At 44.4% G+C, this 71082-nt stretch overlaps 3 protein-coding genes and 1 non-coding gene across 8 annotated transcripts; 1 reads left to right on the plus strand and 3 right to left on the minus strand.

The window, feature by feature from the left end:
• Positions 1-10: 10 nt before the first annotated feature.
• On the minus strand, positions 11-3539 carry LOC136318566 (serum amyloid A-2 protein-like). Its single transcript, XM_066251076.1, has 4 exons — positions 3439-3539; positions 3010-3104; positions 762-900; positions 11-315 (listed from the first exon to the last, which is right to left on the minus strand). The coding sequence occupies exons 2-4, from the start codon at positions 3098-3100 to the stop codon at positions 150-152; spliced, it is 396 nt and encodes a 131-aa protein (XP_066107173.1). The 5' UTR covers positions 3101-3104; positions 3439-3539; the 3' UTR covers positions 11-149.
• Positions 3540-25028: 21489 nt separating this feature from the next.
• On the minus strand, positions 25029-54780 carry LOC136318564 (serum amyloid A-2 protein-like). Of its 4 annotated transcripts, none has more exons than XM_066251072.1 (4): positions 54756-54780; positions 26688-26782; positions 25771-25909; positions 25029-25327 (listed from the first exon to the last, which is right to left on the minus strand). In XM_066251072.1, exons 2-4 carry the CDS (start codon positions 26776-26778, stop codon positions 25162-25164), a joined length of 396 nt encoding a protein of 131 aa, XP_066107169.1. In that variant the 5' UTR covers positions 26779-26782; positions 54756-54780; the 3' UTR covers positions 25029-25161. The 4 variants fall into 4 exon arrangements, with proteins under 4 accessions (XP_066107169.1, XP_066107170.1, XP_066107167.1 ...); XM_066251073.1 differs by lacking the exon at positions 54756-54780 and adding an exon at positions 54678-54753; XM_066251070.1 differs by lacking the exon at positions 54756-54780 and adding an exon at positions 27160-27267.
• LOC136318570 (serum amyloid A protein-like) lies at positions 51563-54774 on the minus strand. 2 transcript variants are annotated; one of them, XM_066251080.1, is made up of 3 exons: positions 54756-54774; positions 52310-52448; positions 51563-51866 (listed from the first exon to the last, which is right to left on the minus strand). In XM_066251080.1, the coding sequence occupies exons 2-3, from the start codon at positions 52435-52437 to the stop codon at positions 51701-51703; spliced, it is 294 nt and encodes a 97-aa protein (XP_066107177.1). In that variant the 5' UTR covers positions 52438-52448; positions 54756-54774; the 3' UTR covers positions 51563-51700. The 2 variants fall into 2 exon arrangements, with proteins under 2 accessions (XP_066107177.1, XP_066107176.1); XM_066251079.1 differs by lacking the exon at positions 54756-54774 and adding an exon at positions 54678-54743.
• Positions 53823-53898, plus strand: TRNAS-GCU (transfer RNA serine (anticodon GCU)). Its single transcript has one exon. It is a non-coding gene; the product is annotated as a tRNA-Ser (tRNA).
• Positions 54781-71082: the final 16302 nt, after the last annotated feature.

Here is a 71082-nt window from a genome sequence, read left to right on the forward strand (position 1 = left end):
TATGACACAGTTTTCAACATTCAAGCTCTAGAGCATTTATTAGCTGTTATGTGCTCTGTATCAGTGTCTGGGGTTGCAGAACTCAATGGCTGGGAGTCGCTGCCCTCAGGGGCTCACAGCCCCGAATCCTGAGAGCAGAGTGAAGGAGCTCAGTACTTGCTGGGCAGGCCAGGAGGTCGGTAGCGATTGGGGTTCCCACCCATCCGGCCCCATCTGTTGGCTTCCTGGTCAGCCATTGAGTCCTCCACTCCGTGACCACTGTCTCCATGTTTTAAAAGGTCTAAGGCTCGCCCATAAACATCCTCTCTGAAATCGCTGGAATGGAGAAGGGCAGGTAGGAGGTGAATCAGGGGCTGATGAGAAACTGCCCACCCTCCTAACCCTCTCTTTTCCAGGGATTAATGACTCTGAGAGGAGCCAGGAAAGAGAGGCTAAACACTCACCCAGCCTGGACACACCCACCCAGTTCCGAGGTGACCACCCACACACTGGGTGGACAGCACCCATAGGGCGAGGGTGGGAATCAGTCCTTGTCCCTCATTTCTCTTTTTGGGGACAGAACCAAACATCTTTACCAGCCTTACTCTGGCTCTGTAGGCAGCCCAAGCCCCACGCTGGTGTGGAAGGATGGAGAAGGTGGGCATAGAACATGAGCAGGAGCCCACAGCCCCTGTAGGTCCTTCTCTAGGGTTTATGCCCTCCTGATGCCCAAAGTCAGCCAAGCTCTGCACAACGCCCTGCATCCCCAGGAGCCCTGTTACCTGATCACTTCCGCAGCCCAGACGCCCCCGGGTCCCCTCTGTGCAGCTTCAAAATTCCCCCGAGCGTGGAAGTATTTGTCTGAGTTTTTGAAATTGGCCTCTCTCATGTCAGAGTAGGCTCTCCACATGTCTTTAGTCCCTGGGAAGCAAAGAACATGGCAAGGAGATATCAGGTGAAACACCAGAAAACTGTGACACCCTTAGAGAGGCATCAAGAATGAAAAATCTACCACTGACTCAATTTCAGCCTGTAGTCACAGCACCTGGATACCAGAGGTTGAGAAGAACTCAACTCTAGTCTGCACCGAGTCATTTAGGTGGGGACACAGCTGTGCTGTACCCAGTTGTCTGACTCCTGTGACACTATCTATGGGTTCCACCTCACTTAGGCCTCTGTGACATATATTTACAGAAGAGAAGGGAGGTGTCAATTCACAATACGATTTGTCAACATCAACACTCTTGAAATTTGGGGCCAGGTGATTCTCTGTTGTTCTGGGCCTTCCTGAATACTGCAGGACGTTCCCCAGAATGCCCGCATCTCTGCCCACAAGGTGTGAGCAGCATATTCCTCCAGCGCAGGGGTCCCCAAACTTTTTACTTTTGCCTCACACATTGCCACATGTCCATGAGGCACAAAACTGCCCATTTCACTGTCCCTCAGACCATTGGAGGGCCGGAGTATAAAAAAAACAATGAAAAAATCCCTATGCACACTGCACATATCTTATTTTAAAGTAAAAAAACAAAAGAGGAACAAATACAATATTTAAAATAAAGAACAAGTAAATTTAAATCAATAAACTGACCAGTATTTCAATGGGAACTATGCTCCTCTCACTGACCACCAATGAAAGAGGTGCCCTTTCCGGAAGTGCAGTGGGGGCCGGATAAATGGCCTCAGGGGGCTGCATGCGGCCCACGGGCCGTAGTTTGAGGACCCCTGCTCCAGCGTGACAACCAAAATTGCCTCACACATTGCCACATGTCCATGAGGCACAAAACTGCCCATAAATAAGAACCTCTGTTATAGGATGAAGGTACACATGTTAATGTCGGGGAACTTGGTGAGCAAGGTGGTGAGAGGGAGCAGATTCAGAGAAAGGTGCTGACACACAGCACTTCTGCCTGACGCCTAAGAAATGTGGTCCTGCAGACAGAACGCACCTGGTTCTCACTTGAGACCCTCTGAGTGTTAGTGTCATAAATGGCATCCTGGTAACTTTCTAACTAGCCTGACTGATGAGGTAAGCAAACCTTAGAAAAGTGTTATTCTTTCTCAGCTTTGACGCCACTTTCTAATCACCTGGGGATATTTTGCAAGTCCGATGCCATACCCCTTGTCAGTCCAATTACCTCAGCCTCTCTGGGGAGGGCCTCGGGCCTCAATAGGTTTTAATTCTCTCCAGGTGATACCAGTGTGCACATGGGACTGAGGACCACCGAGTTTTAGGAAGAGGGACCCGGGCACGTCTATGTGGCAAGACTGTGGCCTCAGCGGGTCAGACTCTACTCTGTGATGTGATGACTGGCAGCTAGTCCGTACTCAACATACTCACATGCTCTAAGCTTCAAAGCTGGGGAAGATGTCTGCCTCACCAAGTTCTTCTGCACTTAAAATGGGTGACCAGAACTGTCCCTGGTTCCCTAGTAGTGTCTCATTAGCACTGAAAGAGTCATGGAACACTCCTCACACCTTAGCCCATCAGAAGACTTGGTCCCTAAATTGCATTCAAGGGCTGAGTTCCCTCAGGAGACTCAATAGATGCTACTGGTTCTCTTCCGTCAGTTAAAAGGCTAGAAAAGGAGTAGCCAACAGACTGAAGCAGGGACAGTGTCCCAGACTGTAGGAAGCCCCAGCAAGAGCTAAGCTGCAGTCCCTCTGAACTGTCCAATTAGGAAATAGGAGGAAGGGACGGAGAAGGAAAAAGAGGGCAAGAGAGAGGGAGTGAGGAGAAGATGGATAGTTTAACCATCCTTTGTGCAGTTTGTTCTGAGGACAATTTTATGCAATTTTAAGGCTTATTATATGTCTTCTAGTCAAACTTACCTTTCAGCTGGTAATGCTGACAGTTCTTTCTCTGGGAGCTGTGGTTTCAGTCTGTTTGATGAAAAGCTCCCCAAACCCCTGTACATCTCCTACATCAGGCCACATACCTGACCCAGTAGCTCAGCCCCGAAGGAGCTCAGGGTGAACCCTAGTGTCCGTGAATGCCAACCCCCATCCCACTCCCGCCAGTGACTCTACCGAGATAAGCCTGTCCCAGGAATGTAAGCCAGTCCTGGCTGCTGACTCCCAGGACCAAGGAGCAGAACACGAGGCCTGTGAAGAGCTTCATGGCACTGGAATGAAAGAGGAGAGTCAGGGAGACACGGGAAAGAACCCTTTGAGGATTCGTGTGTCAGAGAGAGCCTGGTTGTGCATCTGCACTCGTTCTCAAGAGATGCTGGTTGTGCACCTGGTAAACCTCACTCAGAACCACGGCCCTCAATTCTGAACCCATCGGCCCTGAGCCCAAGACTGTCTATGATGTCACCAAGGTGGCATTGGTGGAGGAAGAGTGCCGTCAAGACCAAACGGGTCCTAAAGCAGCCTGTAATTAATCATAAAGCACTAACTGTACTCCGCCAGCCCTGACCTCGTACAGGGCAAATTCAACACAGAATGATACTTTACCATGAATTCACAGGCTTGCTGGAAAAGACAAAACAGAGTAAGCTTTGGAAAACAATCACTCTTGAAGTAGTTCCTCACCTGAATTCCAGTGGAGGAGAGCTACCGTCCCTGCCTGCTGGGGACCGGTGACTGCTATTTATGTATACTGAGCCCTCCCTGCCGGGGACATGGGGAGGAGGAAAATGCTGACATGGCACCTGGGCAAAGTCCCTGCAGGTCATTTCTCCTAAAAGAGTAGAAAGTAAAACTTACTGAACACCAGTGGCTATCTTCATCCACAGGTTATTTCCCCGTGGGCAACCCTGAGGAAACAACAGGGATTTTTTTTTGTTGGCAGCCACGGGACAGGATTACGGCCCTGCTGTCTGAGTGAAGGGGACGAGGCAGGGCCATCTGGGCTGTGGACGGAAAGGGTGTGGGCCCTTGACGGGACACCTAGACTGCTGGAAGGTGTGCAGTGAGAGGACTCTCCTCCATCCAGGACCTTGCTTTACTGGTCATCTCCTCAGGATGGTCCCTGCTGGGCCAGATGGCAGATGGTCAGATGAAACCCCTTTGAGTTCATGGCTAAAGCCCTTGAGCTCCTAAACTGACCCACCCAATCTCATGGGTGCCCTGCAAGGCTGCTTCCCCTCTCTGTCTGCGTATGCTTGGCTCTCAGCTCCAAGGCACAGACTACAAGGCACAGACAGGCCTGCTCCGCTGTCAGCCCTGAAGCAGTGTCTTATGTAAGCCAGCTCCTTTATTTCTTCCTGGAACTCTGCATAATTATAGATGGTTACTAGACTTCTTGTGGTGATAATGTTATAAGGTATATATACATAAAATCATTATGTTGTACATCTGAAACAAATATGATATTGTATGCTGACTATAATTAAAATAATTTTAAATTAAAAATAAAAATATCCCGGCCTCTTCGTTGGACGTGGGCATCAAGTGGAGGGGACTCTGCTTCCCAATCCTGGACACACCTCCGAATGGGAGTAGGTTTTTAGGTGCCAGGAACTGTGGGACCCAGGGCAGGCTGCACCTTAATAGCCCACAATGGGGTATTGAGTCCTTTCAGTCAAAGTTACTTGACAAGCAGCCAATGGAAGAAGAGCACATCGACCCTCGCTTGTCCCACACAACTAAGGAAAGAATTCTCCCCTGTGTATATGCCTTTCGTGCTCCAGGGCTGAGACAGACTCCCTTAAACCAGAGTTCAAGAAAGTCTGTATATGCAAACTTCTTTACTTCTTTACCAGATGCTAGCCAAGCTCACATTTTGCCTAGATTCCTTATTAATGAGGACCAAGACCCCCAAATATAAATTTCTTTGACCTGTTAGAGCTTCACGAATATATTGTTTCTTTTTCCAAAAATGTAATAAAAGATAATACTTACCCAGCCATCACTGTGGCATGGGTTTTCTCTCCCCCAACACAAATGCTTCCTTCTCCTCCAGCACTCTGATGTCTGCAGATCCCCACAGCCGAGCCCCTTGACCTTTCCACCTGAAGATGAACTTAGCTCATGACTTAGTATAGAACATGCTAAAAGATCCTCAATCTCCAATCTCTAGGCAACTTTTTTACTATACCCTGAGTACAGAGGAAAGTGACATGTACCCACTGACCCAAAAGTGAGAGACCCAAAGGACCTGGGACATCAAGGGGTTAACACACTTAATCATCCACGCAACCTGAATCTCAAAGAGTGTCCTGCAACTGACACTACCTACTGTTTTGAGCCTTCTTAAGACCATAAACTTAAGGAAAGAAAGAAATAAGTGTCCTATTTGTATAGTGAGGTGAATATAAAAGAAAATTGACACCAGCTTCTATCCTCGCTTTCCCCTGTCCTGGCTCTGTCTTGTCCAGGCATTTTCCTCTCAGGATGGTGTATCACGCTCTTCCTGGATCCACCTTGGCTGTGATGGGCTCCCTGGCATGTCTGAAAGGCCAGACTGGGTAGGGTGGGACTCAGGGTACCGTCTGAATGAGGTTCTCCATTCCTGACGCTCGCACCTCAAGTCTGTGCATATGTAGCCAGAAGCACATACCGTCTGTCTAAGCTTGTCTCATCTTCCCTCTCTCTGCCTAAATGTCACTTCTTCAGAGCCCTTCTCAGATCCTCTCAAAAAACTTGCCATTCTCTCTAATATTTCCTAGATCTTTTTCTTTATAGCACTTAGCGCAATTTATAAGTATAGCTTTATGTGTTTTTCTAGGATCTATCTCCTTTACTGTAAACTCCACAAGACTTCCTTGTTGAATACCCAGTGCCCAGCGTAGAATGAGTACATCCTGGGTATTTACTGAGGGTGCCAAAAAAAGAAAATTGAAGCTAATTCTGTGACTTCTTCAATAGATGTTCAGAAAATAACTTTGTGTTAGAGTAATGAGATTATGTTCTCTAATATTTGTACGTTTTGCTATTATATTTTCAGAAATGGTTCTGTCTCCTGTATGCAGGCAGAGTGCCAAGAGCAGTCCGAGCCAGCACTTCTATGTTCTGTGTGTTTGTGTAGGTTGGATCTCTGAGACTACAGAGGAGTGGAAGCTTCTCCTACATCTGGTACAGAACAAGAGCGCAAAGCCAGCATCCCAGAAGTCACCAAATGGGAACTTCAGTGACAGGCCTTCACCGGTCAATGTGGAGAATGTGGCACTGCTATTAGCTAAGGCCATGGGTCCAGATCGGGCCTGGTCGCTGCTACAGGAATGGGGTTTGACCCTTGAGCTGTCAGAGAGGTTTGCCAGAACCTGCGACATCCTGAGGATCGCTGAGAAAAGGCAGAGGTAATACCTGTCTGTCATGCCCTCTCCAGGGGGAACTGGGGAATGTGGAACCCCAAGATTTACAGAGGTGGATAAGACTAGAGAGATCATCTATCCCCAGCCCCTCACAACAGATGAGGGGACATAGGATCATTGTTGATGAAGGTGATTAAGGGAAGAGGCTAAGGTAATATTTATTTCACAATTTTGACCAAGACACTATTCGGATTAATTTGAATAAATACCCAAATCTGAGGTGTACTCAGTTTTTTAGGAATGATACTGGCACCAGATACCTAATTGTCTCAATCAGGAACTTTTGTTTTTAATTATGGTAAAATACAAATAACATAAAATTAACCATCTTAACTGTATTTAAGTGTTTGGTTTAGTAGTGTGAAGCCAATTACCAGAACTTTCTCTTCTTGTGAAACTGAAACTCTGTATTCATTAAATAACTCCTCATTTCTCCCCTCCACCCAGTCATCATTCTACTTTCTGTGTCTATGATTTCACTCCTTTAAATACCTCAAATTCAAGGAATCACACAGTATTTGCCTTTTTCTGACTGGTTTATTTCACTTAGCGTGATGTCCGCAAGTGTCATCCATATTGTAGCATGTGTCAGAATTCCCTTCCTTTTTTAAGGCTGAGTAACATTCTCTAATATGTGTACACCACATTTTGTTTATCCATTCATTTGTCAGTGGACACTTGGGTTGCTTCCACCTCTTGTCGGTTGTGAGTATTGTTGCTATGAACATGGTTGTACATATACCTCTTTGAGATCCTGCTTTCCATTCTTTTGGGTATAAACCCAGAAGTACAATTTCTACATCATTTGGTAATTCTATTTATAATTTTTTAGTACTTCCATAATGTTTTCCATAGAGACTATACCATGTTATATTCCCACCAACAGTGCATAAGTGTTCCAATTTCTCAACATCCTTACTAATAACAGTTATTTTCTGGTTTTTTTATTGTAGCCATCCTAGTGTGCATGAGGTAATGTCGTTTTGCAGTTCTTATTTGCAGGTTCCTAATGATTAGTGATGTTGAGCAGCTTTTCATATTCTTATTTGCAATTTGAATATCATATTCGGCAAAATACCATAATGAGAGGTAGGGCTTGAGAGCTCCCCTTAGAAGCCCTCCCAAATCCAATTTAAAGGGATTTCTATTTATTAATCTTTACACTCTCACATGTTATTGATATGATGTAACCAGATTGGATGAGGAGACTGAACAAAAAAGGAGTCTTCACAGGTTTCTTAAAACTTTGGGGAGTGTGGAAAACCTAAAGATTCTGGTCATCAATGTGTGGCGTATGTGTGTGTGTGTGTGTGTGTGTGTGTGTGTGTGTAATGTTTCACCATGCCAACCAATAGTTAATACCAACTAGGTATCTGACAATTCAACTCAATTCTGAGACTACCAGGAGAGAGCATCAGCTTCCACAGAATAAAGGTTCAGTGCTGCAAGGCTGATCTTTACGTTAGATGCCAATCACTAGTCTATGTTGTTAACTGTGCTTCTGACTAACTGGCTTTAAATCATCTGTTCCCATGACCTATTCCTTGGTCTTGACTAATTTCCTGGAGCAGCTCATACAACTGAGAAAAACATTTTATTTACCAGATTATCAATTTATTATAAAAGGGTATTAAAAAGAAACAACAGGCCCAAAATGGAGTCACTGTTCCTAAGCTCCACCAAGACTTAATACCTTACCTAAGCAGAGGTGGATTTAATGGCAGGTGCACTGGACACATTCCCTGGGCCCCGACTTCTGAAGGGCCCCGCAAAACCTCAACTTTACACTCTTTTCTAATGACACCAAGTTCTGTTTCATATGTGTAATTTTAACATTAATAGTACATAATATTTTTTATTTACTTAAAAATATGGTTAACATGTATTTTTATTTTCCCTGTCTCTCTCTTTTTTTAAGGGGCCCAATATCTTCTTCTGTGCCTGGGGCTTCAACCGACCTTAATCTGCCTCTGTACCTAACTACAGTTTCAGCCTCTACCAGGAGTGTAATTTTAAAACAATCAATCTGGAATCTCCTGGCCAACATTGGTGAGATAATATGTCTAAAGAAGCCCTTGCTGCTCTTACTCTCAAAGAAAAGTGCCCTTGCCTGAAACATTCCTTTCTTTTCTTTTCCTAATAACTTTCTTTTCCTTCCCAGTTTCTGCCTATAAAACCTTCTATTTTGTAAAACTTTTTGAAGCATCTTTCATGAATTACTCAAAATAAAGCCAATGAGATCTTCAAATTTATTCAATATAATTTTTAAAAATATTTTTTATTTATCAAGTTTTAGAGAAAGGGGGTGAAAGGAGCAGGAAGCATCAACTCATAGTTGCTTCTCCTTTACACCTTGACTGGGCATAAAGCCTGAGGTTTCTAACCAGTGACCTCAGCATTCCAGGTCGTTGTTCTATTTACTGCACCCCTACAGGTCAGGCCAATATACAGTGGTACCTTGATACACGAGCACTTTAAATCACGAACATTTTGACAGGTGAGCAGTTACTCGCAGGATTTTTTTGTTTTAATTCATGAGCAGATATTTGAATCACAAACTTCTACCACCCTCCACTAGATGGCATGCCAAACGTTCTGAAAGGGAGGAAGAAACAAACTTCCATGTAAGGTTTTTGTTGAAATGGCCTCTAAGTGAAAGTGAGGAAAGTGTGGCGGAAAAGCCAAAAGTCATTGAAGAAAATGATGATTGTTGGGCAAATGAGTTTGTAAAATTTATATTTTCTGAGTTCACTTTTATTGTTAAAAATGGTGCTGGAAGCTGTCTGTGAAATGGCTAATTACTTTCTTGCTTGGGAAGGGCCATTGTTAAGCTAATGTTGCTGGAGGAGGGGTTGTTGGGCCAAAATGTTTTGAAAAGAGCAGAGAAGGAGAAGGGGAAGGAGAAGGAAGCCATACAAAGATGATTAAGCAAAGGGAAAAAATAGCAATTAAGTTTAGTGATAAAGTTACATATTATATGTAGTGTGTTAGTTAAATTTTGCAATTAAATGTAGCATTGTTTGTAGAGAGTAAGTTATGTTAAGTAATAGGGCATGAAATGAAAATCGCCTCCGGCCTGACCAGGCGGTGGCGCAGTGGATAGAGCGTCGGACTGGGATGCCGAGGACCCAGGTTTGAGACCCCAAGTTCGCCAGTTTGATCATAGGCTCATTTGGTTTGAGCAAAGTTCACCAGCTTGGACCCAAGGTCGCTGGCTCGAGCAAGGGGTTACTCGGTCTGCTGAAGGCCTGCGGTCAAGGCACATATGAGAAAGCAATCAATGAACAACTAAGGTGTCGCAATGAAAAACTGATGATTGATGCTTTTCATCTCTCTCCGTTCCTGTCTGTCTGTTCCTATCTATCCCTCTCTCTGACTCTCTCTCTGTCCCTGAAAAAAAATAAAAAAAAGAAAGGAAACCTCCTCCACCAGCCTTCTCCCCCTATGACAGCATCATCGCCTGACCTTGAAGGTCAATATATCAGGTCTACCGGAAAGTTCTGTTTCTAATCAACAAGTTTCAACACGTAAGCACATGTTTATTTGGTGCATGTGTGCCTCTCTATTTTTATCACTTAATGTATACATACTGACGTAGCAAATTAACTAAAACAAAGTTGATTCACGTTAGTCTTATGTGTGAAGCCATAGTGTACCCATGGCTACTGATAAAGTTCATTTACGCCACTGTATTTGATACGAATATCAACAAGGAAGAAATGCTACAGAAGCATGTAGAAATTTATTGAAAGTGTTTGGTGAAGGTACAGTTTCTTATAGGACATGCAGAAGATGGTTCAAAATATTCAAAACAGGTGATTTTGACCTTTCTGATAAGCCACGTTCTGGGCAACCATCTTTGATCGATGACGATGTTGTTAAGACCATGTTGGAGCAAGATCCTTTTCTGACAACATCGGAAATCGCAGAAAGGCTTAATTCAGCTCAGCAAACCATTTCGGACCATATTCGGAAGATAGGATTGGTGTGGAAATATTCAAGATGGGTGCCACATGAATTAAGTCAGAAGAATTTGGATGATCGAGTCGTCATATGCACATCTCTGCTTGCTCGGAACAAAATCGAGCCCTTCTTGAACCGGATGATAACTGGGGATGAAAAGTGGATTACCGGCCCTGGCTGGTTGGCTCAGCAGTAGAACGTCGGCCTGGGGTGCGGGGGACCCGGATTTGATTCCCGGCCGGGGTACATAGGAGAAGCGCCCATTTGCTTCTCCACCCCCCCCCCTCCTTCCTCTCTGTCTCTTTCTTCCCCTCCCACAGCCAAGGCTCCATTGGAGGAAAGATGGCCCGGGCGCTGGGGATGGCTCCTTGGCCTCTGCCCCAGGCGCTAGAGTGGCTCTGGTTGTGGCAGAGCGACGCCCTGGAGGGGCAGAGCGTCGCCCCCTGGTGGGCAGAGTGTCGCCCCCTGGTGGGCAGAGCGTCGCCCGCCCCTGGTGGGCGTGCCGGGTGGATCCCAGTCGGGCGCATGCGGGAGTCTGTCTGACTGTCTCTCCCCGTTTCTAGCTTCAGAAAAGTACAAAAAAAAAAAAAAAAAAAAAAAAAGAAAAAAAGAAAAGAAAAGTGGATTACCTACGAAAACATCGTAAAGAAAAGAGCATATTGTGACCCTGGAAAACCTAGCCCTTCCACCTCTAAACCAAATTTGACTCTGAATTAGAGAATGTTGTGTATATGGTGGGACATTCGAGGACCAATACATTATGAGCTTTTAAAAACGAACGAAAAGCTCAATTCAGGGAAGTATTGTCAGCAACTGGATAATTTTTTTTTCATTTATTCATTTTAGAGAAGAGAGGGAGAGACAGAGAGAGAGAGAGAGAGAGAGAGAGGAGAGACAGAGAAAGAGAAGGTGGGAGGAGCTGGAAGCATCCACTCCCATATGTGCCTTGACCAGGCAAGCACATTTTCGAACCGGCGACCTCAGCATTTCCAGGTCGACGCTTTATCCACTGTGCCACCACAGGTCAGGCAGCAACTAGATGATTTAAAGACAGCAGTCCAAGAAAAGAGGCCGGCGATGTTCAATAGGAAGAACATCATACTGCATCATGATAATGCTAGGCCACACGCTGCTTTGGGGACTCATCAAAAAACTGCAGAACTAGGCTGGGAAATTTTGTCACATTCACCATATTCCCCGGACTATCACTTGTTTTTGTCCTTACAAAATTTTTTGAAGGGCAAAAACTTCAAAAATGAAGAAGATATCAAACAAGCACTCGTTCAATTTTTCACATCAAAAGATAAAACATTTTTTAAAATGGGATATACAAATTGCCCTCACGCTGGCAAGAAATCATTAATTACAATGGCAATTATATTATTTAATTTATTGACGGTAAGAAAAATTTGTATTTTGTTTTATTCCAAAAACGGACAAAACTTTCTGGTAGACCATATACTTTCTTTACATTCTCTCTTATTATATATATATATATGTATGTATGTATTTGTTATTTATAAAGTACATTTTTTAATATAAAAGCATACGAAACAGAAAATTTGTGTGGTTTTTGGCAGCATAATAAAACAAAAAAAATTTGTGTGGTTTTTGGCAGCCAGAACGGATTAATTGCATTCCCATTAATTTAAATGGGGAAATTCAATTTGACACACGAGCAAATTGAATCACGAGCTCGGCCATGAAACAAATTAAACTCGTGTGTCAAGGCACCACTGCAATGTGTTTTACACAGGTTGTGACTCGGGAACAGCCAGGTGCAGGTACAGGAAAAGACCCGGAAGCTTCCATGTCCTCTGTACTCCTCTCAGGGAACCTCCATATGCTCACCAACCCGGAAGTTTTCTGATCCCAGTCCTATTACATTTTAATGAAGACCTCATCACACAGGCATGATGGATTAAATCATTAGTCATTAGTGACTGAAAGTTCCAACCTTCAAATCACAGAGTTGGTTCCCCTGGCAACCAGCTCCTATCCACAGGTCTTCCAAAGCTTACCTCACTGACACGGCACCTTTATCTCTCTCACTAGTTTGAACATTCCAAGGGCTTTAGCAGCTCTGGCAGAAACCTGACAAAGACCGAATATATGTGGTTTTTTTTTTACATTTAAAATCACCTTTATTGACAAATTTAGGATAAAAATGGACTTTGCAGAAAAACAGTTTCAAGTTCCAAGAGAATAGAATATAATATTAAAACAGGTTATCAAATATATATGTTTTTAAAATCACAATATCACACCTTCCCATGAGCTGGAATTGGGTCATATAGATTATGCAGAATGAGAGTAATTTTTTTGTCATCACACAATGACAGTCCAAAACACTGCCCAGTAGAAATCTAGGAAGGAGGAAAAAGCCTGACTGGGCACAGTTGCACAATCATTTCCCAACAGATGTTTCTAGGCCATGTTACCGTAATCCTCACTTACCAGAAGGGTACAGAGAGAAATTTCTAGCATTAAAAAAATATATCACAACGTCTGAATTTATTTCCCAAAGCAAAAAAAAAAAAAGTCTTTCAGTTAAACATTTAAATTTCAACAGTCTACTTGGATATTAGGCAGTGTTCTCAAATACAACTTATATCTCTAACCTCCTTTAAAATGTGAGACAGACTGTGATTCACGGTCGCCTTACTTACACTTTTTTTCCAGACTTTTCTGCTGTTTTAACTGAGCTGCAGGCTAGCATAGTGGTGTAGAGCTTGAGTTCTGAGGCTGATTGTCAGGCTTTATTATCTGCTCTTTTTTTATATGACCTTGAGAAAGTTACTTTCTTTCTCTAAATTTTAGTTTCCTCATTGAGGAAATGGGTATAACAGTGTCATTCACTCGGGGTAGTTTGAAGATCACATATGATAATAAATGTGAAACATGCAGCACATAGAGAGATATAAGAGCTACCTAATAGTGACAATTAAATGAGACCCAACAGTAGTGCATAGTGCCTGTGACAAGCTATATGGCTGATAAATGTTAGCTGTTCTTTGGAAAGTTTAGAATATCATCATTTCACTCAGGAGTGATCAGACCCATGTAAATTGTTTTATGTGATTTGGAGAAAGTAGGAAGCCCACAATTGAAGTGAATAATTACTCGCTTGTATTACATCTGTCAGTGCCATGGTCAAGGCTCAAAACCTTGTAGTCATCCTTGCCTCTTCCTCTTCTCAACCCTCACTGCTGTTAAAGACAAATCCACAAGCCACGTCACAGCATTAAGTAAAACATCATGCCAACCAAGGATCACAGGAGCTGTAGAGTGGTAGCTGACAGTGACAAAAGTGCCTTAATTTTTTATACTATATCTCTTAATTAAGCTGAGAGTCTGATCAAAAAAAGGTAATTGCTAAAGAGAAAATAGCAGACTCAAAATGGCATCACCATGTTAAAAGCACATGGTGCCAAACCTAGATTTCATATCTGATCAAATTCCACTTTCAGCCTCCACCAGAAACAACTAGTCTGGAATTTTCTGCCATCACTAAGGAGATAACCTGTCATTATGGTCCCTCTCCATCCACTTTACAAAGAAGAGGCAGTCTGCATGATAAAAATACTTCCTGAACCTAGCCAGTTGTCTCAGTGCTAGAGTATCAGCCTGGTGTGTGGATGTTCTGGGTTCGATTCCCAGTCAGGGCACATAGGAGAAGAGCCCATCTGCTTCTCCACTCCTCCAGTCTCCTCCTCCCTTCCGACAGCCAGGGCTCGATTAAATTGAGTTGGCCCCAAGCACTGAAGATAGCTCCATGGCCTCCGACTCAGGCGCTAACAAAATGGCTCCCATTGCCACAGAGCAAGGACCCAAGATGGGCAGAGAATCGCCCCTAGTGGGCTTCCCGGGTGGATCCTGGTGGGGCACATACAGGAGTTTGTTTCTGCCTATTGTCCTCTCACTAAAATAAATAAATGAATAAATAAATAAACCTAAAAAAATTCTTCCTGATCTATTCCCATAAAAAGGATGTCCTTGTCCACTTGCTCTGTTGAATGTTGTTTTTTAATACTGCCATTTACTAAGTAGATTCTCTGAATTCAATGTGGTGTTTTACAGTCATCATTTTTTTCCATTCTCTATTTCCACTGCCTGTATTCCCATTACTTCTTGCCTAAACAGCCAAAGCAGTCTTAAGACCTTTCTTCTCTTCTAAACTCTGCCTTCCCACTACCACCTCCCAGTCTCAGCACATGAAACTGTAAGCACCCTTAGGTACCACCCAGTCAGCTGGTTCACAAACCTACACATCAGAATTTCCAGGAGCTTCTTGAAAATACACAGGCCAGGAATATACCCAGACCTGCTACTTGTAGGACTAGGAACTAATTTATTCTCCCTCAACTGTCCTCCCACCCCCACATTGTTCCTAGATGTAGACATAAAGCTCTCCTAATTTACAGGTAAACCACGGCCCCTGAGGAAGACTCCCTGTCTTGGTCTCTGGGAAGTCAACTGGAGATCCCTCAGAACACCTGTCCTCTTGAGGCACAGCCTTGATCAGGCCTCCTCCCAAGCAGAAGCTTTGGTAGCTCCTCCCGCCTGTTTCAGAATAAAGCTCAGATCCTTGAGCTTGGTTTCTAAGGCCCTCTGTGACCTGTCTCCAAATTCACTTTCTCAGTCTCAGAGCTCATATTAGCCTCTCATCTTGAGTTCTCTGTTTCTCCGGTCCTGCCTGACCTGTGTTGGCGCAGTGGATAAAGCATCTACCTGGAATGCTGAGGTCGCTGGTTCGAAAACCCCGGCTTACATGCAAAAGAATGAAACTGGACTACAGTCTCTCCCCCTGTACAAAAATTAACTCAAAATAGATCAAAGATCTAAACATAAGACCTGAAACAATTAAGTACATAGAAGAAGACATAGGTACTCAACTCATGGACCTGGGTTTTAAAGAGCATTTTATGAATTTGACTCCAATGGCAAGAGAAGTGAAGGCAAAAATTAATGAATGGGACTACATCAGACTAAGAAGTTTTTGCTCAGCAAGAGAAACTGATAACAAAATAAACAGAAAGCCAACTAAATGGGAAATGATATTTTCAAACAACAGCTCAGATAAGGGCCTAATATCCAAAATATACAAAGAACTCATAAAACTCAACAACAAACAAACAAACAATCCCATAAAAAAATGGGAAGAGGATATGAACAGACACTTCTCCCAGGAAGAAATACAAATGGCCAACAGATATATGAAAAGATGCTCATCTTCTTTAGCTATTAGAGAAATGCAAATCAAAACGGCAATGAGATACCACCTCACATCTGTTCGATTAGCTATTATTAGCAAGACAGGTAATAGCAAATGTTGGAGAGGCTGTGGAGAAAAAGGAACCCTCATCCACTGTTGGTGGGAATGTAAAGTAGTACAACCATTATGGAAGAAAGTATGGTGGTTCCTCAAAAAACTGAAAATAGAACTGCCTTATGACCCAGCAATCCCTCTACTGGGTATATACCCCAAAAACTCAGAAACATTGATACGTAAAGACACATGCAGCCCCATGTTCATTGCAGCATTGTTCACAGTGGCCAGGACATGGAAACAACCAAAAAGCCCGTCAATAGATGACTGGATAAAGAAGATGTGGCACATATACACTATGGAATACTACTCAGCCATAAGAAATGATGACATCGGAACATTTACAGCAAAATGGTGGGATCTTGATAACATGATACGAAGCGAAATAAGTAAATCAGAAAAAACCAGGAACTGCATTATTCCATACGTAGGTGGGACATAAAAGTGAAACTAAGAGACACTGATAAGAGTGTGGTGGTTATGGGGGGGAGGGGGGAATGGGAGAGGGAAAGGGGGAGGGGGAGGGGCACAAAGAAAACAAGATAGAAGGTGACAGAGGACAATCTGACTTTGGGTGATGGGTATGCAACATAATTGAACGACAAGATACCCTGGACTTGTTATCTTTGAATATATGTATCCTGATTTATTGATGTCACCCCATTAAAAAAATAAAATTATTTAAAAAAAAAAGAAAAAAGAAAACCCCGGCTTGCCCGATCAAGGCACATATGAGAAGCAACTACTAAAAGTTGATGCTTCCTGTATCTTCGGTCCACTCCACAGGAGGCTCTCCGGTTGTGTCCCGCTCAACCCTGACATGCCCTTTGCCCCAGTGCCCACCTGCAGAAATTCAACCAGTGTCTGTGTCTTCAGGTTCAGCACATTAAGGTTTTTTTTTTTTTAATCGTAAAATACTGATAACAAAAAAAGTACCATCTTAACCATTCTGTGGCAGAACAAGGGGCTGAAATCTCTCAGTGAGGTCTCAGCCACAAAGGGTTCTTCTCCTCCACCTACATTTAGGAGAATCTGGATTCAGTAAACTTCCTGGATAACAACACGGACCCACAGAAAGGAGCTGCTGTGCTGAGATGATGAACCTGGAGTTTCCAGGCGCCCTGGTCTGAAGATCCAATACAGAACCCAGGGGAGGCCCGGAAAATTCCCACTCGGCAGTTCTTCCAGAGGGCAAGGGCAAACACCCACTGGCACAGCTCTGCCCTAAACACAGGGAGCTTTTCCCAGATTGTGGTTTCCGTTTGGCCAGGTGATCCCTCATTCCAGATGGACGGCTCTGGTTAATCTGAATATTCAGTTATGTATTCATTTCACTAGGGACTGAGGCGTATTTCTATCTGATACTAGTAGGAGACCCTGGCTTTGGTGACATCGTCTCAGTGCTCTTAAGCCCCTGGCTGTGCAGCTCACGCAGTGCCCTGAGCTTCTCTGAGCCCTGTGCTTGAATTAGTGCTCTGCTTTCACCTTTGGGAATTTTTAATAATTTCTGAGCAAAGGAACCGTGTTTTACTTTGCACTGGTGCCCACACGTGCTGGAGCTGTCCTGACATCCACAGTCCTGAGGTGGAGGCTGAGCTGTCGCACTTTGACAGGACCCAGGGGGCAGAAGCTTCCCGTCCCTGGACCACCTGTGAACAGCAAGGTTCAGTCTGAAGTCTGACAAGCAGAAACTTGGAAGGAGTCTGTAAGTCAGTGAGGAGCCCAGGCCCCTGGCTGGGGGACTACTTGCTCAAAACCATTAGGTGAAACGTTCATTTCTGTATTTCTTAAGCTTCTGAAATTTTTACAGTAATTTATCTTTAATTAACAAAAGCAATGACATAAAGCAGTTACACATCTGTTCTGGTCTCAGTTTATTTAGACTTTAATAACTTTGGAGAAATGGCCCCGGCCGTGTGGCTCAGTGGACAGAACGTTGTCCTGGTGCACCAAGGTCATGAGCCCAGTCACTGCTCAGGCTCGTAGGAGAAGCAACGTATGAATGGGACCAACAACTAAAGGGACCACCTAAGTGGAACAAGTTCTGGTTTCTCTTTCTTGTTTCCTCTCCTTCTCTCTCTCTGAAATCAATGGGGAAAAACAATTATTAAGGAGAAAAGTCTCTATGTGAGTTGTGCTTGGGCAATGGGCTCCGCTGGGTCAAGCACCAGTTCTGGCTCTCTGCTGCCCTTCTCCCGTGCTAGTGGGTGCTGCCTGCAATGGCCTTTACGGTCTGGGCACTGGTGATTGAGTTTGGAATTAGAGGAGAAGACACTCAGCCTTCCAGCCCCTACCAGGCGGGGCAGCCCGGGCTACAAGAGCTCAGCTGTGAGGTTTGGGGCCAAACCTGAGTTAACAGAAAGCTGCTGGTCAATGTTATCAGGACTTGATCTCATAGGCCACCTTGCGGCTCCTATGGTCCTTGGATTCCCTGACCATAATGGCCATTATGGTACCTTAATTTTACTCCAGCTTCCAACAAACTTTTTCTTTTTTGATAATAAAACTAAGTTATTTTCAGAAAAATTTTATGTGGTGAATAGCAAGATAAAATCTTGCTGTTAGGAATGCCACCATGTACCTAGTTCTTTGACAGCCCCATTGCATTTCCAGGGCCTTAGAGAACACTGCTCCAGGTCACGTGCCTCTGGGTGCCTCTATCTGTGTGGGATCCCAACGTTCCTGGCTGGTTGCCTTCACAAATCCATGGCATTTGCATTTCTCTGTCCTTCCCTATTGCATCCACCTCTCTCCTCTCCTGGCTAACCAGTGTAATTTCCTCTTCTTTCTTTTCTTTTTCTTTTTCTTTTTGTATTTTTCTGAAGCTGGAAACGGGGAGAGACAGTCAGACAGACTCCCGCATGCGTCCGACCAGGATCCACCCGGCACGCCCACCAGGGGTGACGCTCTGCCCACCAGGGAGTGATGCTCTGCCCCTCCGGGGCGTTGCTCTGTTGTGACCAGAGCCACTCTAGCGCCTCGTTCAGAGGCCAAGGAGTCATCCCCAGCGCCCAGGCCATCTTTGCTCCAATGGAGCCTCGGCTGCAGGAGGGGAAGAGAGAGACAGAGAGGAAGGAGGGGGAGGGGTGGAGAAGCAGATGGGCGCTTCTCCTGTGTGCGCTGGCCGGGAATCGAACCCGGGACCTCTGCACACCAGGCCGACGCTCCACCACTGAGCCAGCTGGCCAGGGACTCCTCTTCTTTCTTTTATCCTCAAGCCTCAGATTCCATTGGTTCCTTCATTTCTGAGTGAATTGACTGTGTCCACACCTTGGGGAGGTTTGTGTTTTCCACATGCTTTAGAAAAGCACAGGCTGTGGTGTATTGGACAAAGTTTAAGCATCCTTCAGACTCTACAGGCCCTCATCTTTCTCCAGCCACAGCTACAGTGGTGAGTACCACGTGGGCTTTGGAGTTTTCATGCAGGTGGAGCCTGGAAGCACCTTGTTATGAGTCCACTCTATGACCTTGTACATCATGCCCCAGGGCAACTCACTGGGCACTCACATGTGCACAGACACAAAATGCAAGAAAGTGAACATTCGAGGGCTCACCCACGACCATGCAGAGGGAGCCGGTTGGTAGGTGCTTCTATCTGCCTCCTGGGCAGTGCGGAGACACTTTGTACTCGGTTCCTCAGCAGGTCCCAGGGGGATGAGCTCCAGCTCTGTCACTCACAGCCAGCTCTATAAGCCGTCCTCACCTTGGACTTGCTCTTGCCCTGTGTTACCTCCAGTCTCTCACTCCTGCTCCCTGGGACTGTTTCCAAATAAAATATTTGAGCACCCGGACTGAGAACCACTGGGTGGGAGGGCGTAGTGAAATGGGAAGATTCTTACATTTTTTGGAGGCTTCATACCTAGACTTACCTGTTATCCAGGATCAAGGGTCCATAAAGTAAGAAACAGTACTTACCCAGCCATCACTGTGGCATGGGTTTTCTCTCCCCCAACATAAATGCTTCCTTCTGCTCCAGCACTCTGATGTCTGCAGATCCCCACAGCTGAGCACCCTGACCTTCCCCATAATGATGAACTTAGCTAATGAGTTCATGTAGAACACACTGATAGATCCTCAATCTCCAATCTCTAGGCAACCCTCCAACTATACCCTGAGTACAGAGGAAAGTGACATGTACCCACTGACCTGATAGTGAGAGACCCAAAGGGCCTGGGACATGAAGGGGTTAACACACTTAATCATCCACGCAACCTGAAGCTCAAAGAGTGTCCAGCAACTGACACTACCTACTGTTTGAGCCTTCTTAAGACCATAAACTGAAGGAAAGAGAGAAATAAGTGTCCTATTTGTATAGTGAGGTGAATATAAAAGAAAATTGACACCAGCTTCTGTCCTCGCTTTCCCCTGTCCTGGCTCTGTCCTGTCCAGGCATTTTCCTCTCAGGATGGTGTATCAAGCTCTTCCTGGATCTACCTTGGCTGTGATGGGCTCCCTGGCATGTCTGAAAGGCCAGACTGGGTAGGGTGGGACTCAGGGTACCGTCTGAATGAGGTGGATAACATGACAAGGAGCTGTGACTAGGCTCTGACCAGGCTGGGGCCTTCTATGTGTCCACACGAATAAACTACTCTCCTCAGAACAGCGCTGTGTCTTGTGGTCCATCAAGTTGTTTAAAAAAGATAAATACCACAATGCATTCTTAAAATAAAATTATATCTTTCTTAAATAGTGATGGAATATTGTATCTGAAAAATAAAGTGATTATTTAAATCTCAAAAAAACATGGGTTGTATCTCATACTAAACATAGTAGAGTTTTAATTTTTTCATAGGAAGTTAATGAGAATATTTCTTAGAAAATTTTCTACATACAGTATAAGATAAACAATAGACTCTTTTATTGCCTTGTCGCTATATTACTAAACAGAATTTTAAAATGCCATTCTACATAATATGACTATTAGCTAAACGCCTGCATAGTATTCCATCTTATGTCAATGGCACACAGTATTTAATGAATATCTTCTCCCTTTACCCCTGGACTTTATTATTTCCAAAAAAAATTTGCTCATTGAATTTTGAAATTGAGATACAGTCACATACGAAAAACTTCATCCTCGACAAGTATACAATTTAGTGTTGCTTATTATAGTCATGACGTGGTGCAGCCATGACTTCTATGTCATTCTCATCATCATCTTCCCTAAAGGAAACCCATGCTCTTTAGCAGTCACTAATCCACGTCTCCTCCTTTCGGCCCCTAGGCAACCACTAATTACTTTTATTTTTCTTTTCTCTTTCTTTCCTTCTCTCTTTATTTCTTTTTTTGAAAGAGAGAGAAAAAGAGAGAGGAAGCGAGAGAGATGAAAAGCGTGAACTTGTTGCATCACTTTACTTGTTCATTGACTGACTCTCATAAGTGCCCTACTGGAAAGCTCCAGAGAAGCCAGTGATCCCTTGCAAGTCAGGGACATTTGGGCTTAAGTCAGTGGCTTTGGGCTTCAAGCCAGCAACCTTTGGGCTCAAGCCAGGACCAATGAGCCATGTCTATGATCCAACACTCATCGGTGACCTTCCACGCTCAAGCAGGTGAGTCTGCCCTCAATTCAGATGAGCCTGTGCTCAAGACTGTGACCTTGAGGTTTCACGCCTGTGACCTCATTGTCCCAGGTTGATGCTCTATCCACTGCACCACCATTGGTCAGGTAATTTAGCATGATGTTTTTAAGATTCCTCCATGTTATAGCACATATCAGTACTTCATTTCTCTTATGGCTGAATAATAAATAGTCTACTGTATGAATATACCACTTTTGTTTAAACACCCACAAATTAAAAATATTTGAGCTGCTTCCACTATTTGGTTATTTTGAATAATGCTGTTATAAATATTGCTGTACATATTTTTATGTGAATATGGTAGCATCTCTTTTGGGTACATGCAGAAGGGCAGAACAGCTGGCTCATGGTAACTTCATGAATAAGTTTTGGGAAACTGCCACTATTTCCCAAAGAGGCTGCACCATTTTACATTCCCACCCACAATGGATAAGCTTTCCAATTTCTGCACATTCTCGCCAACACTTGTCATTGTCTCTTTTATCATCCTCATTCTAAAGGGTGTGAGGTAGTATTCGTTGTGGTTTTGGTTTGCATTTTCTTAATGAATGATGATGATGTAATTTTTATGTGCTTATTGAGGATTTCTGTCTTTGAAGACATACTTGTCTAAATCTTTTGCTCAGATTCTTTCCCAGTCACTCAACTCCTTGCCCAATGGGCTTATGAACAAAATGGCTATAGTAGCAAGGCTGAGGTTGGTTATATATCAGTTCAGCTACATGGACTTCCACTTGCCGAGGCCAAGGTGGCCATAGTCACCACTAAGTGCCCAATCTACCAGCATCAGAGACCAACACTGAGTCCCTGATATGGCACCGTTCCCTGGGGTGATCACTAAGCAACCTAGTGATAGGCTTGGGTAACTTCCATCATGGAAGAGACAAGACTTTTTCTTATATGAATAGACACTGACTGGAATACAGATTTGCCTTCTCTGCATGTGATGCTTCTACCAGTCTATGGATATACAAAATACCTTACTGACAATCACAGAATTCCACAGAATATTACTTCTGGTAAAGAATATCACTGTAGCCTGACCAGGTATTGGTAAAGTGGATAGATTGTCAATCTGGGATTCTGAGGGCCCAGGTTCAAAATCTGAGGTTGCTGACTTGAGCACGGGTTTATATGGCTTGAGTATGTCTTCATAGACACGACCTCATGGACACTGGCTTGAGCTTAAAGGTCACTGAATTGAAAACCAAGGTAGATTGCATGAGATCAAGGTTTCTGGCTTAAACAAAGGGTCACTGGCTTGGATGAAGCCGCCCTGGTCAAGGCACATATGAGAAAGCAATCATTAAAGAACTAAAGTGAAGAAACAAGTTGATGCTTCACATCTCTCTCCCTTCCTGTCAGTTCCTCCCTCTCTCTCTCTCTCTCTCTCTCTCTCTCTCTCTCACACAAACACACACACACATATTTAAAAAATATTATCATACAGCAAATGAAGTATGGCAATGGGCCTTGCTCATGGAATTCTTGGGTTTAATCATGTTCCCTATTAACCTGAAGTAGCTTGCTGGGTAGAATGGTAGGATAATCTTTTGAAGACTCAGCTACAATGCTAGCTTGATGGCAACAACTTTTAGGGAGAGAGCATGCACCCCAGAATGCGTTATTTATATTCTAAATTAGCATCATGTCCAATATATGGTACTGTTGCTCCTATAACCAAAATTGACAGGTTCGAACAGGTTTGAGATTCAAGACAAGGGAGTGGCAGTGACTTCTCTCACTGTTACCTCTCCTGATCAACTGGCAAAATTTGTTTTCCATTCCTGTGAATTGTGGTTCTGCTAGTCTAGAAGACTTATGTCCAAAGGGAGGAATCACCCAAAGGAGAGGAGTTTCCACCTGTGGACAACAGGTTCAGCCCATGCCTGTGGAGTTCCAGCCTGCCTGTGACCTTCCCAGATCGACTGCATGAAGCAGGCCTTCCCTGCCGACTTTGGACCTAGCCAGTCCCACCATGGCAGAAACCAATTTCTTGTAAGAAACTTCAATAGAAATCTATATCACCTATCTCTATCTCTATCTCTATCTCTATCTATATTATCTATATTATGTTTAAGATTCTCTTTCCCTAGAACAACTTCTACTACCAAATTCTGTACCAGTCAAAGATCAACTAGAGAAAGGGAAACAAGAGAACATGTATGTCTATGTTAGGGGATTTATTGTGGGAATTGGCTTATTCAGGTATGGGGGCTGGCTGAGCAAGTGTGAAGGCCATAACATGGGCAGCCAGGAATGGGAGGATGTGAACACACTGAAAATTCACGGCCAGGCCTGACGCTTCTTGTCCCGGAACAGCGAGATCCAAAGAAATGGGAGCGGGATGGCAGATTCAATGACTATTTGGATTCAGCAAAAGGAAGAATTAAGCTTTCTTCTAAAGGCCTTCCAATTAAGTCAGTCCCACCTGAAACAGTCATCCATTTGATTAACTTAAAGACAGTTTATAGGGACTGTAATCATACCTACTGAATCCCATCCTAGCAACATCCGGATTAGGGTTTGAATTACTGCAGGAAGATGTTTGTATACAACAAAAGGTCTCTTTCTCTCCTCATCCTGCAGTTCTGCAGAGAGAACACATGTTTTGGTCCCCTCTCACATGACTCAGTAGGAGGAAACCATGTGCACTGTAGTTCAGCCTCTACAAGCTGACACATCTGAAAGGCATTGCTGAGGTTCATAATATTTATTCCTATGATAAAGCTTGCAAAGAAAGCATTGCTAGACAAAGTAATTATTCTACGATATAGTGAATTTCTGTCAGTGTAGATGGTATTTTAGTATAGATTTTGGTATTGATATATATATTCATCTTCAAGCCACAAAAATAACATTCTCTAAAACAAAACCTACAGCAAATATCCCCACTCTCCACAATCCCAAGCACTTCTTTCAGGTCTGACATCCTCTGAAGAATGCTTCTCTTCCTATTGTACTGATTCATTCAACAAGTGTTTGCTGAGCATCTATAATATGGCAGGTGACTTGGCAGGTACTCGGGATATAAGAATGACATAAACAAGACAGACATGCTTCATCCCTTTGTGAGGAGACCTGAGGACAGCAATGTACAACAATCCAAGCAACAAAAACAAAGCAAATAACAGAAAAAGTAAACGAAGAAGTGAACAAAGTCATTCCAACCTTGATAGTTTTCAGAAGGAAAGAACAGCCATGTTACCACGACAGTGGTCAGAGAGGCCTCTCAGAAGAGGGAGCTCAGGTGAGGGGTTAGGAAAGGAAGTGAGCAGCCAGTGAGGAGCAGGTGGGAAGAGTGTTCTGGGTGGAGGGAACATCCTGTTCAAATGCACTATGGAAGTTAGTTGAACTACTTAATCTCGATGTTGTCACTGTGACTACATACCATGACATGTCCTGTACCTGGATCTTTGCATGAGACAAAGAGCTAATGCAATGGATACTGCCTGGAGGCATTCCTTAGATGGCACAGAAAATTACTGGTTAATAATTGGATTAGTATGTGCTGCTGAGAAAAGAACTGAAGAAAAGGCAGCAGTTGCTAGAGCAGGATCCTCCAGGCAAGCCTTCCCGTGGCTGTGTGCCCTTCCCCCAGACAGTGACCACTGAGGAAAAACACTAACAGAACAAGGTCCTGGGGCCTAGAAGGTGGCAGTACACAAGAAACTGGGTGAGGGAGTCTGGACACAGGAGGTCATGGAGCACAGGTATAACCCGAGGCACCAGAAGAGGAGCAGGTCTGATTAGGGGGAAAGTTGTTGCACTGTGACTGTCTTGTATGTCCCTGAGAATGTGTCCCCCACACCAAACACACGGGCACAGTCTCAGACGTCACGTGGATATTAATCCATCACCCTGTGGAATCAAACAGGCAGTCTTCACACCAAGGAAATACAAACAATATTCAACCAATTCAATCTCTTAATCATTTATTAGATATCTATTAGATGCCATCCATCAGCATCAGGGAGGTAGAACTCAATGGCTGGGTGTCGCTGCCCTCAGGGGCTCACAGACCCGAATCCTGAGAGCAGAGTGAAGGAGCTCAGTACTTGCTGGGCAGGCCAGGAGGTCGGTAGCGATTGGGGTCCCCGCCACTCCGGCCCCATCTGTTGGCTTCCTGGTCAGCCATTGAGTCAGCCACTCCGTGACCACTGTCTCCATGTCTAAAAAGGTCTGCGGCTCGCCCATAAATATTCTCTCTGATATTGCTAGAATGAAGAAGGACAGGTAGGAGATGAATGAGGGGCTGATGAAGAACTGTCCCCCCCTCCCAACCCTCCCCTTTCCAGGAATTAATGACTCTAAGAGGAGCCAGGAAAAAGGGGCTAAACACTCACCCAGCTGGGCACACCCACCCAGCTCTGGGGTCTCCACCCACACACTGGGTGGACAGCACCCATAGGCGAAAGTGGGAATCAGTCCTTGTCCCTCATTTCTCTTTTTGGGGACAGAACCAAACATCTTTTAGCCTTACTCTGGCTCTGTAGGCAGCCCAGGCCCCACGCTGGTGTGGAAGGATGGAGAAGGTGGGCATAGAACATGAGCAGGAGCCCACAGCCCCTATAGGTCCTTCTCTAGGGTTTATGCCCTCCTGATGCCCAAAGTCAGCCAGGCTCTGCACAACGCCCTGCATCCCCAGGAGCCCTGTTACCTGATCACTTCCGCAGCCCAGACGCCCCCGGGTCCCCTCTGTGCAGCATCATAGTTCCCCCGGGCGTGGAAGTATTTGTCTGAATTTTTGTAATTGGCTTCTCTCATGTCAGAGAAGGCTCTCCACATGTCTTTAGCCCCTGGTAAGCAAAGGACATGGCAAGGAGATATCAGGTGAAATACCAGAAAACTGTGAAACCTTAGAGAGGAAACAAGAATGAAAAATCTACCACTGACTCAATTTCAGCCTGTGGTCGCAACACCCTGGATACCAGAAATTGAGAAGAACATTCCTCAACTCTAGTCCTCACCGAGTCATTTAGGTGGGGACACAGCTGTGCTGTACCAGGTTGTCTGACTCCTGAGACACTGTCTATGGGTTCCACCTCACTTAGGCCTTTGTGACATACATTTACAGAAGAGAAGTTAGTTGTCAGTACACAATAGGAGTTGTCAACATGAGCAATCTTGAAAATTTGGGCCAGTGATTCTTTGTTGTTCTGGGTCTTCCTGAGTACTCAGGATGTTCACCAGAATGCTCGCGTCTCTGCCCACTAGGTGTGAGCAGCATATTCCTCCAGCGTGACAACCAAAAATGCCTCACACATTGCCACATGTTCATGAGGCACAAAACTGCCCATTAATAAGAACCTGTTTTAGGATGAAGCTACACCTCGTAGTATCTGAAAACTTCGTGAGCAAGGTGGTGAGAGGGAGAGCAGATTCAGAGAAAGATGCTGACACACAGCACTTCTGCCTGACGCCTAAGAAATGTGGTCCTGCAGACGGAACGCACCTGCACATTCTCCTACATCAAGCGACATACCTGACCCAGTAGCTCAGCCCCAAAGGAGCTCAGGGTGAACCCTAGTGTCCATGAATGCCACCCCCCCATTCTCCGTCTGCCAGTGACTTTACCTTCATAAACCTGTCCCGGGAATGAAAACCAGCCCTGGCTGCTGACTCCCAGGACCAAGGAGCAGAACACGAGGCCTGTGAAGAACTTCATGGTGCTGGAATGAAAGGGGAGAGTCATGGAGACACGGAAAGAATCCTTTGGGGATTCATATGTCAAAGAGAACCTGGTTGTGCATCTAGGAAACCTCACTCAGAACCACGGCCCTCAATTCTGAACCCATCGTCTCTGAGCCCAAGACTGTCTATGATGTTACCAAGGTGGCATTGGTGGAGGAAGAGTGCCGTCAAGACCAAATGGGTCCTAAAGCAGCCTGTAATTAATCATAAAGCATTAACTGTACTCCGCCAGTCCTGACCTCGTACAGGGCAAATTCAACACAGAATGATACTTTACCATGAATTCACAGGCTTGCTGGGAAAGACAGAACAGAGTAAGCTTTGGAAAACAATCACTCTTGGAGTAGTTCCTCACCTGAATTTCAGTGGAGGAGAGCTACCGTCCCTGCCTGCTGGGGACCGGTGACTGCTATTTATGTATACTGAGCCCTCCCTGCCGGGGACATGGGGGAGGGGGAGAAAAGCAGACTTGGACCTGGGCAAAGTCCCTGCAGGTCATTTCTCCTAGAAGTGTAGAAAGGAACACTTACTGGACACCAGTGTCTGTTTTTGTCTACAGGTCATTTTCCCGTTGTGCAACTCTGAGGAAACAAGGCAGACTTGCTCTGCCTTGGCAGCCACGGGGCAGGAGGCTGGCCCTGCTATCTGAGTGAAGGGGACGAGGCAGGGCCACCTGGGCTGTGGACGGAAAGGGTGTGGGCCCATGATGGGACACCTAGGCTGCTGGAAGGTGTGCAGTGAGAGGACTCTCCTCCAGCCAGCACCTTGCTTTACTGGTCATCTCCTCAGGATGGTCCCTGCTGGGCCAGATGGCAGATGGTCAGAAATGAAACCCCTTTGAGTTCATGGCTAAAGCCCTTGAGCTCCTAAACTGACCCACCCAATCTCATGGGTGCCCTGCAAGGCTGCTTCCCCTCTCTGTCTGCATATGCTTGGCTCTCAGCTCCAAGGCACAGACTACAAGGCACAGACAGGCCTGCTCCGCTGTCAGCCCTGAAGCAGTGTCTTATGTAAGCCAGCTCCTTTATTTCTTCCCAGAACTCTGCATGGTGACAGATGGTTACTAGACTTATCGTGGTTATTATGTTATAAGGTATATATACATAAAATCATTATGTTTTACACCTGAAACTGATATGATATTGTATGCCAACTATAATTAAAATAATTTTAAATTTAAAATAAAAATAATAACCTGGCGTCTTTGGTGGGCGTGGGCATCAAGTGGAGGGGACTCTGCTTCCCAATCCTGGACACACCTCCGAATGGGAGTAGGTGTTTAGGTGCCAGGAACTGTGGGACCCAGGGCAGGCTGCTACTTAATAGCCCACAATGGGGTATTGAGTCCTTTCAGTCAAAGTTACTTGACAAGCACCCAATGCAAGAAAAGCACATCTACCCTCTCTTGTCCCCCACCACGTAGGAAGGAATTCTCTCCTGTGTAGATGCCTTCCCCGCTCCAGAGGGGAAGAGTCAGACTCCCTTAAGCCAGAGTTCAAGAAAGTCTGTATATGCAAACCTCGTTACTTATTTACCAAACACTACCCAAGCTCACACTTTGCTTAGATTCCTCATTAATGGGGACCAAAATCTATCCTACTGTGACCTGTCAGAGCTTCACAAATGTATTGTTTTTTGGTCAACCAAGTATTAAAAGCTGGCTGGTTTGATCTTTTGTCTCAACCTCATTTATGATCTCCCATGTCCGCACGTGAAATTAGTTTTTCTCCTCTTAATCTGGTCTCATGCCAATTTTACTATGAGTTTGGCCATAAGGCAGTGGTCCCCAACCTTTTTTGGGCCACGGACTGGTTTAATGTCAGAAAATGTTTTCACGGACCGGCCTTTAGGGTGGGACGAATAAATGTATCACATGACTGAGACAAGAGTCAAGAGTGAGTCTTAGACGGATGTAACAGAGGGAATCTGGTCATTTTTAAAAAATAAAACATCTTTCAGACTTAAATATAAATAAAATGGAAATAATGTAAGTTATTTATTCTTTCTCTGAGGACCGATACCAAATGGCTAATGGACCGGTACTGGTCCGCGGCCCGCAGGTTGGGGACCACTGCCATAAGGATCAAGAGGGGAAGGGGGGAATTTTCCACTCCCCAATAGAAATAAAGAATAAATTTTAAGAACCGTATAAAAGCACAGAGGACTGGAATATCTGTTATGGGAAAATGGCACCCCAACTGGAAAAGTGAACGGATCCTAATCAGGGGTATAACGGGGCAAAGCCTTTTGTCTCCTGTGTCTTCCTGGGGGTGGGGACACAGGATGTCACTGTCTGTCCTTTGTCACTGTGTGTTGAAAATATCAGCAGTTTTCTGCTCAGGGAGATGAAATCTATATGTATATAACCCACACATATATATAAATAGCGCCTCTAACTATCAAAAAAATATATACTGTGTGCCTCATCCTAACTGAAAACATTCCAGAAACAGAATTCTGGAGATTGTAGTTCATCCTAAACAAACTGACTTTGTTCTATTTGTCTAAAGACAGATGGAAGAGAAAGACCGAATGCCTGAAACCCAATGAAGTTCATATCTTACTTATTTCCTTTGCTTGATTTTTTTGAACTATCAGCATGTAAACTCTTTTTGACTCTCAGCTCCCTGGTTGTTTACTCAATTGTTACCTTAATACTTGACATTTTTTGAGGTACAGGGTCTCAAACTCTCAAACTCTTGATTTGAATAAGAAATCTAGAGTATGAGAGAAGAGAGATATACCAAGATTTCCTTGTGACTTTACAAAAATTTTTTATACTGTGTTGTTTATTTCATTGGGGAATAGAAGATGTTAATTACATCCATTATAACATTATTACCTGGGCAACAAATCAGTTAAGACAAACAGGCTGCATTCTTTTTTGAGATTACAAGTACAGAAAATTCAAACAATTTCTGAAGTCCATTTGCCTTATAAGACTATTAAAAACAACAACAATAAGTTCTTCCAAGAACCAATTTTCATTTAAATGAATTAAACTTAACAACAGAAACCATGTTTCTGCACTATTGTGCATAGTGGGCGCTCGTTCGGGACTTTATTCGTTCCATAAGTACTTGCTGAGCTCTCCTATGTACTAGAATGTCTCCAGCCTCATGATGTTGATGTTGTAGTGATCAATCAATAAGTATGTAACACAAAAATAGTGATATCCATCATTATCTAAATCAAATCCATTCCTGACAATGATTTTGGTAGCAATTGTTTTTAGGGAGTAAGGGTAGCAAATTTATGATAATCAATTATTTTCATAAATATTCTCAGAACCACTGAAACACCTATTTAACAATATATTAAGGATATCTCTACAGTATAAAACAATTAAAACGCCAATTAGGCCCTGGCTGGTTGGCTCAGTGGTAGAGCGTCGTCCTGGCGTGCAGAAGTCCCGGGTTCGATTTCCGGCCAGGGCACACAGGAGAAGTGCCCATCTGCTTCTCCACCCCTCCCCCTCTCCTTCCTCTCTGTCTCTCTCTCTTCCCCTCCCGCAGTGAGGCTCCATTGGAGCAAAGATGGCCCGGGCGCTGGGGATGGCTCCTTGGCCTCTGCCCCAGGTGCTAGAGTGGCTCTGGTCGCAAAAGAGGGACGCCCCAGAGGGGCAGAGTATCACCCCCTGGTGGGCAGAGCATCGCCCCCCTGGTGGGCGTGCCGGGTGGATCCCAGTCGGGCACATGCGGGAGTCTGTCTGACTGTTTCTCCCCGTTTCCAGCTTCGGAAAAATGCAGAAAAAAAAACACGAAAAAAAAAAACAACACGCCAATTACTAGGAGTTCATTTAATCATTAATGAGCCCATAGGTCTGTGTTTTGTTTGTAATCCACAATAATACTCGGGAGATTTAACAAGAATTCTATGTTCTTTTTACTCTGCAACAAATATATATATTTTTAATTTAGTGACAGGTGGGGAGGCAGAGACAGACTTCCTCATGCCCCCCAACTAGGATCCACCCAGCAAGCCCATAATGGGGCATACTCTGCCCATCTGGGGCCCTTGCTCCATTGCAACAGAAACCATCTTTCTAGCACCTGAGGCAGAGGCCATGGAGCCATCTTTAGCACCCAGGGCCAACTCACTCTAATAGAGACATGGTTGCTGGAGATGTGGAGAAGAAAGAGAGAGAGAGAGAAAGAGGCAAACGAGAGGATGAGAGGTGAAGAAGCAGATGGGCGTTTCTCCTGTGTGCCTTGACCAGGAATCAAACCCAGGACATCTACACACCAGGCCATGCTCTACCACTGAGCCAACAAATATGTAGTATAATATTTAAAAATTAAAAAAATTATTGAAATAATGAATACAACTAATCTTTCCATGATAAAATATATAGATGGTGACAGGATAAGTGAAAAAGTACATATCTAAGATTTATCTGTGTCCAAATTCAAGGAACTGGGTGACAGTTTTTTCTACTTGGCACTGGAAACTCTATATACAGATGGCTGTAAACACTGGTCTGAACTATAGATGATACAATATTTATTTATATTTTAGTGAGTGAGAGTGAGACAGGAACATACAGGAAGTGAGAGGGATGAGAAGCATCAACTCACAGTTGTGGCACCTTAGTTGTTTATTGATTGCTTTCTCATATGTGCCTTGACTGGGGGTGCAGAGACTCTAGCTAAGCCAATGACTCCTTGTTCAAGGTAGCAACCTCGCTCAAGCCAGTGACCTTTGCGCTCAAGCCAGCAAACATGAGGTCATTTCTACGATCCCATGCTCAATCGAGAGACCATGGTCCTCAGTGTTCCAGGTTCACGCTCTATCCACTGTACCTCCATCTGGTCAGCCTAATTGATACAATTATTGAAACACACATGTAAAATAGATATAGTGTGTTGTTTTTACTTTCTATAACCCAAGTCCGGGTAATGTGAGACTATGTCTGAATTAACTTTTTTTTAGTTCAAGTCAGAAACTCAGGGTAGAGGTTTCCAAAGCCCTATTATTAGTGGACGACCCCTTTATAAAACAAGGCTTCACCTGTGTTTCAGTCAATCAAATCAGTTCCTAACATTAAGAAAAAAAGGGGGAATAAAAGAAGATATACATCTTATCTATATGTTAAGCATAAATTAAAAGAATTTATAAAATGGGCACCTTTCTTAAAGAATAAATGCAGAGTGTGAGTTAACTTTTTAAATGCCTATTAATATTTTATATATATATAATATTAATATCCTAATCACTCATTAGCAACAGGCATCACTGTTTTCTGCAGAGTCTAAACCTAAGGATGGCCTTAGGTGCTGATTGGACAGGTTGCCCCCAGTAACAGGAGAGATGGCAGAGTACATGGGAGTAAATGCATGTAAATCAGCGGATTCAGTGGTGGGAGCCCATGGAAGTTTATTTCTGATTGCTTCCATTTTTCCACGAAGTTGGAAGTAAAGTCCTCAACTGAGAGAAGGATGAAAGAGAAAGAGGGTAGAAATTCCAGGAGAGGAGTGGATAATGGGCATCTAGGAGAATGGCAAAATAAATTAACTTGGGAAGTGTTAACAGGATTGTAAGGCAGCTTAAAGGTCATGAATTTACAGTGAGACTAGTCACTGTGGTTGTGTAGTTTTATCTGACCACATTCAGCTGCCAAAGGGCAGCCCTGAAATAAGTGGGAAATGGGATATCACCACTCAGTAAATACTTGTTGAAGTATCACGTCAATGAATACACGCGCAGATCTATGGGGAACTCATCTAAAGATGCGGGAGAGTCATAGGGTATAAGCAGAGAGTTAACAAAAGTAGTGGCAGATAAGCGCGAGCATAACACACTCCAAGGTCCAAGGGCCCACAGGACCTCTGGGGACAGAGCTGCCCAGAGTGTAGTAGGATCAGGTATTTCTCTCATAAAAGAAGGGGAGAGAATGAAGAAGGTATATTTTAAGATGGACGATAGACAACAGAGGGAAACCAGGAACACCAGTCCTTTACCTGTCAGGATGCATCCTAATCTGCCTGTCTGCATTTCTGAGTTTGGCCCTATGGTGCGCAGACCCAGGGGTAGGAAGGAACCTTGTGTGGCATATTGACAGACAATCTGCTGTGTCTCTAAGCACAGCATCTCACAAATAACAGGCTCTCATAATTTTTATTGATCAAATGAATCAATGAGTGAATAAAGGAGGTGAAGTAATCTGCATAGATTGAAAGAAGTAGTGTGAAGGTGGTGTTTGGAAGTTAAGAAAATGAAAAAGCGCCCTGGCCGGTTGGCTCAGCGGTATAGCGTCGGCCTAGCGTGCGGAGGACCCGGGTTCGATTCCCGGCCAGGGCACACAGGAGAAGCGCTATTTGCTTCTCCACCCCTCCGCCGCGCTTTCCTCTCTGTCTCTCTCTTCCCCTCCCGCAGCTGAGGCTCCATTGGAGCAAAGATGGCCCGGGCGCTGGGGATGGCTCTGTGGCCTCTGCCTCAGGTGCTAGAGTGGCTCTGGTCGCAACATGGCGACGCCCAGGGTGGGCAGAGCATCGCCCCCTGGTGGGCAGAGTGTCGCCCCTGGTGGGCGTGCCGGGTGGATCCCGGTCGGGCGAATGCGGGAGTCTGTCTGACTGTCTCTCCCTGTTTCCAGCTTCAGAAAAATGAAAAAAAAAAAAAAGAAAATGAAAAAGCTTTGAAACATGATGCGTGCTGTGTAATATTCATCATTTAGAGATGAACAGATAAACATGGACATTGTTTATATGCAGTAAAATCCCAGCTGACTTGGAATGGTTGAACTTACTGTAAAAAAATATGTATCCAGAAAGCAAGCATCCTCGCATCTACCATTATCATACTGTTATTATGCATCATCATCTGGATTATTGTGATGAATCCTTGGTGGCTTCCCTGTGTCCCTCCGTGTCCCCAATTAGTCTCTTCTCCATATATCAACCAGATGTGAAAACACAAGACAGACCATGTCACTCTCTGCTCAAAACCCTCTCAGTTTTACCCATTGCAGAAGTGAAGGCCCTAACAATGGCTTACAAGACAACTCTTTCTCACTCACTCCTCATAGCCTACTCTCTCCCCTCGCTCCTTTTCCTCCAGTCACACTGCTCTGCTCCCTGTTCTTCAAACCCCTACCACATCTCACCCAGGGGCTTGGATTAGCTATTCCTTTCATCTGGAACATTCTTTCCCCAGGTATTGGCATATTGGAACTTTAAGGGGAGCAAGATGTTACGTATTAGGATGCTGGGAGGTTTCAATGATATAATTACTGTATTATTCGCTCCATAAGACGCACCTGGTCATAAGACGCACCTAGGGTTTTAAGGAGGAAAATAAGAAAAAAAATAATTCAAACCAAATGATGTTAAAATATTTAATAAAATATACCACAATAATATTTCAACAATGTAAACTCAGCAGCAATATTAACAACCATTAGCACTGTTATTAACAAATGAGAAGAGACTTTAATGTTCTAATACTCTTCTAGTTGTCCGGGAACCCCAGGAACTCATCGTCGCTTGTGTCAGAATTTAAGAAGCTCAGTTGCTCACAATCACTGGTATCACTTTGTTCACTATTTTCATAAATGGTACTATCTTCAGTGCCATCTTAAAGCATTGCTAATGTCACATTTTTTGAATGACCGTAACACGATTGCATTCTTCACTGACTGCCTTGATGTTTTAACCCATTCACAAACTTGAATGGTAGTGCGTCTTTTCATTCATCCAGTTGGTGTCAGATCATGATTACCAGCAGCCATCTATTTGTTCCACTCTTCTCACATAAAGACCTTAAACGGTTTGTTGATGGAAACGTTGAGAGGTTGCAACTGGCTAGTATGACCCCCAGGAATTACAGTTAGATGAGTCTTCACTTTTTTAAAGATCTTTTTTGTGTGTGGTTTTGCTAATATATGCTCTAAACTGGTCAAGCACTACTAATAGGGCAGATTTTTCAGAAGCCCTCTAGGACGTTTGGACCAAACTTTTTCAATCCACACTCTCATTCCATTTTCATCCATCCATCCTGTCTCATGAACCCCTCTGCTGCTGCACTAGGGAAAGTCCAGTTATTTTTTACTCTAATGTCACTCCATTGGAAAACTACCTCGATTACAGCTGGAATAAACTGAAGGAGATGAGCAGCATAGCCTGCTCTGTCTGCCGCTGCTTTGCCTGTGCTCCCACTGGCCTTCCAGCTCACTGCACATGCCTTACCCTTGGTCCCTCTTCTATTTGCCAGCCAACCAGCCAATGAAATGCTATTAGGCTGGCAACAAGTGACATCAGCACTTCACTGAGAGCTTCAGCAGCTGCAGCGCAGCCCTCCATCGCTGCAGCACACCTCTCACATCTGCCCTCGATGATGCTAGATCAATGCGCCATCACAACCTTGCTTGCCTTCCCTGCTGCGCTGCATGCAACTGTGGAAACCGGAACCAGGAGATCACTGAGCAGATGCAGGTTCCGCACACCGCCCGTTGAGTACGATTACCTGCTGGTGCTCATTCTACATGTTTACCGGCGCAGCACCCTGCAACAGCTAAGAAAAATGAACATTTGCTCCATAAGACGCACAGGCATTTTCCCCTCCACTTTTCGGGGGAAGAAAGTGTGTCTTATGGAGTGAAAAATACAATACTTTATGTTGCAATGAATATATTGGAATGAGGGCTGTGAATGAAGTGTGAAAATTTTCCATGAAGGTTGGAGAGGAGTGGGGAGATATAGCAACAAATAGAGTGGAGAGCTGTTTTATTCCCAAACATTACTAATCAGATTGTCTAAAACAGAAGCATCTTTTTTTTTTTTTCTGGTATATCTCTGAAGCTGGAAACGGGGAGAGACAGTCAGACAGACTCCCACATGCGCCCGACTGGGGTCCACCCGGCACGCCCACCAGGGGGCGACGCTCTGCCCACCAGGGGGCGATGCTCTGCCCCTCCGGGGCATCACTCTGCCGCAACCAGAGCCACTCTAGTGCCTGGGGCACAGGCCAAGGAGCCATCCCCAGCGCCCGGGCCATCTTTGCTCCAATGGAGCCTCGCTGTGGGAGGGGAAGAGAGAGACAGAGAGGAAGGAGAGGGGGAGGGGTGGAAAAGCAGATGGGCACTGCTCCTGTGTGCCCTGGCCGGGAATCGAACCCAGGACTTCTGCATGCCAGGCCAACGCTCTACCACTGAGCCAACCGGCCATGGCCAGAAGCATCTAGTAGGTGTTTTAAGAATGCAAATTCAGCCTGACCTGTGGTGGCGCAGTGGGATAAAGCGTCGACCTGGAACACTGAGGTCGCCAGTTCGAAACCTTGGGCTTGCCTGGTCAAGGCACATATGGGAGTTGATGCTTCCTGCTCCTCCCCTTTCTCTCTCTCTCTGTCTCTCTCTCTCAACTCCTCTCTCTCTAAAAAATCAATAAATAAAATATTAAAAAAAAAAAAAAAAGAATGCAAATTCCTGGGCCAGAACCTTGAAAACCCTGATTCAGCAAGTTTGGAGTTGACTTTAGGAATACCTGTGTTTGAAAATCTCCCTGTTGTGGAAATCATTTGCACAGATAACACTGGTAAAGCAGGAGAGAGGGCAGTAAGGAATTTGACTGGGACCTAGGAGACCAAGCTCTAAAAGCATTGGGGGTAAAGACAGCAGAGATGGCAGTGGGGGGTAAAAAGATGAAGACTCTCTTTCCCATTCTTTTGTTCAGGAATGGCAGGAGGCTTACCCTGTGGGAGAAGACCACAGTAAGTGGAATCAACAGGAGAAAAGCAAGGTTCAGTTTCTGTAACAGGAGAAGGAAATAGGCCAAGTTACAGGAGGGTATTTCCCCAGAGTCTTCTCACCCAGAGCTCTTTGAAAGGCAGTAGTGGAAGATCAGGTGGAGTGTAGAGAAGGTGGAGTCTGACCCAGAGAGAAATTCATTTATGTGAAGTGAAGCAGGGACAGGATAGCAGTTAAAGGAAGCAGTGAGTTAGCATCCTGGTTCATGACAGCAAGCTGAGATTCCATATTGCTTTGGGGCTGAGTGTGGGAGGCCGTGTTCTGGAAGGCTGATACTTACCAGCTGGTAGGACTACCTCCCCAAAGCCCCAAGGGACTGTTATATGACCAGTAGAGATGCCTTTCTGATGTCCTCCCAAAGTTTCCACAGTCTACTCTTAATAGAAGTTCCAGAGAGAATGGAGGGACAAAGGAAGAGGGTAGGGGAAGGAGTGGGTTAATGAGGGGAGGTACGGTAAACTCTCAACACATGGAAATGTATAAATGGAAAATATATAAATAAGAAGTTAAGTTTTTAAGCTGATACACATCATTCAAACTTGGAGACACTTGGCCTAATAGGCTAGGCCTTTACCTTTGAGACCTCTAATTACTGGAAAGGGCATACAACTTTTCTTCCTATGCCAGGGGTTTTATTTATCTATGAATAAAACACTCATAGAGCCGCACTCAGTTCACCTGTGCCCCAGATCGCCTAGGAACGACTCTCTTTTTCTCACTAAGAAACAATCCATGGAATACATCTGCAAAGCCTTTTTTTTTTTTTTTTTTTTTTTGAGACAGAGAATGAGAGAGAGGGATAAATAGGGACAAACAGAAATGGAGAGAGATGAGAAGCATCAATCATCAGTTTTCATTGTGGTACTTTAATTGTTCATTGATTGCTTTCTCATATGTGCCTGGCAGTGGGGCTACAGCAGACCGAGTAACCCCTTGTTCAAGCCAGTGACCTTGGATACAAGCTGGTGAGCTTTGCTCAAACCAGATGGGCTCGCTCTCAAGCTGGCGACCTCAGAGTCTCAAACTTGGTTCTTCTGCATTCCAGTCTGATGCTCTATCCACTGCGCCACCGCCTGGTTAGGCTGCAAAGCTCTTTCGGATGAAGTTATAGGAGAATATAAATGGCTCACTCAAGGACCAGAACATCCTTGGCCATTCCTCTCTCTACTTCAGCTCCTTGCCTTCATTCCTTAACAAATGTTCTTTTCTGGAAACTGGTACACCTTTTACAAATATTAAGGGTGATTTATGGTAATTCCAGTTTGAATGACTTGATTTGGAAGAATGCCATTGGACAGAGCTATCTCAGAAACAGGGACTAAGAAACCCGGACTTTGCCCCATTCCATTGTTTCATGCTTATCTCTACACAAGGTTCTGTTACAAAACAGCAGAATACCTTTCTAGTGGAGATTGTGACACTGAGTTCCCAACACAGATCCTAAAACCCAGCCATCTGGACATGGAGGAAGCACGACCTAGAAGTTGAGAGCCAAGCCCTGGATTCAACCAATCTAGTGTGACTTCTGCTCTGTCATATACTCATATTGTGGAAGAGTGTATAATGACTTGGAGAAGTGTAGATGATGTCTTAAGGGGAGAAGAGTACAGTAGAGTCTGGCCTAATTTTTATTCACAGACATTTTCTCACAGTGAAACACAACCTAGGAATTTGCATATCTAACAGTATCCATGTTTCTAGTTAATGAGAAGTGTTCTTGTTATTCTGGGCTTTCAGAGCTACCTATGATGACATGTTTATTCATTTTTTTTTATTTATAAAAATTTATTAAAATTCAAAATTGTCTGATCATCTATCCCATGAACATCCATCCATCCAGCTGCCTCTCACCCAGTCCGTCAGCAGCATGGCTGCTGTCATAAACACCTGGAAATCTTCAGGTCTGTCTTTGCTTAAAACTCTGCTCCAGTCCTTGTGGTCAACCCAACTCTTTACACCTTTATTATTTTTATCTTCAATATCTGCACCCTAAGCATGCCATCCACAGATCAGTGCATATCCAACAGCTCAGCAAATATTGTACAAAGCCAGTTCAGATATGACAAAGACTCAGGTCCACCGTTTTAACTTCCACTTAGTTCTTTCTAGTGCCTGTCTATCCGTGGCAAAAGTATGATGCGCTTTAGGACCCCAGCAGCTGTTTTCTCATTCCTTTGGCACAGAACTGTCCCAAGGGACGCCATCCAAAGCCACACTGTACTCGTGCCTAGCATCATTCCTAGGGAGATTATGCTTTTAGTTTATTTTTTTTTAAATGAGGCATTTATGTCGTTTCGTTTCCCCTATGCAAGTTATTTACAACACTATTTCATGACTGTAATGGGTGCACTTGTCTTGTAAAGACACCACTGCACAGCTAAGATTAAGAACCACCGAAGGAAATAAGCCTGACCGGGCGGTGGCGCAGTGGATAGAGCATTGTACCGGGACACGGAGGACACAAGTTCAAGACCCTGAGGTCGCGCCAGCTAGAGCCCAAGGTCGCTGACTGGAGCAGGGGGTCACTCAGTGTGCTGAAGCCCTGGGTCAAGGCACATATGAGAAAGCAACCAATGAACAACTAAGGTGCCGCAACGAAAAATTGATGCTTCTCATCTCTCCACTTTTCTGTTTGTCCTCTCTTTGACTCTGTCACAAAATAAAATTAAAATGCTTTAAAAGATAAAAAGATTTTTTTAAAAAAAGGGACCACCGACAGAAATAATTCTGCACTGCGGAATGCAGCCACTTGGAGAACCACGTGGATTATCTCAGTGGCCCGCTTTCCTGGTTATTAACAAAGGCCCACTCAGTGACTCGGCATGCGCCCATTCATTTATCAGCTCGTCTTTGAGTGCCTACTTCACTAGATGTTGGGCATACATGGACATGGGGGTGGGGGATAACCAGATGCAGGCTGTTTATTGGGCAGATAATATATATTATGCTCACATTGTTAAAGATGGCGCAGCCCACATGGAAGCCCGTCGCCCAGGTGATATTAATGTGTGTTGGGGGCAGGCTGTGGGCAGGCAGGATCCTTATAGCCTGGGGCTTGGTTTTAGGACTAAGCCTTTCCCACCCTTTTTGATGTGGGGTGGTGCAATCCCATCATGCCTCGGATAAGTGACTTTGTATTAGAGACTTTCATATTTTGTATATTGGATTAAAGGTTTTGATTTCTGCACTATAAAGTGGGGCAGACTGGGAGCTTGCTCTCTTGGTTCCTGAGATTTGCATTAGAGAGGTGTAAAGCCAGTAACCAAAGCCACCATCATCACAGCAGCCAGGCCCATGCAGGTTCGCATTGGATTTGGACAGTCAGTATTGAAACAATGGAGCTAAGAACTGATGGGCCATCATCCTTATTCCTAGCCTGCACCTGGCTGGCAAGTAAAAACACACACTGGGTTCTAAAACCCACTCACATTCAGTGCTCACAAAGCTACTGACTTATCTGAGTTTCCTATAATCAAAGGTTTCTAGCTCATCAGACTTATTCACCTCTGTTCCCCATCTCCTTCCTACTCCCTGCACAAACTCTGCACAATCTGGCTTCTCACTCAACACCACGCCATCTTGGCTGCTTCTCCTGGCCTCCTGCACATGGCCTTTCTCTGCTCTCCTCTCTAATGCTAATCACAGAAACTAAGAACAGAAGCTCCCGTTCTGCCCCCATTTTATAGTGTAGAAATCAAAACCTTTAATCCAATATATAAACAAGGAAGTCTGATACAAAGTCACTTATATGGGGCATTATCAGATTGCACCACCCCACATCAAAAAAGGGTGATAAAGGCTTCATCCTAAAACCAAGCTTCACGAAATAAGTAAATCAGAAAAAAACAGGAACTGTATTATTCCATACATAGGTGGGACATAATAGTGAAACTAAGAGACATTGATAAGAGTGTGGTGGTTACGGGGGGAAGGGAGAATGGGAGAGAGATAGGGGGTGGGGAGGGGCACAAAGAAAACAAGATAGAAGGTGACAGAGGACAATCTGACTTTGGGTGGTGGGTATGCAACATAATTGAACGACAAGATAACCTGGACTTGTTATCTTTGAATATATGTATCCTGATTTATTGATGTCACCCCATTAAAAAAATAAAATTATTAAAAAACAAACAAACAAAAAACAAAAAAAAAACACCATGCTTCAGGCTACAAGCATCTTGCCTGCCCACAGGCCGTCCCCAACACACATTAATATCACCTGGGCAATGGGCATCCATGTGGGCAGCACCATCTTTAACAAAATGAGCATAATATATTTTATCTGCCCAACAAGAGGAAAGCAGAGAAGGCCAGCATGTGGAGGAGGCCTGGAGAAGCATCCACGATGGTGGAGTGCTGAGTGGGAAGCATGTTTGTGTAGAGTTTGTGCAGGGAGAAGGAAGGAGATGGGGAACAGAGGTGATAAGTCTGGTGAGCTAGAAACCTTTGATTCTAGGAAACTAGGATAAGTTAGTAGCTTTGTGAGCACTGAATGTGAGTGGGTTTTTGAGCCCAGTGTGTGTTTTTACTTGCCCGCCGGGTGCGAGCTAGGAATAAAGATGATGGCCCATCAGTTCTAGGCTCCGTTTTTTCATTACCATCTGTCTGAATCCAATGCGAACCTACATGTGAATGGCCACGATGGTGGTTCCTGGCTTTAAATTTGACGTAGTCTGTGGCAGGGTTCGATACAGATGAGTATGGAGCCACTACCACCATTGAGTGGTGGAGTAGGGGACGGGCTGCTGTTATGGTTCTCCATGGTTGTCCTTTTGGGGACTATAGGCCTGCTGACTTTTACAGCCATGTGTGAGGAAACCGAGAGCTCTGTGGAAGAGGCTGCCTGGGACCTGCAAACCGAGCAGTGCAAGAAGCTGGAGCAAACGTGGGAGAAATAGATGCCGACCCTGGAGCTGAAGCAAGCACTGCAGGAGGCCGACCAGATTCACAATATTTGTTTGGAAATGGAGCAGACACTGGAGAAGAAATCACAGATTTGTGAGTTGCATCCTGCCCTGGATGTTGTGGAGAGCCAGCAGAGGCAGGAAGCCGGGGCTGAGGCTGAGGCTGAAGGTGAGGCTGAGGCCAGGTACAGAGCTGTGTGGTCTGTGGAGCAAAAGCTATGGCAGCCAGGGCTTCGAGACCGGGAGCTGGTGTTTTCAGTTCCTCTTTGGAGGTTGAAGAGAATCGGTCTGGAGTTGCGATCTACAGTCTCCAGAAGGTGAGAGCCCAGCAGCAAGGAGTACTTGTTATGTCCTTGGTAGTTTTGCGATTTGGGGACATAAGGGTGAGTTCCATCATGCTATCTGAAGCAGAGATGGAAATGCTGACTGCCATTGCCATGTGCTCCTCTCTGAAACAGTGTAAGACCTGCCAGGATAGCAGGGATGAGGGAGGTGGCTGATGCCTCATGTGTGTGGACTGATTTCCTGGACTATGACTGGAGTGGGCACTGGCTCCTTTGTTGGATGGCTTACGGATTTTGGACAATGTGAAATACCCTGATGAGGATGGGGTGCGGCTTTGCTAGAAGCACCCCCTGCCCCCGGAATTTTTCCCCATGGCTATAAAAAAAAGGTCAAGGACATTTTGTGCTTTTGGCAAAGTGCTCTGGGTCTGGTGAAGTATACATTTGTAATTGTTGAAATTGTATAATTTGTAATGTTGTAGTAATTTGTGTAATGTGCCTAATTTCGTTGCACAGGGATGCTGGTGGTGTAAATTGTGTGTAGTAAAGTGGGCATAGGGGTGCATTGTTGGGCAGATAAAATATATTATGCTCACATTGTGAAAGATGGCATTGCCCACATGGAAGCCGTCGCCCAGGTGATATTATTGTGTGTTGGGGGCAGGCTGAAGGCAGGCAGAATTCTTATAGCCTGGGGCTTGGTTTTAGGACTAAGCCTTTCCCACCCTTTTTGATGAGGGGTGGTGCAATTCCATCATGCCTCAGATAAGTGACTTTGTATTAGAGAGTTTCATATTTTGTATATTGGATTAAAGGTTTTGATTTCTGCACCATAAAGTGAGGCAGACTGGGAGCTTGCTCTCTTGGTTCCTAAGATTAGCATTAGAAAGGAGAGCAGAGAAAGGCCACATGGAGGAGGCCAGGAGAAGCAGCCAGGATGGTGGAATGCTGAGTGAGAAGCCAGTTTGTGCAGAGTTTGTGCAGGGAGAAGGAAGGAGATGGGACACAGAGGTGAATAAGTCTGGTGAGCTAGAAACCTTTGATTCTAGGAAACTCGGATAAGCCAGTAGCTTTGTGAGCACTGAATGAGTGCGTTTTGGAGCCCAGTGTGTGCTTTTACTTGCCTGCCTGGTGCAAGCTAGGATTAAAGCTAATGGCCCACCATTTCTCGGCTCTGTTGTTTCATTACCATTTGATCGAATCCAGTTCGAACCTGCATGGGCCAGGCTGATGTGATTGTGGCTCTGGCTACTGGTTTAACACCGTGCCTTCATAAAAATGACATGTGTAATTAGGGATAAAAAGAATTATATGTGCATAGAAAAATATCTCATACTTGTTTGATGATAAAATTAGTAAGATACCAATAAATACAGGGGAATGATTATGTGGAAAAAAAGTATGATGAAAGGAAAGAGAAGGTAAGGTGACACCAACCCTCCTAAGATTGTTTCCCTGAAGAAGAACTAACTATCCCCGCAGACTAACATCATTCCTTACCCCATCTTGTCCTCCTCAAGCTTAGTAATATCAGATATGGCTCAGCTGCCAAAGGGCTCCCTGCTCTCTTACTTCCTGCCCTCCCTCCATTGATTCTTAGAATTGGGAGGACAAAAGAAATGACTTCCTTCTAGTTGTTGTTGTTGTTTTTACTGAACGAGCTAATCAGCAGATATATAAAAAGACCAACTGTTAAGTATGTGAAGTCCTCATTCTGCCTAGTGTGTGTTCCTTCTTATAAAGCCCACACGCCCTCACGAAGAAAAAGCACTTGGCTTGTCCAATTTGCGTTCTCTAGGCACCAGGAGCATTGAATCAACCCTGTTGGTATTCAATGCTCTCTGTTCTCCCAGAAGCTGTTGACCGAGCCTCATTGCTCCCCTGAAGCCTCCCAGACTCTACCTGATGGAACTAAGCAAGGAAAACCCATGCTGGGGAACATGTGGGGTTCAGTCATCAGCCCACCGTCAGCAACAGTGAGGCCTCCCTGAGAGCCTGGCACTGAGGTTGTGAATGTAAAAAAAGAGTCTATATTGGGTTTCCCAATATTTTCTTGTTCTTCTTAAATATTTGCAGAAAGAGGTAGTGAATTATAGGCAACTCAAAACCCCAAGGCTCTTTTGGAATTGTACAGTATTGTTGAAACTAAGAACTCATTGGGGAGAAAAAAATGTTTAAATCTCAAATATTCTTCTTAAGGTTTATTTAAAATTTCAAGTAATCAATTATAAGTATATCTTATGAATCATCATAAAACCTCTGTACAGTTAAGCTATTCAAGTATCTAGCTTGTTTAGCATGTGTTTCAATTTTATAATACAAAAGATTTAATCCTGGATAGACACTAAAATGTTACGTCATAAAAGAGATTATTTTTCCTTTACATTCATGACAGGAACATCTAACCTGGGAAATTTGCTGATTATAATTGAGCAAAGTCAAATTTTTAGATTTACCGGAGAGTCTGTCTCAATCTGAGTAGTTAGCAAAACAGGGAATGTTTGTTTGACCCTCTGTGCCCTAGACATTCTGGAATTCCCTGGTTTCACTTACCTTCAGAGACCTGTGGTTTACAACATACTGGTTCAATAAACAAAAGATCCTTTCAGTTCCAAGTGATTTGCCTTCCAATTTTCTTTTCAGTAAAACCTATTCTTGGCCCTGAATGGGTGGCTCAGTGGATCGAGAACCCTCTTGACGCATGGAGATTGCAGGTTTGATCCCTGATCAGGGCACATATGAGAAGAAACCAATGAGTACACAACTAAATAAAACAACTAAGAGGAATGAGTTGATGATTCTCTCTCTCTCTCAAATCAAAGGGGAGAAAAACTGATTCTCTGCTTAAATGGAAACTCACACTTCTCTTTCCATAACCCCAGAAGTATATCCTGTGGTCAGAACTCCTGAGTATACTGCCCAGAATCAGGGCCCTCCCATTCTCTGAAGCTCCGGATGATTCAAGAGCTCCCAGTTCACCACATTTACTCCCAGGGATGGGGAACTCATAGCCAGGAGAACTGACCCCACCGAATCTTAGAAGGGAAGCACGGGCAGGTGCCACTCATAGATAGACTGAGCATAATGACAACTTGAGTTTCTGCTTAGCATAATCACCCATCTTGTCATATAGACATACTTACCTCCAGGCTGTGCACACTTGAGAAAGGCGTGGAGTACTGCATTTAGACCAATGAGATGGTTTCAGGGTCAAGGAAGAATTAAGCCTACAGCTTCTTGGGATCAAACTAGCTACAGCATGTCCCAAATCTGTTTCTCAACTTCCCTCAACCCCTTGCTCTGATCCTGTGGAATCCCTCAGACAGGTGGAGAATTATTGGAGAAGGAAATACTTTGTGTTTCCTCAGACCTTCACTGTAACCCCATCCCTTTTCTAGTGACACTTAAAAATATGTACCGCAATATTTATAACAGCATTATTTAAAGTAACCAAATAGTGGAAGCAGCTCAGATAATTTTAATTTGTTAGTGTTTAAACAAAATGTGGTATATTCATACAATAGACTTCATACAGAGAGCTTATGACACTTACAAGCTCTAAATCCTGACTTGCATTAATGTCTCCTGACCAATACCTCATCCTGCTTCTCAGCTAGTGTTTTTGCCTGGCCAACTCAACATGCTTCTTCCTATTAATGATGTGGAGGGGGGGGGGAGGGTTGTTGCTTTTAATTTTTCCTATTTTCAACATGCTTGTCTCTCTTTTCTGCTTCAAATACTTGTAACAATAAGATTTTTGTTTTAAAACACAGGCTTTAGTATTATTGAGACACACCGAGGCCAAGAAATCAGGAGATGGCTCCCTTGAGAAGATAGTTTGTTGTCCACGACCCCCATTGCTCTATGGGAAATTGTTTCCTTCAGGTCTGGGTTAGGAGGATCTGCAAAGCTGTGTGACTCTACTCCTCTGGTTTGTGTTTTGGACATAACTGGGGCTGGGACATTTCTGGGTTTTCCATTCCCCCTGACACCCTCTGCCCCAAAGACCGAGACAGGATCAATGTAGTCTCCCCACTGGGGTGAAGGCCCACCTCAGTACCTCAGAGTCCAGTGTATGTTTCTTCTTTGCTCTTATTTTTTTAAAAATTGATTTAATTATTTATGGACCTTTATTTAGCCATGAAGAATAAGTGTGTTTCATTCCTTAAAAAGTTCCACTGGGAATTTTTTATACTACTGCAATGAATTTAGAAATTAATTTGGGGAGAATTAATGTCTCTACTAAGCTAAACATCCTCTCCATAAACATGACATACATCCCCATATTTTATTCCTTAACAAACTTTTAAATTTTCTCTGTAAATATCTGTGTGTATTTTTTAAGTGGATTCCTGTATAGTTAATATTTTTGGTACTATTTCATACTGTATTTTTTAACAGTTAAGAATTGTTCTAGAGAAACAGAGTTGATTAAAAAAAATTTTTTTTTTAATTCTTTTTTTCTTTTTTTCAGAGAGAAGGATAGACAGGGACAGACAGACAGGAACAGAGAGAGATGAGAAGCATCAATCATCAGTTTTTTCTTGCGCGTTGCACCATCTTAGTTGTTCATTGATTGCTTTCTCATATGTGCCTTGACCGCGGGCCTTCAGCAGACGGAGTAACCCCTTGCTCGAGCCAGCGACTTTGGGTCCAAGCTGGTGAGCTTTGCTCAAACCAGATGAGCCCGCGCTCAAGCTGGTGACCTCGGGGTCTCGAACCTGGGTCCTCCACATCCCAGTCCAATGTTCTATCCACTGCGCCACCACCTGGTCAGGCTGATTTTTAAAATTTTATCTTGAATATGGCAATCTCACTGAATTTGGTCTCCATGGTAACATGGCTGTGCTTTCCTTCTGAAAAGTCTATTGTATGAATATACCACATTTTGTTTTAACACTAACAAATTAAAATTATCTGAGCTGCTTCCACTATTTGGTTATATTAAATAATGCTGTTATGAATATTGCTGTACATATTTTTATGTGAATATGGTAGCATTTCTTTGGGTACATGCAGAAGGACAGAACATCTGGTTCATGGTAACTTTATGAATAAATTTTGGGAAACTGCCACTATTTCCCAAAGAGGCCGCACCATTTCATTTATTTATTTATTTATTTATTTATTTATTTATTTATTTATTTTTACAGAGACAGAGAGTGAGTCAGAGAGAGGGATAGACAGGGACAAACAGACAGGAACGGAGAGAGATGAGAAGCATCAATCACTAGTTTTTCACTGCGCATTGCAACACCTTAGTTCATTGATTGCTTTCTCATATGTGCCTTGACCGTTGGCCTTCAGCAGACCAAGTAGCCCCTTGCTGGAGCCAGCGACCTTGAGTTCAAGTTGGTGGGCTTTACCTCAAACCAGATGAGCCCATGCTCAAGCTGACAACCTCGGTGTCTCGAACCTGTGTCCTCTGCATCCCAGTCCGACACTCTGTTTACTGTGCCACCGCCTGGTCAGGTGAGGCTGCACCATTTAACATTCCCACCCACAATGTATAAGGTTTCCAATTTCTACACATTTTCACCAACACTTGTCATTGTCTCTTTTATCATCTGTTTTCTAAAGGGTGTGAGGTAGTATTTGTTGTGGTTTTGGTTTGCATTTTCTTAATGAATGATGAAGATGTCATTTTTATGTGCTTATTGAAGATTCCTGTCTTTGAAGACATACGTGTCTAAATGTTTTGCTCAGATTCTTTCCCCAGCCACTCGTGTTCTTGTCGAATGGGCTTATAAACAAAATGGCCATAGTAGCAAGGCTGAGGTTGGTTATATGTCAGTTCAGCTACATGGACTTCCACTTGCCAAGGCCAAGGTGGCCACAGTCACCACTAAGTGCCCAATCTACCAGCATCAGAGACCAACACTGAGTCCCTGATATGGCACCGTTCCCTGGGGTGATCGCTAAGCAACCTAGTGATAGGCTTGGGTAACTTCCATCATGGAAGTGACAACACTTTTTCTTACAGGAATAGACACTGACTAAAATACAGATTTGCCTCCTCTGCATGTGATGCTTCTACCAGTTTATGGATATACAGAATACCTTACCGACAATCACAGAATACCACAGAATATTACTTCTGATTTAGAATATCACTGTAGCCTGACCAGGTATTGGTACAGCGGATAGAATGTCGAGCTGGGATGCTGAGGGCCCAGGTTCAAAAGCCTGAGGTTGCTGACTTGAGTACGTCCTTATATAGCTTCAGTATGGGTTCATAGACATGACCCCATGGTCGCTGGCCTAAGCCCAAAGGTCACTGAATTGAAAACCAAGGTTGCTTGCTTGAGCCCAAGGTTTCTGGCTGAGAAAGGAGTCACTGACTCTGATGGAGCCTCCACCTTTCCAGTCAAGGCACATATGAGAAAGCAATCATTAAACAACTAAAGTAAAGGAACAAGTTGTTGCTTCTCATCTCTCTCCCTACCTGTCTGTCACTTCTTCTCTCTCTCTCTCTCTCTCTCTCTCTCTCTCTCTCTCTTTCTTTCTCTCTTTCACACACACACACAGTTAAAAATATTATCATACAGCAAATGAAGTATGGCAATGGGCCTTGCTCATGGAACTCATGGGTTTAACCATGTTCCCTATTAACCTGAAGTAGCTTGCTGGGTAGAATGGTAGGATAATCTTTTGAAGACTCAGCTACAATGCTAGCTTGATGGCAACAACTTTTAGGGAGAGGGCATGTACCCCAGAATGTGATATTTATATTCTAAATTAGCATCACGTCCAATATATGGTACTGTTGCTCCCATAACCAAAATTGACAGGTTCGAGATTCAAGACAAGGGAGTGGCAGTGACTTCTCTCACTGTTACCTCTCCTGATCAACTGGCAAAATTTTGTTGTCCATTCCTGTGAATTGTGGTTCTGCCAGTCTAGAAGACTTATGTCCAAAGGGAGAAATCACCCAAAGGAGAGGAGTTTCCACCTGTGGACAACAGGTTCAGCCCATGCCTTTGGAGTTCCAGCCTGCCTGTGACCTTCCCAGATCGACTGCATGAAAGCAGGCCTTCCCTGCCGACTTTGGACCTAGCCAGTCCCACCATGGCAGAAACCAATTCCTGGTAAGAAACTTCAATAGAAATCTATATCACCTATCTATATCTATATCTATATCATCTATATTATGTTTTGTTTTGTTGTTTTTTTATTTTATTTTTTTGTATTTTTCTGATGCTGGAAACGGGGAGATGCAGTCAGACACCCGCATGTGCCCGACCAGGATCCACCTGGCATACCCACCAGGGGTGACGGTCTGGCCACCAGGGGGCGATGCTCTGCCCCTCCAGGACGTTGCTCTGCCGCGACCAGAGCCACTCCAGCGACTGGGGCTGAGGCCAAAGAGCCATCCCCAGCGCCCGGGCCATCTTTGCTAGAATGGAGCCTCAGCTGTGGGAGGGGAAGAGAGAGACAGAGAGGAAGGAGAAGGGGGGTGGAGAAGCAAATGGGCGCTTCTCCTATGTGCTCCGGCCAGGAATCGAACCAGGTCCCCCGCACGCCAGGCCTACTCTCCACCGCTGAGCCAACCGGCCAGGGCCTATATTATGTTTAAGATTCTCTTTCTCCTGGAACAACTTCTACTACCAAATTCTGTACCAGTCAGAGTTCAACCAGAGAAAGGGAAACAAGAGAACATGTATGTCTATGTTAGGGGATATACTGTGGGAATTGGCTTATTCAGGTATGGGGGCTGGCTAAGCAAGTGTGAAGTCCATAACATGGGCAGCCAGGAATGGGAGGATGTGAACACACTGAAAATTCATAGCCAGGCCTGACGCTTCTTGTCCCGGAACAGCGAGATCCAAAGAAATGGGAGCGGGATGGCAGATTCAATGACTATTTGCAGTCCAGCAAAGGGAAGAATTAAGCCTTCTTCTAAAGGCCTTCCAACTACGTCAGTCCCACCTGACACAGTCATCCATTTGATTAACTTAAAGACAGTTTATAGAAACTGTAATCACACATACGGAGTCTCATTACAACAACATCCGGTTTAGGGTTTGAATTACTTCAGGAAGATGTGTGTATACAACAAAAGGCCGCTTTCTCTCCTCATCCTGCAGTTCTGCAGAGAGAACACATGTTTGGCTCACTCTCACATGACTCCGTAGGAGGAAACCATGTGCACTGTAGTTCAGCCTCTACAAGCTGACACATCTGAAAGGCATTGCTGAGGTTTATAATATTTATTCCTATGATAAGGCTTGTAAAGAAAGCATTGCTAGACAAAGTAATTATTCTACGATATAGTGAATTTCTGTCAGTGTAGAGGGTATTTTAGTATAGATTTTGGTATAGATATGTATATTCATCTTCAAGCCACAATAATAACATTCTCTAAAACAAAACCTACAGCAAATATCCCCACTCTCCACAATCCCAAGCACTTCTTTCAGGTCTGACATCCTCTGAAGAATGCTTCTCTTCCTATTGTACTGATTCATTCAAAGAGTGTTTGCTGAGCATCTATAATATGCCAGAGACTGGAAAGGTATTCTGGATATAAGAATGACATAAACAAGACAGACATGCTTCATCCCTTTGTGAGGAGACCTGAGGACAGTAATGTACAACAATCCAAGCAACAAAAACAAAGCAAATAACAGAAAAAGTAAACGAAGAAGTGAACAAAGTCATTCCAACCTTGATAGTTTTCCGAAGGAAAGAACAGCCATGTTACCACGACAGTGGTCAGAGAGGCCTCTCAGAAGAGGGAGCTCAAGTGAGGGGTCAGGAAAGGAAGTGAGCAGCCACCGAGGAGCCGGTGGGAAGAGTGTTCTGGGTGGAGGGAACATCCTGTTTAAACGCACTATGGAAGTTAGTTCAACTACTTAATCTCGATGTTGTCACTGCAACTACATACCATGACATGTGCTGTGCCTGGATCTTTGCATAAGACAAAGAACTAACACCAGGGTATACTATTCAGCTAGAAGTAATGATGACATCGAATCACTTACAGCAGAATGGTGGAATCTTGATAACATTATGCGGAGTGAAATAAGTGGATCAGAAAAAAACAAGAACTGCAGGATTCCATACATTGGTGGGACATAAAAACGAGACTAAGAGACATGGACAGGCGTGGGGTGGTTACGGGGGGTGGAGGGAGGGCAGGAGGAAGAGGGGGAGGAGGAGGGGGAGGGGTACAAAGAAAACTGGATAGAGGGTGACAAAGGTCGATCTCTCTTTGGGTGATGGGTATGCAACAGAACTAAATGACAAGATAACCTGTAAATGTTTTCTTTGAATATATGTACCCTGATTTATTGATGTCACCCCATTAAAATAAAAATTTATTTATTAAAAAAAAAAGACAAAGAGCTAATGCAATGGACACTGCCTGGAGGCATTCCTTAAGATGGCACAGAAAATTACTGGTTAATAATTGGATTAGTATGTGCTGCTGAGAAAAGAACAGAAGAAAAGGCAGCAGTTGCTAGAGCAGGATCCTTCTGCCCAGCCTTCCCGTGGCTGCGTGCCCTTCCCCCAGACAGCGACCACTGAGGAACAACACTAACAGAATGAGGTCCGGGGGCAGAGAAGTTGACAGTACACAAGAAACTGGGTGTGAAGGAGTCTGGACACAGGAGGTCACGGAGCACAGGTATAACCCGAGGCACCAGAAGAGGAGCAGGTCTGATTAGGGGAAAAGTTATTGCACTGTGACTGTCTTGTATGTCCCTGAGAATGTGTCTCCCACACGAAATACACAGGCACAGTCTCAGACGTCACGTGGATATTAATCCATCACCCTGTGGAATCAAACAGGCAGTCTTCACACCAAGGAAATACAAACAATATTCAACCAATTCAATCTCTTAATCATTTATTAGATATCTATTAGATGCCATCCATCAACATCAGGGATGTAGAACTCAATGGCTGGGTGTCGCTGCCCTCAGGGGCTCGCAGCCCCGAATCCTGAGAGCAGAGTGAAGGAGCTCAGTACTTGTCGGGCAGACCAGGAGGTCGGTAGATATTGGGGTCCCCGCCACTCCAACCATGTCTGTTGGCTTCCTGGTCAGCCATTGAGTCAGCCAGTCCGTGACCACTGTCTCCATGTCTAAAAAGGTCTGCGGCTCGCCCATAAATATTCTCTCTGGCATCGCTAGAATGAAGAAGGACAGGTAGGAGATGAATGAGGGGCTGATGAGAAACTGTCCCCCGCTCCCAACCCTCCCCTTTCCAGGAATTAATGACTCTTAGAGGAGCCAGGAAAAAGGGGCTAAACACTCACCCAGCTGGGCATGTCCACCCAGCTCTGGGGTCACCACCCACACACTCGGTGGACAGATTCCACAGGCGAGGGTGGGAATCAGTCCTTGCCCCTCATTTCTCTTTTTGGGGACAGAACCAAACATCTTTTAGCCTTACTCTGGCTCTGTAGGCAGCCCAAGCCCCACACTGGTGTGGAAGGATGGAGAAGGTGGGCATAGAACATGAGCAGGAGCCCACAGCCCCTATAGGTCCTTCTCTAGGGTTTATGCCCTCCTGATGCCCAAAGTCAGCCAGGCTCTGCACAACGCCCTGCATCCCCAGGAGCCCTGTTACCTGATCACTTCCGCAGCCCAGACGCCCCCGGGTCCCCTCTGTGCAGCATCATAGTTCCCCCGGGCGTGGAAGTATTTGTCTGAGTTTTTGTAATTGGCTTCTCTCATGTCAGAGAAGGCTCTCCACATGTCTTTAGCTCCTGAGAAGGAAAGGACATGGCAAAGAGATATCAGGTGAAATACCAGAAAACTGTGACACCCTTAGAGAGGAATCAAGAATGAAAAATCTATTATCCTGTATATAAGTTTAATATATCACTTTATAAAAGAAAAAAAAAAGAATAAAAAATCTACCACTGACTCAATTTCAGCCTGTGGTTGCAACAGCCTTGATACCAGAAGTTAAGAAGAACATTCCTCAAATCCAGTCCCCACCGAGTCATTTAGGTGGGGACACAGCTGTGCTATACTCAGTTGTCTGACTCCTGAGATGCTATCTATGGGTTCCACCTCACTTAGGCCTCTGTGACATATATTTACAGAAAACAAGAGAGGTGTCAATACACAATAGGAGTTGTCAACATCAACACTCTTGAAATTTGGGGTCAGGTGATTCTCTGTTTTTCTGGGCCTTCCTGAGTACCGCAGGATGTTCACCAGAATGCCCGCGTCTCTGCCAGCCAGGTGTGAGCAGCATATTCCTCCAGCGTGACAACCCAAATTGCCTCACACATTGCCACATGTCCATGAGGCACAAAACTGCCCATAAATAAGAACCTCTGGTACAGGATGAAGCTACACCTGTTAATGTCGGGGAACTTGGTGAGCAAGGTGGTGACAGAGAGAGCAGATTCAGAGAGAAGCACCGACATATAGCATTTCTGCCTGACTCACGCCTAATAAATGTGGTCCTGCAGACAGAATGCACCTGGTTGTCACTTGAGACCCTCTGAGTGTTAGTGTTATAAAATGGCGTCCTGATAACTTTCTAACTAGACTGGGCTGATGAGGTAAGCAAGCAAGCCTTAGGAACGTGGTCTTCTTTCTCAGTTTTGGCGCCACATTCTATTCATCTGGGAACATTTTGCAAGTCCGATGCCATGTGCCATGTGAGGAAAATGATCGCAGCCTCTCTGGGGAGGGCCTCGGGCCTCAATAGGTTTTAATTCTCTCCAGGTGATACCAGTGTGCACATGGGACTGAGAATCACCGAGTTTTAGGAAGAGGGACCCGGGCACATCTATGTGGCAAGACTGTAGCCTCAGCGGGTCAGACTCTACTCTGTGATGTGATGACTGGCAGCTAGTCCGTACTCAACATACTCACATGCTCTAAGCTTCAAAGCTGGGGAAGATGTCTGCCTCACCAAGTTCTTCTGCACTTAAAATGGGTGACCAGAAGTGTCCTTGGTTCTAGAAGTGTCCCAGTTAGCACAGAAAGATTCATGGAACACTCCTCACACCTTAGCCCATCAGAAGACTTGGTCCCTAAATTGCATTCAAGTGCTGAGTTCCCTCAGGAGACTCAATAGATGCTACTGGTTCTCTTCCGTCAGTTAAAAGGCTAGAAAAGGAGCCCTGGCCGGTTGTCTCAGTGGTAGAGCGTCGGCCTGCTGTGCAGAAGTCCCGGGTTCGATTCCCGGCCAGGGCACACAGGAGAAGCACCCATCTGCTTCTCCATCCCTCCCGCTCCCTTCCTGTCTGTCTCTCTCTTCCCCTCCCACAACGAGGCTCCATTGGAGCAAAGATGGCCCGGGCGCTGTGGATGGCTCCTTGGCTTCTGCCCCAGGCACTAGAGTGGCTCTGGTCCCAACAAGCGACACCCCGGAGGGGTAGGGAGGGCATCGCCCCCCTGGTGGGAAGAGCTTCACCCCCTGATGGGCGTGCCAGGTGGATCTCGGTCGGGCGCATGAGGGAGTCTGTCTGACTGTCTCTCCTCGTTTCCAACTTCAGAAGAATAAAAAAAAAAAAAAAAAAAAAAAAAAAAGCTAGAAAAGGAGTAGCCAACAGACAGATGCAGGGACAGTGTCCCTGACTGTAGGAAGCCCAAGCAAGAGCTAAGCTGCAGGTCCCTCTGAACTGTCCAATAAAGAAATAGAAGGAAGGGACGGGAGGAAAAAGAGGGCAAGAGAGAGGGAGTGAGGAGAAGAAGACGGATAGTTTAACCATCCTTTGTGCAGTTTGTTCTGAGGACAATTTTATGCCATTTCAAGGCATATTATATGTCTTCTAGTCAAAGTTACTTTGAACCCATCGTCTCTGAGCCCAAGACTGTCTATGATATCACCAAGGTGGCATTGGTGGAGGAAGAGTGCCGTCAAGACCAAACTGGTCATCCTATAGCAGCCTGTAATTAATCATAAAGCACTAACTGTACTCCCCCAGCCCTGACCTCGTACAGGGAATACACAACACAGAATGATACTTTACCATGAATTCACAGGCTTGCTGGGAAAGACAAAACAGAGTAAGCTTTGGGAAGCAATCACTCTTGAAGTAGTTCCTCACCAGAATTCCAGTGGAGGAGAGCTACCGTCCCTGCCTGCTGGGGACCGGTGACTGCTATTTATGTATACTGAGCTCTCCCTGCCGGGGACATGGGGGAGGGGGAGAAAAGCAGACTTGAACCTGGGCAAAGTCCCTAAAGGTCATTTCTCCTAGAAGTGTAGAAAGTAACACTTACTGGACACCAGTGTCTGTTTTTGTCCACAGGTCATTTCCCCGTTGTGCAACTCTGAGGAAACAAGGCAGACTTGCTCTGCCTTGGCAGCCACGGGGCAGGAGGCTGGCCCAGCTGTCTGAGTGAAGGGGACGAGACAAGGCCACCTGGGCTGTGGAGGGAAAGGGTGTGGGCCCATGACAGACACCTAGGCTGCTGGAAGGTGTGCAGTGAGAGGACTCTCCTCCAGCCAGCACCTTGCTTTACTGGTCATCTCCTCAGGATGGTCCCTGCTGGGCCAGATGGCAGATGGTCAGAAATGAAACCCCTTTGAGTTCATGGCTAAAGCCCTTGAGCTCCTAAACTGACCCACCCAATCTCATGGGTGCCCTGCAAGGCTGCTTCCCCTCTGTCTGCATATGCTCGGCTCTCAGCTCCAAGGCACAGACTACAAGGCACAGACAGGCCTGCTCCGCTGTCAGCCCTGAAGCAGTGTCTTATCTAAGCCGGCTCCTTTATTTCTTCCCAGAATTCTGCATGTTGACACATGGTTACTAAATTTCTCATGGTGATCATGTTCTAAGGTATATATACATAAAATCACTATATTGTACACCTGAAACTAATATGATATTGTATGCTGATTGTAATTAAAATAATTTTAAATTAAAAATAAAACTATCCTAGCCTCTTCGTTGGGCATGGGCACTCAAGTGGAGGGGACTCTGCCTCCCAATCCTGGACACACCTCCAAATGGGAGTAGGTGTTTAGGTGTCAGGAACTGTGGGACCCAGGGCAGGCTGCTACTTAATAGCCCACAATGGGGTATTGAGTCCTTTCAGTCAGTTACTTGACAAAATCCCAATGCAAGAAGAGCACATCGACCCTCCCTTGTCCCCCACCACGCAGGAAAAAATTCCCTCCTGTGTAGATGCCTTCCCCGCTCCAGAGGGGAAGAGTCAGACTCCCTTAAGCCAGAGTTCAAGAAAGTCTGTATATGCAAACCTCGTTACTTCTTTACCAAACACTACCCAAGCTCACACTTTGCTTAGATTCCTCATTAATGGGGACCAAAACCTATCCAATTGTGACCTGTCAGAGCTTCACAAATGTATTGTTCTTTTTATTCAACAAAGTATTAAAAGCTGGCTGGTTTGATTATTTATCTCAACCTCATTTATGATCTTTCATGTCCGCACGTGAAATTAGTTTTTCTCCTCTTAATCTGGTCTCATACCAATTTTATTATGAGTTTGGCCATAAGGCAGTGGTCCCCAACCTTTTTTGAGCCACAGACTGGTTTAATGTCAGAAAATGTTTTCAGGGACCGGCCTTTAGGGTGGGACGAATAAATGTATCACGTGACCGAGACAAGCGTCAAGAGTGAGTCTTAGACGGATGTAATGGAGGGAATCTGGTCATTTTTAAAAAATAAAACATCTTTCAGACTTAAATATAAATAAAATGGAAATAATGTAAGTTATTTATTGTTTGTCTGAGGACTGATACCGAATGGCCAATGGACAGGTACAGGTCTGCGGACCGGGGTTTGGGGACCACTGCCATAAGGATCAAGAGGGGAAGGTGGGTAATTTTCACGCTCCAATAGAAATAAAGGATAAACTCTAAGAACCCTATAAAAGCACAGAAGACGGGAATATCTATTATGGGAAAATGGCACCCCAACTGGGAAAGTGCGCGGATCCCAGTCAGGGGTATAATGGGGCAAAGCCTTTTGTCACCTGTATCTTCCTGGTTACTAGACTTCTCATGGTGAAGTGTAGAAAGGAACACTTACTGGACACCAGGGTGGGGACACGGGATGTCACCGTCTGTCCTTTGTCACTGTGTGTTGAAAATGTCAGCAGTTTTCTGCTCAGGGAGATGAAGTCTATATGTATATAACCCACACTTATATATAAATAGCGCCTCTAACTATCAAAAGAATATATACTGTGTGCCTCATCCTAACTGAAAACATTCCAGAAAGAGAATTCTGGAGATTGTATTTCATCCTAAACAAACTGACTTTGTTCTATTTGTCTTAGGGCAGATTGAAGAGAAAGACTAAATGCCTGAAACCCAATGAAGTTCATATCTTACTTATTTCCTTTGCTGGATTTTTTTGAACTATCAGCATGTAAACTCTTTTTGACTCTCAGCTCCCTGGCTGTTTACTCAATTATTTCCTTAATACTTGACATTTTTTGAGGTACAGGGTCTCAAACTCTCAAACTCTTGATTTGAATAAGAAATCTAGAGTATGAGAGAAGAGAGATATACCAAGATTTCCTTTTGACTTTACAACATACAGGAAGTGAGAGAGATGAGAAGCATCAACTCACAGTTGTGGCACTTTAGTTGTTCATTGATTGCTTTCTCATATGTGCCTTGACTGGGGGTGCAGAGGCTCTAGCTAAGCCAATGACTCCTTGCTCAAGATAGCAACCTCGCTCAAGCCAGTGACCTTTGCACTCAAGCCAGCAACCATAGGGTCATGTCTACAATCCCATGCTCAATCGGGAGACCATGGTCCTCAGTGTCCCAGGTTCACGCTCTATCCACTGTACCTCCATCTAGTCAGGCTTTTATAAAATGGGCACCTTTCTTAAAGAATAAAGGCAGAGTGTGAGTTAACTTTTTAAATGCCCATTAATATTTTATATATATATAATATTAATGTCTTAATCACTTATTAGCAACAGGTGTCACTATTGTCTGCAGAGTCTAAACCTAAGGATGGCCTTAGATGCTGATTGGACAGGTCACCCCTAGTAACAGGAGAGATGGCAGAGTATGTGTGAGTAAATGCATGTAAATCAGCGGATTCAGTGGTGGGAGCCCATGGAAGTTTATTTCTGATCGCTTCTATTTTTCCACGAAGTTGGAAGCAAAGTCTTTAACTGAGATGAGGATAAAAGAGAAAGAGGGTAGAAATTCCAGGAGAGGAGTGGATAATGGGCATCTAGGAGAATGGCAAAATAAATTAACTTGGAAAGCGTAACAGGATTGTAAGGCAGCTTAAAGATCATGAATTTACAGTGAGACTAGTCACTGTGGTTGTGTAGTTTTATCTGACCACATTCAGCTGCCAAAGGGCAGCCCTGAAATAAGTGGGAAATGGGATATCACCACTCAGTAAATACTTGTTGAAGTATCACGTCAATGAATACACGCGCAGATCTATGGGGAACTCATCTAAAGATGCGGGAGAGTCATAGGGTATAAGCAGAGAGTTAACAAAAGTAGTGGCAGATAAGCGCGAGCAAAACACACTCCAAGGTCCAAGGGCCCACAGGACCTCTGGGGACAGAGCTGCCCAGAGTGTAGTAGGATCAGGTATTTCTCTCATAAAAGAAGGGGAGAGAATGAAGAAGGTATATTTTAAGATGGACGATAGACAACAGAGGGAAACCAGGAAAACCAGTCCTTTACCTGTCAGGATGCATCCTAATCTGCCTGTTTGCGTTTCTGAGTTTGGCCCTATGGTGTGCAGACCCAGGGGTATGAACCTTGTGTGGCATATTGACAGACAATCTGCTGTGTCTCTAAGCACAGCATCTCACCAGTAACAGGCTCTCGTAATTTTTATTGATCAAATGATTCAATGAGTGAATGAAGGAGGAGAAGTAATCTGCATAGATTGAAAGAAGTTGTGTGAAGGTGGTGTTTGGAAGTTAAGAAAATGAAAAAGCTTTGAAACATGATGCGTGCTGTGTAATATTCATCATTTAGAGATGAACAGATAAACATGGACATTGTTTATATGCAGTAAAATCCCAGCTGACTCGAAATGGTTGAACTTACTGTCAAAAAATATATATATCCAGAAAGCCAGCATCCTCGCATCTACCATTATCATACTGTTATTATGCATCATCATCTGGATTATTGTGATGAATCCTTGGTGGCTTCCCTGTGTCCCTCCTTGCCCCCAATTAGTCTCTTCTCAATATATCAACCAGATGTGAAAACACAAGACAGACCATGTCACTCTCTGCTCAAAACCCTCTCAGTTTTACCCATCGCGGAAGTGAAGGCCCTAACAATGGCTTACAAGACAACTCTTTCTCACTCACTCCTCATAGCCTACTCTCTCCCCTCGCTCCTTTTCCTCCAGTCACACTGCTCTGCTCCCTGTTCTTCAAACCCCTGACACATCTCACCCCAGGGGCTTGGATTAGCTATTCCTATCATCTGGAACATTCTTTCCCCAGGTATTGGCATATTGGAACGTTAAGGGAGTAATATGTTACGTATTAGGATGCTGGGAGGTTTCAATGATATAATTACTGTATTTTTCGCTCCATAAGACGCACCTGGTCATAAGACGCACCTAGGGTTTTAAGGAGGAAAATAAGAAAAAAAATAATTCGAACCAAATGATGTTAAAATATTTAATAAAATATACCACAATAATATTTCAACAATGTAAACTCAACAGCAATATTAACAACCATTAGCACTGTTATCAACAAATGAGAAGAGTCTTTAATGTTCTAATACTCTTCTAGTTGTCCAGGAACCCCAGGAACTCATCGTTGCTTGTGTCAGAATTTAAGAAGCTCAGTTGCTCACAATCACTGGTATCACTTTGTTCACTATTTTCATAAATGGTACCATCTTCAGTGCCATCTTAAAGCATTGCTAATGTCACATTTTTTGAATGACCGTAACACGATTGCATTCTTCACTGACTGCCTTGATGTTTTAACACATTCACAAACTTGAGTGGTAGTGGGTCTTATCATTCATCCAGTTGGTGTCAGATCATGATTACCAGCTGCCATCTATTTGTTCCACTCTTCTCACAAAGACCTTAAACGGTTTGTTGATGGAAACGTTGAGAGGTTGCAACTGGCTAGTATGACCCCCAGGAATTACAGTTAGATGAGTCTTCACTTTTGTAAAGATCTTTTTTGTGTGTGGTTTTGCTAATATATGCTCTAAACTGGTCAAGCACTAACAGGGCAATTTTTCAGAAGCCCTCTAGGACGTTTGGACCAAACTTTTTCAATCCACACTCTCATTCTATTTTCATCCATCCATCCTTTCCATGAACCCCCCTGCTGCTGCACTAGGGAAAGTCCAGTTATTTTTTACTCTAATGTCACTCCATAGGAAAACTACCTGGATTACAGCTGGAATAAACTGAAGGAGATGAGCAGCATAGCCTGCTCCGTCTGCCGCTGCTTTGCCTGTGCTCCCACTGGCCTCCCAGCTCACTGCACATGCCTTACACCCTTGGTCCCTCTTCTATTTGCCAGCCAGCCAGCCAATGAAATGCTATTAGGTTGGCAACAAGTGACATCAGCACTTCACTCAGGGCTTCAGCAGCTGCAGCGCAGCCCTCCATCGCTGCAGCACACCTCTCACTTCTGCCCTCGATGATGCTAGATCAATGCGCCGTCACAATCTTGCTTGCCTTCCCTGCTGCGCTGCATGGAACTGTGGAAACCGGAACCAGGAGATCACTGAGCAGATGCAGGTTCCGCACACCGCCCGTTGTGTATGATTACCTGCTGGTGCTCATTCTACATGTTTACCGGCACAGCTAAGAAAAATGAACATTTGCTCCATAAGACGCACAGGCATTTTCCCCTCCACTTTTCGGGAGAAGAAAGTGTGTCTTATGGAGTGAACAAAAACAATACTATATGTTGCAATGAATATATTGGAATGAGGGCTGTGAATGAAGTGTGGAAATTTTCCATGAAGGTTGGAGAGGAGTGGGGAGATATAGCAACAAATACAGTGGAGAGATGCTTTATACCCAAACATTACTAATCAGATTTTCTAAAACAGAAGCATCTTGTGGGTGTTTTAAGAATGCAAATTCCTGGGCCAGAACCTTGAAAACCCTGATTCAGCAAGTTTGGAGTTGACTTCAGGAATACCTGTGTTTGAAAATCTCCCTGTTGTGGAAATCATTTGCACAGATAACACTGGTAAAGCAGGAGAGAGGGCAGTAAAGAATTTGACAGAGACCTAGGAGACAAAGCTCTAAAAGCATTGGGGGTAAAGACAGCAGAGATGGCAGTGGGGGGTAAAAAGATGAAGACTCTCTTTCCCATTCTCTTGTTCAGGAATGGCAGGAGGCTTACCCCGTGGGAGAAGACCACAGTAAGTGGAATCAACAGGAGAAAAGCAAGGTTCAGTTTCTGTAACAGGAGAAGGAAATAGGCCAAGTTAAAGGAGGGTATTTCCCCCAGTGTCTTCTCACCCAGAGCTCTTTGAAAGGCAGTAGTGGAAGATCAGGTGGAGTGTAGAAAGGGTGGAGTCTGACCCAGAGAGAAATTCATTTATGTGAAGGGAAGCAGGGACAGGATAGCAGTTAAAAGAAGCAGTGATTTAGCATCCTGGTTCATGACAGCAAGCTGAGATTCCATATTGTTTTGGGGCTGAGTGTGGGAGGCCGTGTTCTGGAAGGCTGATACTTACCAGCTGGTAGGACTACCTCCCCAAAGCCCCAAGGGACTGTTTGTTATATGACCAGTAGAGATGCCTTTCTGATGTCCTCCCAAAGTTTCCACAGTCTACTCTTTATTTATTTATTTATTTTTACAAAGACAGAGAGTGAGTCAGAGAGAGGGATAGACAGAGGCAGGCAGACAGGAACAGAGAGAGATGAGAAGCATCAATTATTAGTTTTTCATTGCGCGTTGCAACACCTTAGTTGTTCATTGCTTTCTTATATGTGCCTTACTGCAGGCCTTCAGCAGACTGAATAACTCCTTGCTGGAGCCAGCGACCTCGGGTTCAAGCTGGTGGGGTTTTGCTCAAACCAGATGAGCCCACGCTCAAGCTGGCGACCTCGGGGTCTCAAATCTGGGTCCTCTGCATTCCAGTTCAATGCTTTATCCACTGCGCCACTGCCTGGTCAGGCACAGTCCACTCTTAATAGAAGTTCCAGAGAGAATGGAGGGACAAAGGAAGAGAGTAGGGGAAGGAGTGGGTTAATGAGGGGAGATACGGTGAACTCTCAATACATGGAAAAGTAAAAATGGAAAATATATAAATAAGAAGTTAAGTTTTCAAGCTGACACACATCATTCAAACTTGGAGGCACTTGTCCTAATAGGCTAGGTCTTTACCTTTGAGATCTCTAGTTACTGTAAAGGGCATACAACTTTTCTTCCTATGCCAGGGGTTTTATTTATCTATGAATAAAACACTCATAGAGCTGCACTCAGTTCACTCTGGCTAACATGTGCCCCAGATCGTCTAGGAACGACTCTCTTTTACTCACTAAGAAACAATCCATGGAATACATCTGCAAAGCCTCTTTTTTTTTTTTTTTTTTTAGACAGAGAGTCAGAGAGAGGGATAAATAGGGACAGTCAGACAGAAATGGAGAGAGATGAGAAGCATCAATCACCAGTTTTTCATTGTGGTACTTTAATTGTTCATTGATTGCTTTCTCATATGAGCCTGGCAGTGGGGCTATAGCAGACCGAGTAACCCCTTGCTCAAGCCAGTGACCTTGGATCCAAGCTGGTGAGCTTTGCTCAAACCAGATGGGCTTGCTCTCAACCTGGCGACCTCGGGGTCTCAAACTTGGGTCTTCTGCATTCCAGTCTGATGCTCTATCCACTGCGCCATCGCCTGGTTAGGCTGCAAAGCTTTTTCTGATGAAGTTATAGGAGAGTATAAATGGCTCACTCAAGGACCAGAACATCCTTGGCCATTCCTCTCTCTACTTCAGCACCTTGCCTTCATTCCTTAACAAATGTTCTTTTCTGGAAACTGGTACACCTTTTACAAATATTAAGGGTGATTTATGGTAATTCCAGTTTGAATGACTTGATTTGGAAGAATGCCATTGGACAGAGCTATCTCAGAAACAGGGACTAAGAAACCCAGACTTTGCCCTATTCCATTGTTTCATGCTTATCTCTACACAAGGTTCTGTTACAAAACAGCAGAATACCTTTCTAGTAGAGATTGTGACACTGAGTTTCCAACACAGATCCTAAAACCCAGCCATCTGGACATGGAGGAAGCACGACCTAGAAGTTGAGAGCCAAGCCCTGGATTCAACCAATCTAGTGTGACTTCTACTCTGTCATATACTCATATTGTGGAAGAGTGTATAATGACTTGGAGAAGTGTAGATGATGTCTTAAGGGGAGAAGAGTACAGTAGAGTTTGGCCTAATTTTTTAAAATTTTTTACTTGCTGGATAAAGTAGTTTTAGTTGTAGGTTCTTGTTCTGCATTACTTTGAATATTTCTTGCCATTCCCTTCTGGCCTCAAGTGTTTCTGTTGAGAAGTCGGATGTCATCCTTATGGGGGCTCCTTTGTAGGTGATAGCTTTTTTTTCTCTTGCAGCTTTTAATATTTTCTCTTTATCGCTTAGCTTTGGTATTTTAATTATGATGTGTCTTGGTGTAGGTTTCTTTGGGTTTCTCTTTAATGGAGTCCTCTGTGCTTCTTGAACTTGTGAGAGTTTCTCCTGCATTAATTTAGGGAAGTTTTCAGCTATGATATGATTGAACAAAGTCTCTATCCCTTGTTCTTTTTCTTCTTCTTCAGGAATCCCTATGATGCAGATGTTATTTTTCTTCATGTTGTCACAGAGCTCTCTAAGAGTTTCCTCAGACTTTTTGAGTCTCTTTTCTTTTTTCTTCTCTGCTTTCATGCCTTCATTTCAGTTGTCCTCCAACTCACTGATTCAATCCTCAGCTCTATCTATCCTGTTTTTAATTCCTTCCATTGTGGTCTTTATTTCTGATATTGTATTTGTCATCTCCGTCTGATTCTTTTTTATACTTGCTATTTCTTTATTTAGGTGTTCATAATGACCATCCATTGTTGTTCTAAGATCCCTAAGCATCCTTACAATCATTATTTTGAACTCCGCATCTGGAAGTTTGATTATTTCCATATCACTCAGTTCATCTCCTGAAGGTATCTCTTGTGGTTTCATTTGGATTGCACTTTTTTGTCTTCTCATTGTGTTTGGGTGTTTTATTTGTAGAGTTGGTTGAGGCTAGGCTTGGTGTTGTCTGCCTCCAGTTTTCAGTTGTGTTATTTCTAGGTCTTCTTGGGTTGGTATCAGCTATTATTTGTAATCCACTTTCGGATTTGGGCAGCTTTGAAGTCTTGATTTGTTTGTTTTCTTAACAGGTGATAGTCTTGTTTATTAATCTCAGCAGGGGGTTTCCTTGAAAGTGTATCCAGGAATGTGATGGGTGTAACCTGAGACTCTGAAGGCCTCTTCAGCCAACTAATCTCTCTGGGGGCAGGGTATTTTCTCAGCTTCAGTAGGGGGAGATGTATCTCATATCTCCATGGAGACCTGAGTTATTGCCCCTCCTCCCCACTTCTTGTTTTCAGCTGCGTCTTGTTGCGCTTATTGGGGCTGGGGAGATGTCCGGAGATCTCTGATCCGGAAGCAATTCAGTACTGTTTTGTGGAAGATTCAGTCTCTCCCCCAGCTATGGCTGCCTCCAGCACGGATGAGTCAGCTTTTTTAGTTCATTTCCTGCATTCCTTAGCCCCTCACAGTCTGTCCCTCTCCCTGTCCTTTCCACTTGGGAGATAAGCTTGTCTTTTCAACACACCTCGATCCCTGGTCACCAGGCAAGTGACTGTGAGCAGTATTTTCTTCTCTTTTCCCTTGGGTGAGATCCCCTCTGGGCTCTTAGCCTCCTCCTCCCCTCCATTCCTGTTAGCAGGGGAGATTCAGGCGCTCCCTAACAGGTTTGTTGTGGCTTCTTCTTTGCTCCTTGGTTTATGAGAGCAGTTCTTGTAGTCCAGATTTTGTTTTTCATGCTGATTTTTCCTAAATTGATTTGTATTCCAGTTTGGTGGTGAGAGCTGGGCGTCTGAGTGTCCACCTACTCCGCTGCCATCTTCCCATCTTCCTGGCCTAATTTTTATTCACAGACATTTTCTCACAGTGAAACACAACCTAGGAATTTGCATATCTAACAGTATCCATGTTTCTAGTTAGTGAGAAGTGTTCTTGTTATTCTGGAATTTCAGAACTACCTATGATGACATGTTTATTCATTTATCAGCTCTTTTTTGAGTGTCTACTACACTAGATGTTGGGCATTCATGGAGATGGGGGTGGGGGATAACCAGAGATGCAGGCTGTGTATTGGGCAGATAAAATATATTATGCTCACTTTGTTAAAGATGGCGCTGCCCACATGGAAGCCCATCGCCCAGGTGATATTAATGTGTGTTGGGGGCAGGCTGTGGGCAGGCAGGATTTTTGTAGCCTGGGGCTTGGTTTTAGGACTAAGCCTTTCCCACCCTTTTTGATGTAGGGTGGTGCAATCCCATTATGACTCAGATAAGTAACTTTGTATCAGAGACTTTCCTATTTTGTATATTGGATTAAAGGTTTTGATTTCTGCACTATAAAGTGGGGCAGACTGGGAGCTTGCTCTCTCAGTTCCTGAGATTAGCATTAGAGAGGTGTAAAGTGAGTATCCAAGGCCACCATCCTTACAGCAGCCTGGCCCATGCAGGTTCACATTGGATTTGGACAGTCAGTAAAGAAACAACGGAGCCAAGAACTGATGGGACATCATCTTTAATCCTAGCTTGCACCCGGCGGGCAAGTAAAAACACACACTGGGCTCCAAAACCCACTCACATTCAGTGCTCACAAAGCTACTGACTTATCCGAGTTTCCTAGAATCAAAGGTTTCTAGCTCACCAGACTTACTCACCTCTGTTTCCCATCTCCTTCCTACTCCCTGCACAAACTCTGTACAAACTGGCTTCTCACTCAACACTACGCCATCTTGGCTGCTTTTCCTGGCCTCCTCCACATGGCCTTTCTCTGCTCTCCTCTCTAATGCTAATCTCAGGAACTAGGAACAAAAGCTCCCGTTCTGCCCCCATTTTATAGTGTAGAAATCAAAACCTTTAATCCAATATACAAACAAGGAAGTCTCTGATACAAAGTCACTTATCTGGAGCATGATGAGACTACACCATTACACATCAGAAAGGGTGGGAAAGGCTTAATCCTAAAACCAAGCCCCAGGCTACAAGCATCTTGCCTGCCCACAGCGCGTCCCCAACACACATTAATATCACCTGGGTGACGGGCTTCCATGTGGGCAGCGCCATCTTTAACAAAATGAGCATAGTATATTTTATCTGCTCAACAAAAGGAAAGCAGAGAATGCCACATGGAGGAGGCCAGTAGAAGCAGCCAAGATGGCGGAGTGTTGACTGAGAGGCCAGTTTGTGCAGAGTTTGTGCAGGAAGAAGGAAGGAGATGGGGAACATAAGTGAATAAGTCTGGTGAGCTAGAAACCTTTGATTCTAGGTACTTAGATAAGTCCGTAGCTATGTGAGCACTGACTGTGAGTGGGTTTTGGAGCCCAGTGTGTGTTTTTACTTGCTGTCAGGTGCAAGCTAGGAATAAAGATGATAGCCCATCAGTTTGTGGCTGCATTTTTTCATTACCATCTGTCCGAATCCAATGCGAACCTGCATGTGAATGGCCACAATGGCGGCATCTGGCTTTACATTTACCATAGTCTGTGTCAGGATTCGATACAGATGAGTATGGAGCCACCACCACCTTTGAGTGGTGGAGTAGGGGACGGGCTGCTGTTATGGTTCTTCGGGTTGTCATTTTGGGGACTATACGCTGGCTGACTTTTGCAGCCATGCATGAGGAAACTTGAGAGCTCTGTGTAAGAGGCTACCCGGGACCTGCAAACCGAGCAGTTGAAGGAGCGGGAGCAAACATGGGAGAAAGAGATGCCGTCCCTGGAGCTGAAGTAAGCACCGCAGGAGGCTGACCAGGGTCACAATATTTGTTTGGAAATGGAGCAGACGCTGGAGAAGGAATCACAGGTTCATGAGTTGCATCCTGCCCTGGATATTGTGGAGAGCCAGCAGCAGCAGGAGGCCGGGGCTGAGGCTGAGGCTGAGGCTGAGGCTGAGGCTGAGGCTGAGGCTGAGGCTGAGGCTGAGGCCAGGTACGGAGCTGTAAGGTCTGTGGAACAAAAGGCCATGGCAGCCAGGGCCTCGAGACAGGGAGCTGGTGTTTTCAGTTCCTCTTTGGAGGATGAGGAGAATCGGTCTGGAGTTGTGATCCACAGTCTCCAAAAGCTGAGAGCCCAGCAGCAAGGAGTACTTGTTAGTCCTTGGTAGGTTTGCGATTTGGGGACATAGGGGTGAGTGCCATCATGCTCTCTGAAGCAGAGATGGAAATGCTGACTGCCATTGCTATGTGCTCCTCTCTGAAACAGTGTAAGACCTGCCAGGACAGCAGGGATGAGGGAGGTGGCTGATGCCCCATGTGTGTGGACTGATTTCCTGGACTATGACTGGAGTGGGCACTGGCTCCTTTGTTGGATGGACTTACGGATTTTGGACAATGTGAAATACCCTGATGAGGGTGGGGCACGGCTTTGCTGGAAGCACCCCCCTGTCCCCGGATTTCTTTCTCATGGCTATAAAAAAGGTCGAGGACATTTTGCGCTTTTGGCAAAGTGCTCTGGGTCTGGTGAAGTGTACCTTTGTAATTGTTAAAATAGTATGATTTGTAATGTTGTAATTTGTGTAATGTGCCTAATTTCCTTGCACAGGGATGCCGGTGGTGTAGTTGTGGATAGTAAAGTGAGCATAGGGGTGCATTGTTGGGCAGATAAAATATATTATGCTCACTTTGTTAAAGATGGCACTGCCCACATGGAAGCCTGTTGCCCAGGTGATATTATTGCGAGTTGGGGGCAGGCTGAAGGCAGGCAGGATCCTTATAGCCTGGGGCTTGGTTTTAGGACTAAGCCTTTCCCACCCTTTTTGATGTGGGGTGGTGCAATCCCATCATGACTCAGATAAGTGACTTTGTATTAGCGACTTTCATATTTTGTATATTGGATTAAAGTTTTGATTTCTGCACTATAAAGTGGGGCAGACTGGTAGCTTGCTCTCTCGGTTCCTAAGATTAGCATTAGAGAGGAGAACAAAGAAGGCCATGTGGAGGAGGCCAGGAGAAGCATCCAAGATGGTGGAGTGTTGAGTGAGAAGCCAGTTTGTGCAGAGTTTGTGCAGGGAGAAGGAAGGACATGGGGAACAGAGGTGAATAAGTCTGGTGAGCTAGAAACCTTTGATTCTAGGAAACTCGGATAAGTCAGTAGCTTTGTGAGCATTGAATGAGTGGGTTTTGGAGCCCAGTGTGTGTTTTTACTCGCCTGCCGGGTGCAAGCTAGGATTAAAGCTAATGGCCCACCAGTCTCGGCTCTGTTGTTTCATTACCATTTGACCGAATCCAATGCGAACCTGCATGGGCCAGGCTGATGTGATTGTGGCCTTGGCTACTGGTTTAACACCCTGCCTTTATAAAAATGACATGTGTAATTAGGGAGAAAAAGAATTATATGTGCATAGAAAAATATCTCATACTTGTTTGATGATAAAATCAGTAAGATACCAATAAATACAGGGGAATGATTATGTAGAAAAAAAGTATGATGAAAGGAAAGAGAAGGTAAGGTGACACCAACCCTCCTAAGATTGTTTCCCTGAAGAAGAACTAACTATCCCCGCAGACTAACATCATTCCTCACCCCATCTTGTCCTTCTCAAGCTTAGTAATACCATATATGGCTCAGCTGCCAAAGGGCTCCCTGCTCTCTTACTTCCTGCCCTCCCTCCATTGATTCTTAGAATTGGGAGGACAGAAGAAATGACTTCCTTCTAGTTGTTTGTTGTTGTTTTTTACTGAACGAGCTAATCAGCAGATATATAAAAAGACCAACTGTTAAGTATGTGAAGTCCTCATTCTGCCTGGTGTGTGTTCCTTCTTATAAAGCCCACATGCCCTCATGAAGAAAAAGCACTTGGCTTGTCCAATTTGCGTTCTCTAGACACCAGAAACCCAGAATCAACCCTGTTGGTATTCAGTGCTCTCTCTTCTCCCAGAAGCTGTTGACCGAGCCTCATTGCTCCCCTGAAGCCTCCCAGACTCTACCTGATGGAACAAAGCAAGGAAAACCCATGCTGGGGAACATGTGGGGTTCAGTCATCAGCCCACCGTCAGCAACAGTGAGGCCTCCCTGAGAGCCTGGCACTGAGGTTGTGAATGTAAAAAAAGAGTCTATATTGGGTTTCCCAATATTTTCTTGTTCTTCTTAAATATTTGCAGAAAGGAGTAGTGAATTAAGGCAACTCAAAACCCCAAGTCTCTTATGGAATTGTACAGTATTGTTGAAACTAAGAACTCATTGGGGAGAAAAAAATTTTTAAATCTCAAACATTCTTCTTAAGGTCTATTTAAAATTTCAAGTAATCAGCTATAAGTATATCTTATGAATCATCATTAAACCTCTGTACAGCTAAGCTATTCAAGTATCTAGCTTGTTTAGCATGTGTTTCAATTTTATAATACAAAAGATTTAATCCTGGATAGACACTAAAATATTATGTCATAAAAGAGATTATTTTCCCTTTACATTCATGACAGGAACATCTAACCTGGGAAATTTGCTGATTATAATTGAGCAAAGTCAAATTTTTAGATTTACCGGAGAGTCTGTCTCAATCTGAGTAGTTAGCAAAACAGGGAATGTTTGTTTGACCCTCTGTGCCCTAGACATTCTGGAATTCCCTGGTTCTCTTACCTTCAGAGACCTGTGGTTTACAACATACTGGTTCAATAAACAAAAGATCCTTTCAGTTCCAAGTGATTTGCCTTCCAATTTTCTTTTCAGTAAAACTGATTCTTGGCCCTGAATGGGTGGCTCAGTGGATCGAGAACCCTCTTGACACACGGAGGTTGCAGGTTTGAGCCTCTCTGATCACTCTCGTGGTAACAGCTGTTCTTTCCTTCTGAAAATTGTCAAGGTTGGAATGACTTTGTTCACTAATTTGTTTAATTTTTCTGTTATTTTGCTTTGTTTTTGTTGCTTGTATCGTTGTACATTACTGTCTTCAGGTCTCCTCACAAAGGGATGAAGAATGTCTGTCTTGTTCATGTCATTCTTACATCCCGAGTACCTGACCAGTCACCTGCCATATTATAGATGCTCAGCAAACACTTGTTGAATGAATCAGTACAATAGGAAGAGAAGCATTCTTCAGAGGATGTCAGACCTGAAAGAAGTACTTGGGATTGTGGAGAGTGGGGATATTTGCTGTAGGTTTTGTTTTAGAGAATATTATTATTGTGGCATGAAGATGAATATACATATCTATACCAAAATCTATACTAAAATACCATCTACACTGACAGAAATTCACTATATCGTAGAAAAATTATTTTTTCTAGCAATATTTTCTTTGCCAGGCTTATCATAGGAATAAATATTATGAACCTCAGCAATGCCTTTCAGGTGTGTCAGCTTGTAGAGGCTGAACTACAGTGCACATGGTTTCCTCCTACTGAGTCGTGTGAGAGGGGACCAAACATGTGTTCTCTCTGCAGAACTGCAGGATGAGGAGAGAAAGAGACCTTTTGTTGTATACACACATCTTCCTGCAATAATTCAAACCCTAAACCGGATGTTGTTGTGATGAGATTCAGCATGTGTGATTACAGTACGTATAAACTGTCTTTAAGTTAATCAAATGGATGACTATGTCAGGTGGGACTGACTTAGTTGGAAGGCCTTTAGAAGAAGGCTTAATTATTCCCTTTGCTGGACTGCAAATAGTCATTGAATCTTCAATCTCACTCCCATTTCTTTGGATCTCGCTGTTCCGGGACAAGAAGCATCAGGCCTGGCTGTGAATTTTCAGTGTGTTCACATCCTCCCGTTCCTGGCTGCCCATGTTATGGACTTCACACTTGCTCAGCTAGCCCCCATTCCTGAATAAGGCAATTCCCACAATAAATCCCTTAAGATAGACATACATGTCCTCTTGTTTCCCTTTCTCTGGTTGAACTCTGAATGGTACAGAATTTGGTAGTAGAAGTTGTTCCAGGAGAAAGAGAAACTTATACATAGATATAGATAAGATAGATATAGATAGATATAGATAGGTGATATAGATTTCTATTGAAGTTTCTTACCAGGAATTGGTTTCTGCCATGGTGGGACTGGCTAGGTCCAAAGTCGGCAGGGAAGGCCTGCTTCATGCAGTCGATCTGGGAAGGTCACAGGCAGGCTGGAACTCCACAGGCATGGGCTGAACCTGTTGTCCACAGGTGGAAACTCCTCTCCTTTGGGTGATTCCTCCCTTTGGACATAAGT

Source organism: Saccopteryx bilineata, chromosome 1, assembly GCF_036850765.1.
Source record: "Saccopteryx bilineata isolate mSacBil1 chromosome 1, mSacBil1_pri_phased_curated, whole genome shotgun sequence".
Lineage (NCBI taxonomy): Eukaryota > Metazoa > Chordata > Mammalia > Chiroptera > Emballonuridae > Saccopteryx > Saccopteryx bilineata.

Excerpts from the sequence above, each read along its gene's own strand:
- LOC136318566 (XM_066251076.1), bottom strand. The coding sequence starts at position 3,100 with ATGAAGCTCTTCACAGGCCTCGTGTTCTGCTCCTTGGTCCTGGGAGTC. Across the intron at positions 901-3,009 it reads CCTGGGACAGGCTTATCTCG|GGACTAAAGACATGTGGAGA; the intron begins GTAGAGTCACTG and ends TTTGCTTCCCAG. Across the intron at positions 316-761 it reads TGGGCTGCGGAAGTGATCAG|CGATTTCAGAGAGGATGTTT; the intron begins GTAACAGGGCTC and ends TCTCCATTCCAG.
- LOC136318564 (XM_066251072.1), bottom strand. The coding sequence starts at position 26,778 with ATGAAGTTCTTCACAGGCCTCGTGTTCTGCTCCTTGGTCCTGGGAGTC. Across the intron at positions 25,910-26,687 it reads CCCGGGACAGGTTTATGAAG|GGGCTAAAGACATGTGGAGA; the intron begins GTAAAGTCACTG and ends TTTGCTTACCAG. Across the intron at positions 25,328-25,770 it reads TGGGCTGCGGAAGTGATCAG|CAATATCAGAGAGAATATTT; the intron begins GTAACAGGGCTC and ends TCTTCATTCTAG.
- LOC136318570 (XM_066251080.1), bottom strand. The coding sequence starts at position 52,437 with ATGTGGAGAGCCTTCTCTGACATGAGAGAAGCCAATTACAAAAACTCA. Across the intron at positions 51,867-52,309 it reads TGGGCTGCGGAAGTGATCAG|CGATGCCAGAGAGAATATTT; the intron begins GTAACAGGGCTC and ends TCTTCATTCTAG.